General features: G+C 45.5%; 4 protein-coding genes across 4 annotated transcripts; 3 read left to right on the forward strand and 1 right to left on the reverse strand.

Moving 5' to 3' along the window:
• Positions 1 to 14,796: 14,796 nt before the first annotated feature.
• On the forward strand, positions 14,797 to 16,253 carry LOC125532005 (uncharacterized). The gene has a single exon (XM_048696187.2). It carries the CDS (start codon positions 14,920 to 14,922, stop codon positions 15,814 to 15,816), a length of 897 nt encoding a protein of 298 aa, XP_048552144.2. The 5' UTR covers positions 14,797 to 14,919; the 3' UTR covers positions 15,817 to 16,253.
• Positions 16,254 to 28,119: 11,866 nt separating this feature from the next.
• Positions 28,120 to 31,423, forward strand: LOC125529366 (uncharacterized). The gene is made up of 8 exons (XM_048693779.2): positions 28,120 to 28,374; positions 28,641 to 29,286; positions 29,369 to 29,596; positions 29,684 to 29,749; positions 29,929 to 29,997; positions 30,090 to 30,161; positions 30,244 to 30,426; positions 30,743 to 31,423. The coding sequence occupies exons 2-8, from the start codon at positions 28,672 to 28,674 to the stop codon at positions 30,830 to 30,832; spliced, it is 1,323 nt and encodes a 440-aa protein (XP_048549736.1). The 5' UTR covers positions 28,120 to 28,374; positions 28,641 to 28,671; the 3' UTR covers positions 30,833 to 31,423.
• A 241-nt stretch (positions 31,424 to 31,664) lies between these two features.
• On the reverse strand, positions 31,665 to 36,799 carry LOC125529365 (putative U-box domain-containing protein 42). The gene is made up of 4 exons (XM_048693778.2): positions 36,407 to 36,799; positions 34,571 to 35,671; positions 34,079 to 34,388; positions 31,665 to 33,640 (listed from the first exon to the last, which is right to left on the reverse strand). Exons 1-4 carry the CDS (start codon positions 36,410 to 36,412, stop codon positions 32,013 to 32,015), a joined length of 3,045 nt encoding a protein of 1,014 aa, XP_048549735.2. The 5' UTR covers positions 36,413 to 36,799; the 3' UTR covers positions 31,665 to 32,012.
• A 4,592-nt stretch (positions 36,800 to 41,391) lies between these two features.
• On the forward strand, positions 41,392 to 41,973 carry LOC147958957 (uncharacterized). The gene has a single exon (XM_087532383.1). It carries the CDS (start codon positions 41,392 to 41,394, stop codon positions 41,971 to 41,973), a length of 582 nt encoding a protein of 193 aa, XP_087388509.1.
• Positions 41,974 to 60,948: the final 18,975 nt, after the last annotated feature.

Raw genomic sequence — 60,948 nt, forward strand, 5'->3', positions numbered from 1 at the left:
GTTGATAGGAGATTGCAGAGTGAAGTTTGATCAGCCTCATAACCCAAGGAGCATAGAACTTCAATCCAAACAATTCTGAGGCAGACGCTGCAAGTTGACGGATGAAGAGATCCTGTGCGTTGAAGCATTTGCCATGAAGAATGTAGAATATGAGAGTCTTTATTGCACCATCAATCGTTGCATATCGAGAGTGTCCCTTAACGGGCCAGAGAGTCCGCCTTATGATGTGATATATTGTTCTGGGCAGGTACTCTAAGTCTTCAACGAAGAACCTAGTTGGATAGGGTGCATTTGGAGGCAATGGCTTCATCATTGAGAGCATCTGACTCATATCTGGCTCAGGACGCTGAAATATGCTCTCAATTGCTTCAGCATGGAGTTGGCAGCCTTCTTCAAAGAGTTCGCCAGGAGTGGGAAGGCCGGTAAGCTCAATGATGTCGAAAGCATTGGCTTCATGATGGACATTGCCGGTCATCCACTCCAGGACCCATGTCTTCGGATCTCTGTTATAGCCTTTGATATGCAGGGTGGCATAGAACTGGAGCAGAAGCTCTTCGTTCCAGTGCTCTTCATCGGTGATAAACGGCAGCAGACCCACTTGCTTGAAGCAATCCAGTGCTTCTTCCAGACCAGGCAGACCAGCAACAGCTTCAACCTCAAGGCGCTTGTGAGGAAAGATGCGGCCTTGGTTGTATAGGATGCATGAATAATAGCTGCGCTGTTGATAGCTCCAGAACCTATCTGATACAATCCGTTCCCTTGAATAGGGGTTCTTGGAGCTGTCGAAAAATGTGTTGTCTGCCCTGAAGATGTTGATGTTGAAGGAGCCAGGAGCTGATGCAGGACCTGGGAACCTTGGCAGTCGTGGGATCGGCTTCTGGACCTGGGGCCTGTGCGCAACATGATAGTTGAATTGGGGACCCGCAGCAGACTCAGGCACAGAAGGTTCAGGAGCAGTAGCTTCATTGTCTTCTGAAGCTGTTGTTGGGGAGGGCTCCACATTTGCTTCGGCGTTGTTTGTGGCAGCCTCAACATTTGCAGCCTCCACACGTGTAGTGGGAGGGACGAACTCAGGCACGTTCTCCTGGAGAACTGCTTCTTGTTGGTGCGGGGAAGTTGGAGCTTGTGGTATTTCTGCATGCTCTTCGGCTGATGCAGCCGGAATGTCGTCAGCAGCCTGAGCCCTTGGCCCTTTGCGAAGCCTACGGAATATAGGCGACGCCGGTGGAGTTGCAGTGGGCTGGGACTCATTATCTTCCTCCTGTGGGCGATCTGCCCACGATGCATCTTGTGTGATTGGCATCAATGGACGACCAATGCTAATCAGTTCGCTTGACTCAAGCTGAGGAAGGGCTGCATCACCTTGTACATTGTCTTGGAGACCAATGTCTTCGGCAGCGTTGTGGTTGACTGCTGGAATGTCTTCAGCGTGCGGAGCCTCTGTGAAGGCAGGCTCATGCACAGTCAACTGACGATCTGCGTCAGGATAGCGGACGGAGAGGGGTTCAACTATCAAGGGCTCTGTGGGAGCAGCCCGAGATTTCTTGGTCTTGCGCTTCTTGATGGTGGGGTCAGAAGGAGAGGCTTCAGAGTGTTTCCTCTTCCTAGCTTCAGCCTCTGCAGTCCGTGTCTTCTTGAGCTCTGAGGCGGTTGATCGACTCTTTGGCTTCGAGCCAGTCTTTGCAGTGGGAAAGACAATCGGAGCAGTTTCTGACCTTGGCGCTTCTGGTTCAGGCACAGCAGGCTTCTTTTTCTTCTTCGCGGCCATCCTGGGGTCAATGCCCGGACGCCCTAGTGCCTTGCGCTTCTCGGCCTCATTGTAGGCCTGCACGCAGCGATCAGCCAGAGTCTTCATGCGCTCTCGCGAGCCTTGAGCTTCGGCACGCGTCTTCAGAAAGTTCTCTTTCAGATCGTGCAACATGATCTTGAAGTTTTTCACTTCTTGCACGCTGAGCTTGGCCACGTGCTTCTTGAACTGAGCCTTTTCATAGTCAATTTTCTGCTTCAGTTCAATAATGCGCTGGGCTATTGCAAGTTCTGAAGCAATAGCGCCTTGAAAGGCAACGCTGAGGCCTATGGGCAGCTGCAGATCATCGAAGCTTATATCTGGTGTGTCAAACCATTCATCAATGAAGCTGTGGATGACTGCGACATCAAACAGAGCCAGATTGTTGAAGATTTCAGCCTCCTCCTTGCTCTTGATGAGCTGCTCAAGAGCGTCATCTCCAAGATCTTCATCGCTTGATAGATCAATGGTTTCGCAGCGCAGAATGGCAGCAGATGTGAGCTCTTTGCCTGTGTGTGGCTGAGGCTTCTTGGCTTCTTGGGGCTTGGAGACTCGTGATAAATCTTCAGACTGCACACTGGTTCCAGGAGGTGCAGTTGCCAATGGCTTCGCTCTTGAGATTTTGGGAGAAGTGGCTGGCTTTGAAGCTTTTGTCTTCTTCTGCTTTGGCTTCGGCGCAGCAGGGGCATCATCAGACTCAGTATCTGCTGGAGGGTCATTCACAGCAGTCCCTTGGACTAGGATGCGGGTGATGAGGCCTGCAAGATTGGCATACGGACCGATGATATTGGGTTCCGCGTCGCGTGTGCCATCTGCCCTTGGTTTAGAGGGACCAGGGTTGAAGTCTAACCCCAGCTTCTTCTTGTTTTGCTTCGCAGACTGTTGAGCAAACTGAAAGTTGCGTTTGAAGAGATTGTCATCGCGACACCAGAGAAGTGATGACGGATGTGCTTCAGCTGGCTGTGGTCCTCTGACCATGCATGGATAGAAGCCTTGAGCAATGGCTTCGTCTCTGGACCTGGGTACGAGATTTTTGTATAATACGTCTCCCCACGGTCTCCTGATGGCGCACTTCTCCGCATATTCTTCAGTGACGAAGCGGTAGTGGAACCATTGCTCTGCCCAATATCTTCGAATCCATTGGATTCATGTCTTGCGCTGACCATAGCTTTCTTCAGGATCAGTTTTGTACATTTCTGCCAATTCATCAGGCAAATCTTTGGACGTTCCACCACGTCGCTGTCTGCCTCCCTTTCTTGCTGCTGTTTCTGAAGCCATGAATCTTAACTTGGAAGGCTTCAAGATGTTCAAAGTCTTCAAAGGCTTCCTTTTGCTTGACCAACAAGAACTGGCTTCAGGAGAGTTGATGTGATGCTGCAAGTACTCTGCAAATGAATGCAGACTATGAGAACCGAAGGATTCTCCCACGGACATGTACCTATGACAGCATTAAGGTGCGAGGGAAGGGGAAGAGGTCATATGCATTCTCAGAAGATTTTGAAGATAAATCGGTTTAGAAGACATTGACCTCATCGTGCGAAGACATTCACTCATAGATAAGAAGTTGGTTCCAGATTTGTACGAACCCACAGATCAGTACAAGTGAGGAATCTAACTACTACGTAATGCACAAGTGAATATTCTAGGCAGGTTATGAGATGCTGACTGAGAGAGATGTAACTTGTGAGAGCAGAAACTTCTTATGGAAGAAAGTGACTGAACTATAGGATCAAGAGAGGCTGTAAAAAGAGGTTTTATTTACCACACTTGGAACTGCTAGACGAAGTAGGAGTTGAGGCCGAGCAGTTCGATCCTCCGTGCCCTAACTTAGCGACGGAAGACACCTACGGCGACGGCGGAGAGAGCGATGTCCGCTGTCGGCGTGAAAACGGCGTCGGAGAGGTTGCGGCAGTGAAGCGCTTCGTCGCCGGCGTCGTCTAGAGCTAGCGGTGGCGCTAGGGTTCGTGCGAGGGTGGAAGAAGAGATAATGACCGCAGTGAATCGTGTATTTATAGGGATAGAGGCGGCACTGCGCTATTACGCAGGTGCCCCTGGCGGTTCGCATTTAAGGCACACGCGGCCAGTTAGAGGAAGATTGGGATTTGTTCCACGTCCCACGCACGCCTAAATTGTCGGGCGGTCGTTCCTGCTTCTCCGGATCTTATGTGAAGAAAGAGCATTAAAAGCGGACTTTTGTGTTTGTCTCTATGTCTTCAGCTGACAAGGACACAGTGAAGACATTTGACAGTTTCAACAGAATGCATATGACTTGGAGAGATGGAGTTTGAGATAGAAAGCATAGAGAGGTTAGGGTCCGATCACATTCACTTAGTTCAAAAGATTCAACCAAGAAGACATAGCTATAAGTGAATGCTGTAGAGGACAGAACATCAGTACATATATATATATACAATCAACGCAGTGAAGATAATCATGAAGACATATTGAGATTGAAGCCAAACCAAATGTGAAGACATTGCGAGGTAACGCCATGAGTGAAACACTTCAAAATGGAACGTTTGGTGGTGGCGTTACCCACCGTATAGGAAGTATTAGACCCAGACACGGCGCACAATTATCATGGCGCTCCGAAGTCAAATTCCACTTTAATGTATTCACACTTAGAATGTATGTCTTCATTGATTGAAGATATACGTTACTTCGTGTGTTGCACATCTAAGTCATCAATATGCATAAGTGTTAGGATGTGTGCCTGATCACAGGATATTTGAGGATTCCAAGATATTTAGCTCACACCGTAACTTGCAAAACCTCTTCTCATCCAAGGGCTTGGTGAAGATATCTGCCAATTGCTCCTCAGTGTTGACGTGTATGATATCAATGTCTTCCTTCACAACATGATCTCTGAGAAAGTGATGGCGAATTTCGATGTGCTTTGTCTTCGAGTGCTGAACTGGGTTGTTGGCAATCTTGATGGCGCTTTCGTTGTCGCAGTAAAGTGGCACTTGCTTCAGATGAATGCCATAATCCTTGAGTGTTTGCTTCATCCACAGAAGCTGAGCGCAGCAAGATCCAGCAGCAATGTATTCAGATTCAGCAGTGGAGAGAGATACACAGTTCTGCTTCTTTGAAGACCAACATACAAGTGATCGTCCCAGAAAGTGACATGTGCCTGATGTAGACTTGCGATCAACTTTGTCACCAGCATAATCAGCATCCGAAAATCCAACCAAATCAAACTCTGAGCCCTTTGGATACCATAATCCTAGAGTTGGGGTGTGAGCCAGATATCGAAGAATACGCTTCACAGCTAAGTGATGCGACTCCTTTGGTGCTGCTTGAAATCGAGCACACATGCAAACACTAAGCATGATATCTGTCCTAGATGCACATAAATAAAGCAAAGACCCAATCATGGAGCGGTATACCTTTTGATCGAACTCTTTACCATTGTCGTCAGGACCTAGATGATGTTTGGCTGGCATTGGTGTTGTGAAGCCTTTGCAGTCTTGCATACCAAACTTCTTCAGGCACTCTTTCAGATATTTCTCTTGAGATATGAAGATGCCGTTGCGTTGTTGCCGTATTTGAAGACCGAGGAAGAACTTCAGCTCCCCCATCATGGACATCTGATATTGCTCTTGCATCATATATCCAAACTCTTCACTGTACTTCTGATTGGTGCAGCCGAAGATAATGTCATCCACATATATTGGGCACACAAACAGTTCACCATCGTATGTCTTCGTGAAAAGAGTGGGATCCAGGGAACCACGTATGAAGCCTTTGCTCTTCAGAAAGTACTTGAGTGTATCATACCAGGCCCTAGGGGCTTGTTTGAGGCCATACAGTGCCTTGTTAAGTTCGAAGCCAAACCAATGTGAAGATATTGCAAGGTAACGCCATGAGTTAAACACTTCAAAATGGAACGTTTGGTGGTGGCGTTACCCACCGTATAGGAAGTATTAGACCCAGACACGGCGCACAATTGTTGTGGCGCTCCGAAGTCAAATTCCACATTAATGTATTCACACTTAGAATGTATGTCTTCATTGATTGAAGATATACTTTACTTTGTGCGCTGCACATCTAAGTCATCAATATGCATAAGTGTTAGGATGTGTGCCTGATCACAGGACATTTGAGGATTCCAAGATATTTAGCTCACACCGTAACTTGCAAAACCTCTTCTCATCCAAGGGCTTGGTGAAGATATCTGCCAATTGCTCCTCAGTGTTGACGTGTATGATATCAATGTCTTCCTTCACAACATGATCTCTGAGAAAGTGATGGCGAATTTCAATGTGCTTTGTCTTCGAGTGCTGAACTGGGTTGTTGGCAATCTTGATGGCGCTTTCGTTGTCGCAGTAAAGTGGCACTTGCTTCAGATGAATGCCATAATCCTTGAGTGTTTGCTTCATCCACAGAAGCTGAGCGCAGCAAGATCCAGCAGCAATGTATTCAGATTCAGCAGTGGAGAGAGATACACAGTTCTGCTTCTTTGAAGACCAACATACAAGTGATCGTCCCAGAAAGTGACATGTGCCTGATGTAGACTTGCGATCAACTTTGTCACCAGCATAATCAGCATCCGAAAATCCAACCAAATCAAACTCTGAGCCCTTTGGATACCATAATCCTAGAGTTGGGGTGTGAGCCAAATATCGAAGAATTCGCTTCACAGCTAAGTGATGCGACTCCTTTGGTGCCGCTTGAAATCGAGCACACATGCAAACACTAAGCATGATATCTGGCGTAGATGCACATAAATAAAGCAAAGACCCAATCATGGAGCGGTATACCTTTTGATCGAACTCTTTACCATTGTCGTCAGGACCTAGATGATGTTCGGCTGGCATTGGTGTTGTGAAGCCTTTGCAGTCTTGCATACCGAACTTCTTCAGGCAATCTTTGAGATACTTCTCTTGAGATATGAAGATGCCATTGCGCTGTTGTCGGATTTGAAGACCAAGAAAGAACTTCAGCTCCCCCATCATGGACATATGATATTGCTCTTGCATCATATATCCAAACTCTTCACTGTACTTCCGATTGGTGCAGCCGAAGATAATGTCATCCACATATATTTGGCACACAAACAGTTCACCATCGTATGTCTTCATGAAAAGAGTGGGATCCAGGGAACCAGGTATGAAGCCTTTGCTCTTCAAAAAGTACTTGAGTGTATCATACCAGGCCCTAGGGGCTTGTTTGAGGCCATACAGTGCCTTGTTGAGCTTGTATACCATATCAGGATGTTTTGGATTTTCAAAACTAGGTGGTTGTGCAACATACACTTCTTCTTCAATCTTGCCATTGAGAAAGGCACTTTTCACATCCATTTGATATAGAAGTATGTTATGATGATTTGCATAGGCCAGCAGTATGCGTATGGCTTCAAGCCTAGCCACAGGAGCAAAAGTTTCATCGAAGTCAATGCCCTCTACTTGAGTATATCCTTGAGCAACGAGACGAGCTTTGTTTCTGACAACTTGACCATGCTCATCTTGCTTGTTGCGGTATATCCATTTGGTGCCTATTATCTTGTGCTTCCGTGGATCGGGACGCTTAACCAGTTCCCATACATTATTCAGCTCAAACTGTTGAAGCTCTTCTTGCATAGCTTGAATCCATTCAGGTTCCATGAAGGCTTCTTCAACTTTCTTGGGTTCTGATATTGAGACGAATGCGAAATGCCCACAGAAGTTTGCTAGCTGAGTTGCCCTTGAACGAGTGAGTGGACCAGGTGCATTGATGCTGTCAAGTATTCTGTCAATCTGCACTTCATTTGCAACACGAGGATGTATAGGGCGAAGACTTTGCTCTTGCTGATCTATATTGTTGTTTGGAGGAATGTCTTCATGCTGAGCATTGTCTTCATGTTGATCAGGTGCTGAGATGATGAGTTCTTCTTCAGGATGAGCTTCAGAAGGCATAATCTCTCCAGTTCCCATAAGCTTGATTGATTCACTAGCTGGGACTTCATCTAGCACATTTGGCAATTGCTCTCTTTGTGATCCATTGGTTTCATCGAACCGCACATCCACTGTTTCGACCACTTTGTAGTGGAAGAGATTGAAGACTCTGTAGGAGTGCGAATCCTTTCCATATCCAAGCATGAAACCCTCATGCGCTTTTGGTGCAAACTTTGAGGTGTGGTGTGGGTCCTTGATCCAGCATTTTGCGCCAAACGCTCTGAAGTAACTGACATTTGGCTTCTTGCCAGTTAGGAGTTCATAAGATGTCTTGTTCAGAAGCTTGTGAAGATAAACACGATTGATTGTATGGCATGCAGTATCAATGGCTTCAGTCCAGAATTTTCTTGGAGTCTTGTATTCATCTAGCATTGTTCTGGCCATCTCAATGAGTGTTCTGTTCTTGCGTTCGACGACGCCATTCTGCTGTGGCGTGTATGGAGCTGAGAATTCATGTGTGATGCCCAAAGTATCCAGATATGTATCAAGTCCAGTGTTCTTGAATTCAGTGCCATTGTCACTTCTGATGTGCTTTATCTTGGCGCCAAAATTGTTCATAACTTGATTTGCGAAGCGTCTGAAGACATCCTGCACTTCAGTCTTGTAAAGGATTATGTGTACCCAAGTATATCTAGAGTAATCATCAACAATGACGAAGCCATAGAGGCAAGCAGAAGTAGTGAAAGTTGAGTAGTGAGTAGGACCGAAAAGATCCATGTGGAGCAGTTCGAGGGGTTGTGTAGTAGTCATGATTGTCTTCGAAGGATGTTTTGCCCTTGTCATCTTTCCTGCTTCACAGGCACCGCATAAGTGATCTTTCTTGAACTTGACGCCTTCGATGCCTATGACATGCTTCTTCTTCGCAAGGGTGTGGAGGTTCCTCATGCCAGCATGCCCAAGCCTCCGATGCCAAAGCCAGCATTCTGAATCTTTTGCAAGAAGACACACTGCAAGTTGTGGTCCTGCTGAGAAATCTACCACGTACAAATCACCTTTCCGATACCCTTCAAACACTAGAGATTTGTCAGATTCCATCAGCACCAGGCAGCGATATTTTCCAAACATTACAATCATATTCAGATCGCAAAGCATTGAGACAGACATTAAGTTGAAGCCAAGGGATTCAACAAGCATGACTTTATCCATGTGTTGATCCCTTGAGATTGCAACTCTACCTAGACCCAATACCTTACTTTTACCAGTGTCAGCAAATGTGATGTGGCTCTTGTCGGATGGACGTAATGTTGAGTCCATAAGAAGGCTTCTTTTGCCAGTCATGTGATTTGTACACCCACTGTCAATAATCCATTCTGAAGACTTTGAAGTCACTGGTGTCGTACCCTACAGTGCAGTTAGGGGGATAGGCTTCACGAAGGGTATTGTGAAGCATAAACATTTGACGAACCAGTGGGTTATGAAAACTTAGATCCAGATTAGGACTAATAGGGAGACTAGCATGCGATTCAGGAACGAAGTACATAATGATGCCATTTGGGCATTTTATCTTGCGCCCTACAAGATTTTTAAGGTCCCCAGCAATAGCATCAGAAGATTTTGTTTTTCTGCTGGAGACCTTTCCCTGCAAAAGAGAGTTAAGCTTTCTTAACCACCCACATCTTCAAGGGTGGCTTAGAAGCAATAAGTCTAAGTGCAGCATCTGAGAATTTTGGCTTTGAAGCCTTAGCAAACAGTCTAGCAGGTGGACAATAATACTTATAGGAATAAGCAGAATAATTTTTGGTCATGTGAACATGACGGTTTGATGAACCGCTCTCATATTCATATGCCTGAGTATGGTTTCCCTGCAACACATTTACGTTAGTGTGACTCAGGTGAGTCCTCTGTTTGTATGAAGCCTTTGGACCATATGAAGCCTTTGGTCTGAGGTTTGTCTTCTTCAAGTGAGGTGTCATGAAGACATTCACAGGAAGATTTTCCAGACACCTTTTCGGAACCCAGATCTTCTTCATAGGCGGTCCATTCCTGCAGTTAGTACCAATGTACCTGGCAAACACTTCACCATTCTGATTCTTAAACAGTTTATAGTTTGCATCAAAGGATTCATCAATGATAATGGGGTTAGCACAAGTGAAGCTAGATAGATTGGATGGATCTGCTGAGGATTCCTTTGCAGCAACCCATGTGGTTTTGGGGTACTGCTCAGGTTTCCAGTAAGAGCCATCTGCATTAATTTTCCTCGCGAACCCAACACCCTCTTTCCTAGGGTTTCGGTTCAGAATCTGCTTCTTAAGGACATCACATAGTGTCTGATGCCCTTTCAGACTTTTGTACATCCCTGTTTCAAGCAATGTCTTCAACCTAGCATTCTCATCAGCAATAGCAGTGGTATCCTCAGCAGAGGGGTTAGTTACCATTTCAACAGTTGAAGATATTGCACCAGCAGTAGCAGTGGAACATTCAGCAACAGAAGTAGCATTATCACGCTCAATGCATTTAAGGCATGGTGGTTCAAATCCTTCCTGAGCGGAACTGATCTGTTCGGCTCGAAGTGACTCATTTTCCTTTTGAAGATCTTCATGATCCACTCTCAACTTCTCAAGATCTTGCTTCTTTTGAAGATAATCATAGGAAAGTTTTTCATGAGTAGTTGAGAGAGTCTCAAGACGATCTTCAAGTTCCTGATACTTAACGTGAAGATTTTTTATGTCTTAAATTAAGGATTCAGAACGAGTCATTTCAGCACCCAACAGATCATCGCTTCTGTCTAACAGTTTTTGAATATGTTCCATAGCTTTCTGTTGTTCAGTTGCAATTTTAGCAAGTGTTTTGTAGCTAGGTTTTGAATCACATTCAGAGTCATCGTCACTAGATGTTTCATAGCGAGTAGTGCGTGTGTTTACCTTGGCACCGCGTGCCATGAAGCAGTAGGTAGGAGTGGAGTCGTTCTTGTCATTTGCGTCGGTGTCAGTGATGCAGTCATTGTCTTCAGTGTTGAAGATGGACTTGGCGACGTATGCTGTAGCCAGACTCGCAATGCCAGAATCAGACTCCTCCTCAGACTCCACCTCTGCCTCCTCAGATGCGGACTCCTCCTCTGAATCCATCTCTTTTCCAACAAAAGCACGTGCCTTACCAGATGAGCTCTTCTTGTGTGATGAAGACTTTGATGAAGACTTGGAAGAAGACTTTGAGTATTTCTTCTTCTTCTTGTCGTCAGAATCATATTTCTTGCTCTTTTTCTTCCTTCTGTTCTCATTGTCCCACTGAGGACATTCAGAGATGAAGTGTCCAGTTTTCTTGCACTTGTGACATGTTTTCTTCTTGTAGTCATGAGCAGAAGCTTCATCATTCCTTGAGCTTGATCGTGAAGATTTTCTGAAGCCTTTCTTCTTGGTGAATTTTTGGAACTTCTTCACTAGCATTGCAAGTTCTCTTCCAATGTCTTCAGGATCATCAGAACTGCTGTCAGATTCTTCTTCAGATGAGGAAACAACTTTTGCCTTCAAGGTACGAGTTCGCCCATAGTTTCGACCGTAGATATCTCTTTTCTCAGAAAGCTGAAACTCATGTGTGTTGAGCCTCTCAAGTATGTCAGATGGATCGAGTGTCTTGCAATCAGGACGTTCTTGAATCATCAGGGCCAGGATGTCAAATGAACTATCAAGTGATCTCAGCAGCGTCTTGACGATTTCATGTTTGGTGATCTCAGTGGCGCCGAGGGCTTGAAGCTCATTTGTGATGTCAGTGAGCCGGTCAAATGTGTGCTGGACATTCTCATTGTCATTTCACTTGAAGCGGTTGAAGAGATTGCGAAGGACACTGATTCTTTGATCTCTCTGGGTTGAGATGCCTTCATTGACCTTGAAGAGCCAGTCCCAAACCAGCTTGGATGTCTTCAAAGCACTCACACGGCCATACTGTCCTTTGGTCAGATGACCACAGATGATGTTCTTGGCAGTAGAGTCCAGTTGAACGAATTTCTTGACATCAGCAGCAGTGACACCTTCTCCAGCCTTGGGAACACCGTTCTCGACGACATACCATAGGTCGACGTCAATGGCTTCAAGATGCATGCGCATCTTATTCTTCCAGTAGGGATATTCAGTTCCATCGAAGACAGGGCACGCAGCGGAGACTTTGATTATCCCTGCAGTCGACATAGCTAAAACTCCAGGTGGTTAAACCGAATCACACAGAACAAGGGAGCACCTCGCTCTGATACCAATTGAAAGTGCGTTATATCGACTAGAGGGGGGGTGAATAGGCGATTTTTATGAAAGTCTTCAAAACTTGGGAGTTATGAAGACAAACAGTGAAGATTATGCCTATTACTATGCATCGGAAGTTAGATTACACTAGGCCAGCCATGGTCATGTATTCAATAGAGTGAAAGCACAGTGACAAACAGCTTCAGTGTAATAAGGATCAAGTAGGAAGAAGTTATGAAGCCAGACAGATCATGCATTCACGTTGTGAAGACAAATGATAAAGCAAGCACGCAATGACTTCACAATGAGTAACAGCAAGAGAAGGAAGTGAAGATGAAACCAGTGACTCGTTGAAGACAATGATATGTTGGACCAGTTCCAGTTGCTGTGACAACTGTACGTCTGGTTGGAGCGGCTAGGTATTTAAACCTTAGGACACACAGTCCCGGACACCCAGTCCTGAACACACAGTTCAGGACACCAAGTCCTCACCGTAATCTCCTTGAGCTAAGGTCACTTAGTCCTCGCCCAATCACTCTGGTAAGTCTTCAAGGTAGACTCCCAAACCTTCACAGACTTCGTTCACTGGCAATCCACAATGTCTCTTGGATGCTCTGAACGCGACGCCTAACCGTCTGGAGGATTCACAGTCCTCAAGTGTAATAAGTCTTCAGATCACACAGACAAGAAGACTTAAGTGATGCCCAATTTACTCTGGCTCTGGGTGGTTAGGGCTTTTCTCCTCACTAGGAATTTTCTCTCAAAGGCTTCGAGGTGGGTTGCTCTCAAACGACAAAAGCCGTGCACTGAAATCTGAGCAGCCAACCGTTTATGGTTGTGGGGGTGGGCTATTTATAGCCACTTGGCAACCCGACCTGATTTGTCCGAAATGAACCTGGGTCACTAAGGAACTGACACGTGTCTCAACGGTCAGATTTCGAACTCTCATGGCAACTTTACTTGGGCTACAAGCAAAGCTGACTTGTCCGGCTCTGGACAAGATTTGCTCTCATTGTCTTCACTCGAAGACATAGGTTTTTGATTTAGGCATCACTTAAGTCATTCTGACTTGTTCTCCTGGACCCCACTTAACAGTACGGTGGTTCCTATGACTCAACAAAAATAAAAAGAACTACGAAAGATCTAAGTCTTCGAGTTCCATAGGCTTCATAGGGAGTCTTCTCATGTCATTGTCTTCAATATGAATATCTTCATAAACCACCATTGTCTTCAATGTCTTCGTACATTTTTAGGGGTCATCTCTGGTAGTGAAACCGAATCATTGAGGGACTTCTACCTGTGTTATCCTGCAATTCTCACAAACACATTAGTCCCTCAACTAGGTTTGTCGTCAATACTCCAAAACCAACTAGGGGTGGCACTAGATGCACTTACAAATACAATGTCTAAAAAAGGGCCCGGGCTTCCGTGTGGGGTAGTTATAAAGAAGAAAGGGCTTGTGCATGGACTAACTTGTTAGCCTAACGTCGTATGACCCTCGCGGTCCTACGTAGCCGCCTAGTTAAGCACTCCCAAAATAACTGAGATGGTGGCACAACACCAATCCACCACCCACAACACATACAAGAAGAGGAGAAACAAGAAAAAGGAAAACCCAAAGCATTAGTCGAGGTGTTGCGGTTGACATGAGCCGAAGCTGTGGTGGGGTGGCGCGAATGTTGAAACCTGGCATCAGCAACGCTAGAACTAGCAGCATGTCGAGTTGCGATCGAAGATTGGTTGTGCGACGAACGTCGGTGATGCTGATAGTGTTGTTACATTGCTGTGACGGGGACCATGGCAATTGTAGCTCACGACAGAGCCGGGAATTGCCAGCGGCGTGACCTCGACTTCATGGGAAGAGCAACAACGACGATTTCATGACAAGGAGCAATGGCAACCACACGCGAAGGGAGTGAGAGAAGTGGAGGTGACTTTTTTTGTTTGTTTCCATCTACTTGCATGGTAGATGGTGACGAAGCAATCAATCCAATTAGACGGCTATGCGTGCTAGATCCTATCACTAGCGAGGTGACCGATCCATGCATGAGATCGGTCGACCGACGTAGATTATTGGCTTTTTTAGGGTTTCTTCTTCTTCTTCTTTTTTTGAAACTCATCACCCCTTTTTATTAGCTAGTAATTAAAACATTGTCTTTTACAAGCAAGGGCATGATGGCATCCGGTGCCTCATCAAACCAGGAACTAGGGGAAGAAAATTTACATATTCTAGCTAGCTCATGAGCCACAGCATTAGCTTCCCTATGGCAATGCTCATAACGCACGCATGTGAAATCCTTTGCCATGTGGAAACAATCATCCAAAATTACAGCAGAGGAGCCTGATGTATTTCCCCCATCCTGCATAGCCAAAATTACGTCTGAACTGTCGGAGTTAACAATCACCTTTGAACAGCCAACCGATGTTGCCAGATTTAAACCAAACCGGAGTGCTAGAGCTTCTGCCATGAACACATCTGTACACGCCCCAGCTACATTGTTACTTGCTGCCAAGAACAGCCCCTTACAATCACGCAAAACAGCACCCACAGTTCCTTGAAATGAATCAGCATCAAACGAGGCATCGGCGTTTAGTTTGACATATCCTGTTGGCGGTCTCTGTCATGGGTTTCTCTTTTCTTTTGCAGAACTAGTAGCAGCCGCCGAGAAGTTCTCAGCAAGGGCACGGATAGATAGAACAATTTGGTTTGGTTGTTGAGTGTGTTTCCCATGACATGGTGTCTTTTTTTTTGAGAATTAAATAACACGGTGTCTAAAAAGGGGCTTTTCGGGTGGGGTAGTTATCAAAGACGAAAGGGCTTGCGCGTGGGCCGCGAGAGCTCGCCAGCCTAATCTCGTGTGACCCTCACGGGCCCAGCGCGGCCGCCGATAGTTAAGCACTCCCAAAACAACCGAGCCGATGGCACGGCACCCACCCAATCACCGCCCCCACCACAACACAACAGGGAGAGGAGAAACGAGACGACCGGCGGGCCGGAGGCGGAGCCCTCAACCGGCCCGAGAGAGCCATGTCGGCGGCGTCCTCCCCTCCTCCGGCCGACGCGGCGGCCGCGGGGGCGGAGACGGAGGCCGCGCCCGTCGTCTTCTACTGCTACGAGTGCCAGGCCACCGTCTCCCTCCCTGCGCCGGCCGCCACGCCCTCGCGGCTACTGCTCTGCCCCCGTTGCCGCAGCGACTTCCTCGAGGAGAACCCTAATCCGTCGACCTCGTCCCCTCCACCGCCGCCGCCCCCGCCGCCGGGATTCCTCTCCGACTCCTCGGAGGAGCCCGACGACATCGACCTCGGGATCGATCACACCGCTGCCCAGGCCTACCTCACCCGCCTCGTTCGCCGCCTCTACGACGATCCCACCTCCGTGGCCACCGCCGCGGCCGCGGCGGTGTCCGTGCTGCAGCAGCAGGGGCACATCGGTGGGCAGGGCCAGCCCCCGGCGCCCGCGGCGTCCATCGCCGCCGTGCCGACGGTGGAGGTGTCCGAGCCCGCCTCGGTCTGCGCCATCTGCAAGGACGACCTCCCTCTCGCCGTCGCCGCGCGGAGGCTCCCCTGCGGTCACCTCTATCACTCCGTTTGCATCGTGCAGTGGCTGGAGATGCACAATTCCTGCCCTGTCTGCCGCTCTTGCCTCCCGCCCACCATCCTCGAGGAGGTGGAGCCCCAGGAACTGGATCGGCCACCAACACAGATCACTATCAGGTTTACCACCAACCGCCGCCGCATCCGCACAAACAGTGATGCAGTGGCTCCGGTGGCGACATCGCCTACTCAGCTCGCAGAGGCGATGACAGGGGAAGGAGGTGCTGGACCTGCGAATAGCGCAGAAACTGTATCGTCTGAATGGCCACCGCCCCCAGAATCTGATGCCGTCGTGTCAGAGACCCGTGAGATTGAGGGCTTCTTTGATTGAGCCAGAAGATAGAGTTTGCAGGTATGAACATCTTATGACTAGTGTCCATGGAGCATGAATTGAACTTCTGCTTAGTGGACTAATCAGTTGCAGTGAAGCCAGTACTTTGGTTCGGTGATATGGACTAGTTGAGTTACATTTGCTTGTGTGTTCTATCTTCTATGCTAGTTGATCGATGGTAAGCTGGAATAGCTTATAATCATATGAACATTCATATGTAGCTGAACTTGGAGTTATTATACTTACTTTGGACCGCATGTTAGCTGATATGTTTGGTGATATATGTGTTTTCTGTTGTTAATTTTGTAAGTCTTGTACCTTGTACACTCTTTTTTGGTACAACTGTAATTATTTGTCGAGAGTTGTTATTTTTAAAAGATGTTCTATATATCCAAACGTGATGAACAGGTTATTTGCTCGTAGTTTATTTGTTACCACCGTGTCTTATTGTCATATGGGCTAGAGTTTGTATCCATGCTCTAGCATTGCAAGAAAAAATCTACAGGATTTATATTTCTTTGCATGAAGTTCGGTTCAAGTAAAGTGAACTTACTGGGAAAAGTATTTGCCATTTTTCGATTAATTTCCTATACGAATTGACTTTGTGTAGGCAAATATACTCTGTAGGGATATATTGGTATTGGTTATACTGCAAAATTTTGAACACCATGAAATTGGTAGGTTTGAAATAAAATGCGATGCATGTTAACTAGCAGCTGGCCTTTTATGAATTGCTTGCAGCAATTATCACTTAGATTATTAAGGTCTTTTGTCAAGCGAGTTCGAATTATATTTACCAGGACTCCCTTTGTCAATCATCTTTAAAAATATAGGAGCTAATTTGCTATTTTAGCTGAAATTGGTATTGGCTATACTGCAAAATTGGTATTGGTTGTACTGCAAGCAATATATTGTGCAGTGGTCTATTGGTATTGGTTATACTGCAAAATTTCAAATACCGTGAAATTAGTAGGTTGGAAATAAAATGTGATGCATGTTAACAGCTGCTGGCCTTTTATGAATTGCTTGCAGCAATTATCACTTAGATTATTAAGGTCCTTGTCAGCGAATTTGAAGTATATTTACCAGGACTCCCTTTGTCAATCATCTTTAAAAATATAGGCGTTAGTTTGCTATTTTAGCTGATTCATATAACCTGAATCATCTGATTCCTATTTGTTGTGGGATTCCTATTTGTTGTGTTAATCTTAAGTGAACTTCTATTTGTGATACTGCTGTTTTTTAGTTAGCTGATTCACATGTCCATCCTTTTTTGAGCTTTGGTCACCTGGAGAGCAAAATTGGAGCATTAAGCAATCAGATAGATCACAACAAAGATTAAACTGATAGGATATGACAAGTTGAATCAGTAACATGCATGCTATTTTATAAGAGGGGTTCAAAACTAACACGGTGGCTAGAAATATTATGCTGCCTTATTATCTATGGAGTATTTGTGATCTCTTATTTACTCACCATTTGATGTTAACACAATAAGGTGCTCGCACAATGATATCATTACAGTTCGGTAATTTAATCCAGCCTTTGACCTTGAACACTCAAGAACTCAGTGATATCCTGAATTCTTTAAAACAAAGTTGAGGTTGGTATTAGTACTCAATTACAGTTCGGTAATTCAATCCAGCCCTTAACCTTGAAAACTCAAGAACTTCAGTGCTATCTTGATTCTTAAACAAAGTTGAGCTTGGTATTAGTACTGCCCAAGACATTGCACTGGTTCGCTTCCATTTACCCCGAGTGGAACTAGGCTATTTTTATTACTCCGGAGGAGTATGTGGCACCATGATCAGCACTAAATGATGTTCAAAGGGGTTTGTATAGAATTTGACAAAACAGTACTCCCTCTGTATCAAAATGTAAGACATTTTTTGACATTGTCATAGTGTCGAAAAAAGGTCTTATATTTTGATAGGGAGGGAGTGGGTATTAGCAACTAGTGCAGCAGAAAGGTTTTTAGAACCAATACCTAATCTCAAAAGAAAATGAAATGATTCATGCAAATACATTAGAAGTGGCATCAGAAAAAATAAAAGGTGAACTGTTCAGTTCTTGGTTCCGGTCCTAATTTGAAAGCAAGAATCATATACCAAAGATGTAGTTTAACAGAGTTAAACAAATGAATAAAGCAAGGGCTCATTCTCTGGATATAAATTCCCTATCACCAACAATATTGCAATTGCCAACGAACTTTAGAACTGAAAGAGAAGGGATGCCTAATCAAAAGCTGGAGATTAATCATCATGATAATCCAGTCAAGATGACACGCATGTCTCGTAGTCTTGTGGCACGTTTGGTTATCTGCATCATTTTTGGCCTTGCATATGTAGCACGGTTTAGTTTGGCTGAGCTAAAGTAAGCTTAAAACCATGTTATGCAACTAGTTTGGTTGCCCACAAAACCACAGCTTGCATTAGTGGCGAACCACTAGCAGGCCGTTTGGTTGCAAGCATGTGGTACCTGGTTACATTCAAGACATGCAGTGCAGTAATCTTTTGTTCGAGTGGTAAGATTACCACCGCACACACACACATACACACTGATAGGCAAGCATTTACATTACATTATAGGCACTACATTAACAAGCATAGCCAGAATAACGACGACGGAGTCAAAACAGATAGTGATGATAATAACAACACAGATCGACTGACTAACGAAAACACATTAAACTTCTTGGATCAAGATAAGTGCTTTGTTGTGCTCTGGCACTTGGCCACCACCTCTGTGATGGAAAGGTCGATGACAATGATCCTGAAGGTGTCCTCGATCAACACCTTGAAGATGATGAGGTAGCTTGTGAGCAATGGCGAAGTGGGCCCACCCCTCATCCATGGCTAGCTTCCCATTGATCTCCCAAAGTTTGACCTTCCTGATGCAACTAGTGTTCTTCTTGAGTTTAGTTTCCCGTGGATTGTGCCCATGTGTTTATTGAAGTTGTCGGGGATCGGTAATGGCTCCAACCCAGGTGCTAAAATCACCTTGTAGAAGTGGGTTGGACATATCGATTTATGGAAATGACTGATATTCGTCAGCCTTCCCCGATGCCTCTGCGAGGTGCTACCCCGAGCAACCTCCTTGCCCTTGGAGCTCTTGTCGTGCTAATCAAATTGAACAAGATCAATGGATGTATCAAACTACCATGGACTAATCATGAAGATCAACACACAAGCACATGTAACAAATTAGCATGGACTGATCATGAAGCTGAACATTTAAATCTACTTGGAAACATCTGCATCTACCATAACAATAAGAACATCATCACTGCCGACAGGCTCCTACAGCAAGATCAAGAGGTTTCATGCTGACAAGACCAATTCGAGCCATATCAAACCCTTAATCGAGACATATATGACAGCCAAATATAACCCCATATCCACACCCTAATCTAACCCCATATATACACTCAAATCTAACAAGACTTGGACACCCAAATAAAACCCCATATCCACACCCTAATTGAGTCGTATGAAACCTTAAATATGATCCTAAACCCAAATTAACACTCAAATTGAAGCTTCCAAGTCTAAATCGGTGGCTAAATCAATGCCTACATGGATCTCAATCGGGCTTGTCGATGTCCTCCGGGAGTCAACAGTGAGATAGGGGTGAGGGGATTCATGGCACGACTCCGGGAAACAATGTAGCGTCTCCAACTCATCCCCATGTTGTAGTGCTTGTGCTCGATTGGGCATGGCTGGCTGGAAACACTCAATTCGATAGTTCCTCCATACCCAGGCTCTAGGGCTTTTCAGTAATGTGCTATGCAGGGCCAGTCGCACGTGTAGGTAACCAAATGGCCCAAATTTTCATCCTTAGGGCCTGGATGGTTGTTATGCAGACAACCAAACACTCCCTTAATATTTTCTCGTGTAGCTCCAAGGATGCATCCCCCTCCTCAAACCTCTAGATGTTGTCTCCCTTTCGTCATCTCTAAGAGCAACACACCTAGTCAAAATGGAGAGCAATTACTGCTTCTATCCTTTTTACCCATTTGTGAAGAGCAACCACCTTCCCCCATAGGAAACAAGAATGGAAGATTCTTAACTATGGGCACAAGCATAATCAAATTTCCATAAATTCCTCAATTAGCTCGACTACCAGGCAGCCAAAAAAAACAAAGAATACATTGCCCCATTTGTGATGTTCATGGGAAATAAGACGAATCAAATCAATCGCATATGTGGGGCTTGTAAACTCAAGATCAAGAAGCATATGCCGGGCTCGCTCATGAAGCAGTTCGTCTAGGCGAAGGCATGGCCCCCGGAGAGATAGAAGAGAGGATCGTCTTGTGCGACTCGTTGTCGCACGAGACGAGGAGATATACATGGTGGTGAGCTAGGAATCAAATATCAAGGGTGGGGCGGCAAATATGACTCAAACTTGTGATAACAATGGGCCAAATTACACTAATTCATGTATTTTTCCTAAAATCCGAGAGGTGAAAAGCACAAGATAAGTATATGTATGAACAAGTTTGGGATCATGAGGGGAGCCCTGACTCCAGCGAGTCCCCATGTCTCTGTGACTGGATAAACGGAGAGAGCCACAGTCGTTGAAGCTCGAGTGATAGAGCAGTCGAGGGGGTGAGGAATGGGGAGGAGAGGTTTAGGGTGATATCGTTGTTGTTAGATAGTCAAGACTGTCGGCAACACACCACGCCTTGGTTGTCATGATGTAGGCTTTTTTCACCACCACATCCTCGCCTCCCATGGATCTATTTTCACACCTTCGAGAAGATATTTTTCTCTTCGTGGATCATCGTAGTTCGACCCAGGTTTTTCCCGGCCGCAGCCTAAACCAAACGCGCAATTGTGCCAGTTCGGGGACTCAATCCGATCGGGCCAAACCATGCGGATTGAACCCCGATCCTTGCCAATACTAGTCTAACCAAACAAGGCCTTAAGCTTAGTTTGTTTAATCCCCCCTCTAAGGGGATTGGAGAGGATTGAAGTTTTATTTACTTGCAAGGAATTTAATTCCCCTCAAACCCTTTTAATCCTCCGTAAACCGAACATGCCCTTAGGGGATATACACAACTAATATAGTGCAACCAAATCCCTCCCCCCCCTTCCTCAAACTCTTGGTGGTCTGAGGTAGACCATCTCGCATGATCCAAACTCCATGGGAACAAATTCTGCTACACACGGTAAATGAGCTAATAGGCCTGGTTACAGGGAAATTGGTTGAGGTGCTTATTAGAGATATTTTCTATCTAACTGATGCAAATAGAGTTCTCCGAACACCCTAAGTAAAAAATCTCAATGAAGACTTTGTGGCCCGGCACAACACTAGATTGTATGTCTTCTCTGTCAGATCGGCATATTATATTGAATGGGATCACACATAGACACAGACTGAGGCGAGTTGATAATCAAAGGCCATCTTGGGGTAACCTTGTTTGGGAGATTCTATGGAAACTTCAGGTGCCAAGTAAAGTAAAAAATGCATGGAATTATTCTTGGGTTGGCAATCCTAGCAAACAAACGCATACCAACTACTCCCTCTATCACGAATTACTTGTCTTAGAATTTTTTAGATACAAATGTATCTAGACATGTTTTAGTGTTAGATACATTCGTATCTAGACAAACCTAAGACAAGTAATTCGGGACAAAGGTAATACTACCAAATGTTCTATTTGCTCAGCAGGGTCGGAAGATGTAAAAGGTTTGATGCTCACTTGCGCACGAGCAAAGAATGTTTGGAGATCGATGGGTCTCATTGATATCATCAACGAAGCCACATGTGCATATAGGTCAGGTTCCTCTATTCTATAAGAGCTCTTGCGCCGACAAAATAATGAGTCATCGGGTCTAGGACATGTTAGCCTAAAGGAATTCATTATTGAGACTATCAAGAGGACTACATGTGAGCACAGGAGATCTTGTGGATATGCTCCTTACATCTAGCTGCTTATCAATTCCAAAGTTGGTGAAGATGTGTTCTTGCTAGATTGTGTGCATGATCCTTCCAGAGTTGAACTAGAGGATAACATAATCATTTTGGATCCCAACAACACCCCAGTAGATGTTCAAGCTAGAGAAGTTGCTAGACTACAAACATGTCGACCACCCCTAAAGCTTCTATTCAACCTCCAGTTGTAGTCCCCAAGACACGGTGATCAGATTTCAAACTTGTGCCAAAGTGAAAGAACATGCGGTGCCCCCATGTTTGGTTTTGGTAATTGATGACAATCTCTATGGACTAATGGTTGCCTTGAGTTATATTTGAAGGTTTTGTCCATAGGCTTTTCTTGGAGTACATGTGTTGGTTTCAAGGAGAGTTTGTGTCGACCAAGGTGTTATTCAAGGAATTATCCAAAGATTGGTCATGTGAGAGTTGAGCTTATTGCAAGCATGTCTTGAAGAAGAAGATTGTGTGATCATTCATGTCTACCTTCAAGACATCATGCAAATGAAGAGAATTGGAAAGGTTCAAGGATGATCAAGACTAAGTCAAGAGTGAATCAAGTTGATCAACTCACAAAGCGCAGAAGATGTACCGAGAGGGATCAAGTGATCCCATGGTATGGTAAGAATTGTCAATTACGCTTTGTGTACTAACCCATGGTCTTCGTGAGAGTTCTTTGTGGGGTTAGGTTGCGGTGTGCAAGTTCAAGTGGAGCATCACGAAGAGATCAAATGCTTGAAGCTTGCCGTCCTTTGTGATGATAATGGACTTGTGAAGATGTGCGGAAGAGTGGCTCACCCATAGTGGAGTATGGGGGAGCAATCAACTAGTCTTCATCGAGTCAACACAATCAAGAAAGGTGGTCCAACTTGAGGGAGTCAAGATTGTCATCATCTAGCTCAAGTGGACCATGTGCAAGGCAAAGGTTTGCCCTTGATAGGTTTTCTATTTTACCGGTCTCATGATGGTAGTTGGGAGACCGGGTTATAGGATCGATTGCCGTACTATCAAGGGGGGCTCTCGATGAGTAGCTTGATCGTATCGTTCGTAGAGAGCTCAAACCATTGCATCCTTGCATCATCTTTCTTGGTTCTTGTTTGGTTCTCTTTGTGAGTCTTAGAGCTTATGGTCATCTTGATGACAAGCTCGAGTTCATCGAAAACGGAGTTCACATGCATCTTCTATGATGTTTTCGATGTTGGAGTTTTTGCCGGTTTGTCGCTGTTTTGATGCTACTCGTCGTCTTGTTTCCAACAAGCTTGCATTTGCTCAATTCGGAGCTCATATGCAGAAGTTATGGCAGTTCTGGTTTTCTTGAGAGTGGTTTTTTGTCTGGTTCCAGCGGTAGTACCGCGTGCCCCAGCGGTAGTACCGCTTGGAGCTCTCAGCCGTTGTACCGCTGCTTCCGGGCGGTGGTACCGCCAACTTGCTCAGCAAAGACTTGGGCGGTTGTTTCGGCCAGGCACCGCCCAAGTACCGGTCAAGCCTCTGTTTTGATGCGGTACTCGGGCGGTGGTGGCCCGGTTGGTCCGGCCATACCGGTACCACCGGTGGCCGGAGCGGTTCTACCGCTCAGGACTTAGCCGCCCGAGCGCTCAAGGCCATGCGGTTGCACCGGCCCGGTACCGCTCGACTACCGCACTCAGGGGTGACTCCCTTCTGTTCCTATGCGGTGGTTGAGCGGTGGCTGGGCGGTTGGTCCGGTTGTTCTTCTCAACCGGTGCTACCGCCTGGTCGCCCGGTTGTACCGCCTGGTAAGGTTCTGCACGTATACTGTGAGTCCCGGTTGTACCGGGACCAGGAGCGGTAGTACCGCTCGTGTGCGGGCTGAGCACATAACAGTTGAATTTTCCCCCTCCTATAAAAGGGGGTCTTCTTCCCCATTGAACCTAACCTTTTTGAGCTCGTGTTCTTCCACCATTGTTGACCTTCTTCGAGCTTGCTAACTCTCAATCCCTCCATGGATTGTTGCTAGTTTTTGAGGGAAAAGAGAGAGGAGATCTAGATCCATATTTCCACCAATCACTTTCTCCTCTATGTGAGGGGAACTCCTTGGATCTAGATCTTGGAGTTCTTGGTGTTCTCCTTCTTGTTCTTCCTCTCATTTTCCTCCCTAGCATTAGTTGCTCCGGTGGGATTTAAGAGAGAAGGACTTGGGCACTCCGTGTGCCCTTGCCATTGCATTTGGTGCATCGGTTTGAGTTCTCCACGGTGATACGTGGAAGTGAAGTTTGAGAAGCTTATTACTCTTGGGTGTTTGGGCACCCTAGAGCTTGTTCCTCTTGGGTGCCTTGGCGCCCTAGACGGTTGGTGTTGTTCGGAGCTCAATCATTATGGTGTAAAGCTCCGGGCAAGCGTCGGGGTCTCCAATTAGGTTGTGGAGATCGCCCCGAGCAATTTGACGGGTACCGGTGACCGCCCCCAAGGGTTGCCAAAGTGTACGGGTTCGGTGACCGCCCCCAAGGGTTGCCATTTGTACGGGTTCGGTGACCGCCCTCAAGGGTCCCTTAATGGAATCACGGCATCTTGCATTGTGCGAGGGCGTGAGGAGATTACGGTGGCCCTAGTGGCTTCTTGGGGTGCATTGTGCCTCCACACCGCTCCAAACGGAGATTAGCATCCGCAAGGGTGTGAACTTCGGGATACATCATCGTCTCCGCGTGCCTCGGTTATCTCTTACCCGAGCTCTTTACTTATGCACTTTTACTTTGTGATAGCCATATTGTTTCTTGTCATATATCTTGCTATCACATAGTTGCTTATCTTGCTTAGCATAAGTTGTTGGTGCACATAGGTGAGCCTAGTTGTTTTAGATTTTGTGCTTGATAAATTAACCGCTAGGTTTATTCCGCATTTGTTCAGGCCTAAATCGTAATTATTTTAAAACGCCTATTCACCCCCCCTCTAGGCGACATCCACGATCTTTCACAAAGCTCCTCAAAGGATTGAGGGCATGCCTAGCTAACCTCGCCAAGAACCAAGAGAGCTTACATGATGTGGTAGAGACACAAGTTCACATCATAAACAACAAGATTGATGAATTGGTTGTTGAGGTCAAAGAGCTGAGAGCGATGTTTGTGTCAGGGGAGAATGAGCATGACAATGATAAATCTACAGATGGGCGTGAGATGACAAATAAATTTGTGGTTCAAGTTAGGACCACTACTCCAGTTGCTTCTGCACCTCCTGATTCACCATCTACCTCCTCAGTCGCCGCCAGAGACGTTGCAGATAGATTCCTTCAACTCCCTCAGGTGCTTACGCCAAGCCTTCATCATCGTCGTCCATTGATCCAACTTAGTCTTGAGTGCCGACAAGACTCTCATTTCTCATTTTGGTATCACGACGCCAAAGGGGGAGAGAAGTCATAGATCTTAGACTAGCTTCGAGTGAGAGATTGAGAGTGTTTGAGTCATTTTGCGGAGTTACATCGCTTGCTACTTCATTTGATTCTTATGTGATGTAAACTCTTACTCTTATGTGGTGACCTATACTCGTATGCTATTGCACATGCTACCCGTTCATGCTTTAGTGCATCTTTGAGGCCATTGACATGTTCTTTTTGGTGTATGCGCTTTATATTTCATTTATAACTCGTTGATGCGCTCCACACCTAAACCAAGTTCCATGTGTTATATAAGAGTTTCTCATGTACCTAATCCATTCCGCATTTGCATTCAAACACAAAATTTAAATAATGCACAAATTAGGGGAACTCTTGTATACCACATGCTTCTAAAGGCATCTCGTGATTATGTCCATTGTTGAATCTTTGACCTATGTTGTTACCATGGGGTGAAAGTGCAAAAGTGCATCTAAGTCCTTAGGCGGATTTTGGTAATTCATGCCAACATATTTCAATGAACTAATGCCTACTTCAAGTTCATTTCAGAAAATGTTTCTTTTAGGTACAACAAAGGAATGGAAGGTGACCCCTAAAAATGCTCAAGGCAAGTGTCGGACAAGTTAAATGCTTCTACATTTTCATTATAGTGATCTAGGATCACATTGAGTCCATATGCATGCTGATATTATTAGAAGGGGATGAAGATGTGATAATGAGCCTCTATCTCCATGTGCTTAAAGACCTAGCTCCAAAACTCCTCAAAATCATTCAAATATTCAACTATGACTACCATTTAACTTGGAGTTGTGGGAACTCTTTTGGTCTGAACCACCGAGTCATCGCATATATAGCTGTTGTACAAACCCCAGTTGAATCAGAGACTCCACCTATTCCATTCGGAACCACCGAAGCACTCGGTAAACCTTCTATAACTACGTTGGAACTTTCGAGCAAAACCACAGAACTTCCGAAGTGATAACAGAGAGTGTGCCACTGTCAAAGTGTTCAGCTCAGAGCCACCAATCGATTTTAGTCGGACTAACTGATGCTTCTGAAATTTGTTGGCTTTGTTCACATCGGAGCCATCGTTCCACTGGAGTCTCCAAGATATACAATAAAGTTTGTAAAAGTCAAATTTTTGGTCTAGCATATATATACCTTCCAGCTATCCCACATATGTCTCTCGAATCAAACTCCACTCCCATCATATTTTCTGACAGAACTCATCCTCCTCATGCTAGTTTCAAAGGGTGAAACCAACCATCCAACCAAACCATTTGTGATCTAATCCCCTCTTGCTTTCCACCCCTACTTATCCAAATCCACAAACAAATCTTGAGAGAGTTTGAGTGTTGAGGAGATTATGTTTTGAAGCACAAGAGTAAGGAGTTCATCATCAAGCAACCTCCATCTTTTTTACCTTTGGAGGGTGTGCCCCTTCTATATTGGCTAGGTGTTGCTTGGAAGTCTTCAAAGTTTGTGAAGAACCCAATAAGTTTGTAAGGGCTCCGACGTCGCCATCTCCCTCAAACACATTAGCATGTGCATATTTGTCTCATCTCGTTCACGCTCTCGCCTCACATGACTCCGGCGTCGCCATATCCCTCAAACACATTAGCATGCACGTGTTTCCACCACCTCACCTCGTTCCCTACCTCCTCCTCGCGCCCAAACCACCACCCGAATCGCCAACCACCATTGCATGCTTCAAGGGTGTCTCGCCGCTAAAAAGCAATTTGCACAGGTGCCGCCACGACCCCCCTTGGTACAACTGCACCACCCTCACCCCGCGTCGTCGCCCCGGAAAATGCCCCAAGCTCAAACCCATGGAGATGGTGTGAGGAAAAATGGGAGGAAGAGAAAGTAGAAGGGATGGGATGACTGCGGCGTACTTGCGGTGGCGAGGAGCAGAAGATCCGGCGGGACTGTTGCCTCCGCCTCCTTCGCCCCTTCAGTTTCACGAGAGGAAATGAGGGAGGGAGTAACGCGGATTTCGAAACTGAACACCCATCCACCACCCCATCATGATTTGCTACAGAACCACCTCTCGCACGTTGCTAGAGACTGATCCGTGGGTTCATCCACCTTGGATTGAGACGATCGCTCTCGAGACTGTTCGCCTTGGAGTCACAACACACTCGATTAGGTGGCACATGGCGTTTGAGGAGGGATCGGGATGAGATCATGCGGACAGGAGGAGCTGTGGTCGAGAACTCAAGACGGCAAAAAAGTGGAGCTGCATGTTTCCAGCATTTTTTTTGAACATCAGTACAAACACAAACGCTTATATCCACGCGCATACACTCACCCCTATGAGCATCTCTGAAAGACTGAGCCGGCATATCATCTTGAAATAAATCCAGAAATAAATGCAAGTATCAGGATTTGAACTCTGCTGGGTTGAGGATACCACAGTTCATCTAACCATCCAACCACAGGTTGGTTCGCTGTTTCCAGCATTTGAGTACTTATTATTTTGCAAAATAAACATCGCAAACATGCAGTACCTCCGTCTCAAAAAATATACTCCCTCCATTCTAAAATATAGTGCGTCCACGCTTCTCGAGGTCCAACTTTAACCATAAATTTAACCAACGAGATCAACTGCGGCGGGAGAAAAAATTATATAATTGAAAACTTCTTTCGAATACGAATTCACTGATATAATTTTTGCTCCCGCCGCAATCAGTCTTGGTAGTTAAATTTACGGTCAAAGTTGGAACATGTGGATAGAGAAAGCACTACATTGTGGAATGGAGGGAGTAAGATGTTTCTGTAGGCTAGTTTAAAAAATTGTATTTTTTTATGATAACCTTTTTATCACGGGAGCAACACTGTTGTGGCCTTCTGGGGCCGAGAGCGTGAGATCTCTGCACTCTCCCTGCTTTCTACTCGTATTTATTTACATGCAAAAAGATCATGATTTCTTAGTTTAATCACATAAATTATAGTATACGTGTTCTCCATCCATGGTCAAGATCCACCTCCTCTCTCTCCAAACGTCCCGTCCCGTACGTTCCTTTCCTCTTCGTCTCCCGAGCACCTACCCCAACCCCGACCCCAATCCCATCCCCATCCCACCCGATGCGCCTCTGAACTAGTACCACTCCAGTCAAGTGCCCCCGTGGAGCCTCCGTCTCCGTGCCCCACAGCCGCCGCCGTGCCGTCGCTCGACGCCGACGCCTCACGCCCCGCCCCCAACCCCTCCCCGCGGTCCGCCGCCGCCGCCGTCCCTGCCGCCTCCACCCCGTCCGCCGCTTCGGCCATTGGCCTCTGAGGTATGCGCATTTTGCCGTCCAGCGATTGGCTAGACCCCATTGACCTCTGGAAATTTTCGGCGCACCATCTAGATCCAGACCTTGCACTCTCGTTGCTTTCACTGTACTGCATTTGTTTATTTATTAGTATCCGAGATTGGATTTACTCGGCTCACCGGATTCCCTTTTAAGCGGCGCATCCCTGTGCGGCTGCTGGATTTGTGGCGTCGAGGTTTGAGGTCTGAAGCAGCGCCGAATCTCAAACTTACCTTTTGTTGGCATCGCAGATTTCGGTCTTCCAGGAGTGACAGAAGCGAAATGGAGACGAATGAGAAGAACGCCGCTGATTTGGAGGACAAGAACCAGCCCAGCGGGCACGGCCAGCAGCCGAGCTTCCACGGGCCCGGGTTCTCGCTCTCGCCGGAAGCTCAGATGGATTCTTCCAGCAGTGCGCTGGCCGCCATGGGGAACCCGTTCCCTCCTGGCTTGTGGAACCCACCTGGCCAGAACTTCGGGCTGGGGGAGACCAACACTAACGCTATGCTTAATGGGCACCAGTTCTCCTCGTTCTTGGGGATGCTGTCAGCAGCGACGCCCGCATATCCCGGCGCCCAGTCGGGGTTCATGGATTGTGGGGCAGGGTTTCCTGGCTTAAGTGCAAACAGTCTTGGAGCCATGATGGATCACCCTTTTTCTAGGAACCCTGCTATGGGTAGTTTCCAAAACGATATTGAGACGTCTAGGGAGATGAATGTGGACGAAGGTTGCAAGGATGCATTATTGACCGGTGATAGGCAGCAAGGAGACACCGAGAGTTCACATGGTGTTGATGCCTCTAGCAAGGAGTTAAGCAAGCCGGAGTGCAGTGGTGGCGCTGGTCAGGATGAAGGGCCTAGTGTCTCTTGTCCCAAGAAGAGGAAAAGACCAAGCCAGGTACTTGTTTAATCCTCCCTGTTATATAGCTGAATTTGTGTCGTGATTTCGATGGAACTTAGAATTCGATTTTCTCATGAAGGATCGTGGGGTGAAGCATGTACAAGAAGGGAGCCAGCAATTGGCAACTCTGGCTGCAAAGCAGGAGAAAGATGACGACGACAAAGATGAACCAAAGAGGCCTATTGGGACATCCAGAAAGTCCAACGGGAAGCAAACTGAGGATAAATCTGATGCGCCAAAGGAAGATTACATTCATATAAGAGCTCGAAGTGGCCAGGCTACAAACAGCCATAGTCTTGCAGAAAGGGTAAGTCCCGAGTTATCTTCCCTGAACTACCTTTATCGAATGGTATTTCTAGCTACTTAGCTTCAGTGTTATTTGTTTGCAATACAGGTTCGGAGGGAAAAGATTAGTGAAAGGATGAAATTTCTTCAGGACCTTGTTCCTGGTTGTAGTAAAGTAAGCACTTCTAAATGAGGAAGTCAGCACTTTTTAGCTGTATATTATCTCCACAATTATTGCCATAGAAAAACTTATTTGCATGCTAAATGAGGAAGTCAGCACTTTTTAGCTGTATATTATCTCCACAATTCAAATTATTGCCATTCGCTATTTTCACAAGCAAGATTGTATACCAGGTCATTGGTAAGGCCGTTATGCTGGATGAGATAATCAATTATGTTCAATCATTACAGCGGCAAGTTGAGGTATGATGTCCGCTAAACTTGTAACATTGTTTGCAGCTTTTGCTCTTTGCTGTAATGTGAACTTGTTGACCCTGTATGTGCATATTGGGCAGTTTTTGTCGATGAAACTTTCAGCTGTCAATCCAGCACTAGACTTCAACATAGAGCGCATTCTATCTAAGGATGTATGTAACCCCCTGCCAGATATTTATTGTTAATTAAATTTCATTTGTTTTCCTTGTGCTGATATATGTTCCATACATACAGTTATTTCAGTCTCAAGGAACTGCATCGTCTACCTTTGGCTTCTTACCAGACATTGGCCATCAATTTTTGCATCCACCAAAACATTCTCAAGCTGCGTTGCACAGCATTGTAAATCCCGCCGATGCATTTGGAAGGGTAACAAATGCTCCGGTAGGATGTACATTCAAAGAGGCCACACATCAGGTTTGTCCCATCACTTATTGTGCCTATGTTTCTCATTTTAAGCCCTTTAAAACAAATGCTAGATTGATGGACATCAATAGGAAAGGGCAGTACCTGGTAGATTTTGCAATAGACCTACCACAGTGCTGTATTGTGTGGTAGTACATGCATTACTAGTTCATTACAACTTCTATTGAAAAGAGAGTACCTTCTAGATTTCCTTTAAGCCTGGTGCAGTTCTGTGTTATGTGGTAGCTCCAGAATTACTAGTTCATTACTAGTCCTTTTGTTCATTTCGATCAGATTTATCCTCTTATGACTTGAGCATATTGCACAGGTGCCCAATAATTTTGATGGAGAGTTCCACAACGTGATTGGGATGCCTTTTACCCTGTTTAATGACCACGAATCAAATGATAAACCTTGAGCAATAGATTCCGCAACCGAAGCAAGAAATCATAACGGGCCAAGAGATTTCAACAGAACAACATGTGAGCTTGTTGACACTGTTCCACTAGCTCGCATTTGAGCACTGAAGTATATCCATCCAAATTGCTTAATTGTTGATTTCCCAATATTGGAATCAGCACCTGAGATATCCTATAGAGGCCCTTTCCTCAGATGTACCATTTGCTATTGGAGGAAGCTGGAGATCCGACTCTCGGGACGTCCACATGGAGATTTCAAGCTTTACATTCTCCTCTGAAAATTTACGTGTATAACTATTGGTGATTCAACAATCTTTGCATCATGATGGTGAGTTCCATTTTGCCAGAAGGTGGCTGTATCTGGGTACCATCTAGTTCAGACCCAGTAATATTGTAAAATGCTCTCTTTCTGCAAGATTCACACTCCGCGGTATAATATAACAGCCTTTGGTTTGTTAGTTGCTAGTATCGTGAGAGTGAAAGAAGAATCTTTGTTGTACTTCTATGGCTGCGCACGCAACCATATAGAACTGTGTACTGGTTTTCGATTTCTTGAGAATAAACGAGGCCTGAGAATGGGCCTATTTTCAGCGCGTGATTATGTGTGGAAGAAACAGTGAAGGCATCTTCTCTTCCAGAATTCCAAAAAAACTGGAGGCATCTGTGCTATTTTCATCGTGATCGCCTCATCTGAACTTGGATAGTTGACAAAAGCATCAAAGAAACTGCAAATCTTGTTTCGACGAATTTGCTCAAGGGAAGATCATGAGCGTAGTGAGTCGAGTAGAACTACAGAATTTAGCATGTTGAACTACGTAGTTCTGAAGCCAGTTTAAGTGAGCACAATATCTTAAAACTGAATCTCAAATGAGTTCTGCAACCACATACAATTTTGCTCTGGATACATACAATTTTGCAGTACATCTTTTCTGAGAAAAAACCCAAACCAACCAAGACAATCTTATGTTAACGAATATCATCAAAGCCTAGCCTTAATTACAACCTAAGAAGACAAACAAGAACGAAACTATACAATATCATACTCACTATGACACTTTAGTTACATTGCATCTGCAGAAATTCCTTTTTACCTCGTTTTCTCTTTGTAATCTAGTTACACCAAACAATGCACCAGCTGATGGATGGTATGAAGCCAAGAAGACGGCAAAGGGATGTTCGCTACAGCTCGACGGACATGTAGGTGGCCGAGTAGTCCGGCATCCGGTGCAGGCTCCGGAGCACGCTCTCGGCGACCTGCTTGGTGGCGGTGTCGCCCTTGTGGAAGGCGCCCACCAGCGCGCTGGGCAGGGCACGGTCAGAGGTGACCTCCCTGACGCACCGGTCACCGCCGTTCTCGAGGAAGCTCTCCAGGGCCCAGAAGCACCGCCGCAGCACCGCGCCGCTGCCCTGCTCGTCGTTGCGGTGCTGCCGCACCAGCCGCAGAATGTGCCGCGGAGCGTCGTGCTCGGTGAGCACGGCCACGCCGCCCACCACGTCCACGCCTTCGTCCATGAGCGTGCAGAGCGCGCCCAGTGCGGCCTCGACCACGTGACTGTTCTCGTTGCTCTCTAGGACGCCGAGGAGGCACTCGACCGTGCCGCCCTCCACCAGGCAGAACGTGGCGGCGGGAGAGCACACGCCTCGGTGCACGGGGCAGAGGCGGCTGTGCGCAGGCGGTTTCCGGTTGTCGTGCACCCGGCCGGTTCGCAGGCGCCGGAGAATGTTCTTCTTGGGCTGCTGTTCCTCGGACGGCGGCTTCGACCGGTTCCCCGACTGCTGGCTGAGGTTCTCGAGGCCGACCGCCGCGAGCCGCTGCACCTCGTCACTGCCTGACGACCGGACGAGCAGATCGGTCAGCACCGAGGTGAAGTTATGGTCCATGGCTGCCTGGAGCACATCCTGGTCGTGCAGCGTCGTCGTCAGCCGGACGAGCGAGCCCACGAGGCCCTCCAAGTATGGCTTCGCATGGCGGCTCGCCCGCATCCCGCCATGCTGCATCTCCTCTATCTTGGCCAGCATGGTCGGCACTGCGTTCTGGTGCAGCAGCGCGAGGTTGAGTGTCAGATGCTGATAGGGCAGCTTTGACAGGAGCGTCGCAGACACAGCGTGCCGCTCCGTGATCCGCCCCAACTGGCTGATGCTCCTGATCAGCCTGCCCAGCTGCCCAGGCACCTTGCAGAGCTTCTCGGCAATGGTGTGCCCCATCTGTGGGGACAATGCAGTGAGCAGCTTCGTCGCAGCAATGCCAAGTGCCTCGCTAGGTGAACCCATGAACTCGATCACGGTCTGGCTGCTGTCTTGCTCCTTCATGACTGAGACCACCGTGGCAAGCGGTTTGGGGAGCGCGGTGAGCGCGAGCAGCACACGCAAAATGTTGAGGTTGAGATCGTCGGGCATGGAGCATCTGAGCATGTGTGCAAAGTTGTACACCGAGTACTTGGACGTGATAACATGACCTTCCTTGTTGACAACGATGGCCTCCGGGTTCATGCCAGATTTGACAATGTTGGCAAGTACTGCTGCAGCCTCGGTCTTGGATCCCATGGGCTCATCATCGATCTTTCGGATGAAGAGCGCCTCAACCATGACTGGAACAGCGCCTGCGTCCACAAGTGTCTTGCCATTGGGCTGGTGAGAAGAGATTTGGACCAGGACATCAAGCGCCGCCTTGCAGATACTAGCATTGCCGCTGTGCACCATCTTGACAAGTATCTCCGATGCGCTCCCGGCAATGTTGATGGTCATCTCCTGCTTCTGGACTAGTTCGCCGAGATAACCCACCATCTCCATCTGCACATCTTCCGACCCTGTTTCATGCACATATTCATGTTAGCTAATGATGTTTGGCACGAGCGGTTGCGAACTTGCATGTACAATGAATAGTATCGAGTTTTTTTAGGAAACCCCTCAAATCAGTCACCAGTGCACGACTTCTACTTTGAGCTCGAGATTTAGTTCACTTGTTGCAAAACAAATTTGTACTGACATACTGTTTAGAAACATAGGCAGTAACTCCCACTATAGTGATTCTAGTTTAGAAACTGTTTGGACAAAATGCTAGTTTAGAAAGTGTTTGGACAAAATGGCAACTATTCTTATCAGTGCAAGGGAAATGTTCTCAGATACTTCAAAATATTAAATTTGGATTTTGACAAGACAAAATTGCTCTTTTCAATGTTTTATGTGGAAGAGTTAAAAAAAATGTAGGAGGTCAGGTATGTTTCTGCACAGGTAAAATATATTACCTTCAACGAGATGCCTTTGGAGAGGGTCCAAGTAGCCGCTTTCAGCCATGTACTTGATATTCTTTGGGCATTTCTCCAGGTTCTGGAGGACCTCTCCGGCCTTCTCTGAAGTAATTGGATCATCTGAGTTGTTGAATTTCATCGTGATCAGAATTAATATGCTTCCAGCAGTTGCCCCGATGTTTTCTAATAGTAACTCTGATTTTGAAAGCTCTAGCAAGAAACAGATAGCTGCATGTCTTTCATCCGAACTACTACTAGAAAGCAGCTTTATTGTCCTTGAGACAGCTCTGGTTTTTGCTATGATTTCCTGCATGTCACGAGGCAACATTTGAGTTGTTAATCTAAGATGCAGGACCAATACAAATTGAAACTGGACTCTACCAATAATTTCAGCATTTCATTAAGTTTCACATGGTGATTTCGAAAAATAATTTTGACATGGCCAAGCTGGGATTTCACGAAAGCTGAACACATTTCAGACTTCCTTACCTTTCCTGGCTCATCTTCGACCAGCAGGCAGAGGAGCTCCAGTGAGTCACAGCGTATCAGTGCATCCTTGTGTTCTAACAGACGTGCAAGGAACTTGGTTATGCCAATCTTGTGCATCTGCTCCCTGTTCTTCCTCCTCGTCCTGGCAAGCAGCTTCAGCTCATGTATGGCTTCAAGTATCATAGCCTCCGTCCTTGCCAGTGAGAGAGCAGTACGCGCGATTCTGATCCGTGTTGCTTCATTCCTCATAATCCATTCCGCGATTGTGCTCTTGAGTGGAACATTAGTCCTCAGAGTCTTGCTCTGCATTGCTATTTTCGTAACCGGGCAGATCACAGGTTCAGAATCATCCGTTAAACTGTCAAAGTACTCCTCAATGGTTCTCCTGTCATATGTTATCCCGCTTTCAGTAGTCACTGGATCAACCATGACCTTATTTGTCAGTGGGCAGAAGAAAGAATCATACAACGGCTCAACGTACTCTGCGACTTCAGGGAGTGAACTGAATGACTGCCCACCGAATTCATGAGACTCATGGTACATTCCCTGCAGGAAGTCCACCAACCTTGGCATGTCGCCGTCGTGCAGTGCTCTTCTCTTGGGTCTATCATTTGCCACAACTATCGTCATGTCGCCCTCAGAATAGCCATCACAGGAACGCTGATCATTAGGATGCTGCCCGTTTGCAGTGACCTGAAGGTGCGTACCGACTGCTGCATCCGCACACCTCTTGCTACCAAATGCTGAAGCAGGTATCCTGCTGAGCTCATGACCGATGTTCTTTATCACATTATCAAGGTCCTCGGTTATGCTCTGGAGGTCTTCGTCCATGAGCTGCTGCGCGACGGCGCTGCACCGAGCGACGAGGTCCTTGGCGAGGTCGACATTGGCAGCCAAATATTCGGCTATGTGCATCACGTTGGCCGGAGAATTCTGAACCCTCTGCACCTCCAATGTCGCCGGGGGCACGCGCTGAAGACGGCTGCCTGCGTCCAAGAACTTCTCTTGGCCGACGTCAGCGGAGGCCATTGTCGACATGACCTCAGAGATTGCCGCTATGGACTCGGCGAGTGCCGCCTTCCGGGCTTGCCCCCCACTTCTCTGAAAAATAAGTACACGTCAGGCGCCCAAGCAAATGCATCCAACTACAAATAAAGACGGGTTGTTCTCATGGAAAATGATGGTTGAGAGTTCACACCAGGTCACCAGCAAACTATAAAGAATGAACCGACAGACTTTATTAGATGAAAACAATCTGAAGTCGACGGGGGAATTGATTCTACAACAGTCGGAGGATACGATACGGGGCTGCCACTTTCCCCCAATCCCGGGTTGTTGACAAAATGGTTTCAAGAAAGTGGCATCTCTCCCGTAAGTATGAACGAATAAGAACTGGAATTTACTTTGCTGAAAATGAAAACAATAAACAGCCCAAATCAAAGACTTGTACTACGAAGCGGCTGAAAATGGGGAACGCGCTGGTTTTTCGCCTACTCCCTGTAATGAAAGAACACGAAAAATGCCCCAAAGGGGAGGAAGAAGAAGTGAATGGCAGTTGAATTGCCCGTTTGAGCACCAGGCACGGCCTCGGCTCCGTTTCCCCATTCTCCGTCATGCCAAATCCACACAAAACCGCCCAAGTGTAGTCCATAGAGCTAAAACCCTATGATTATCTTCCCTCACACAAGGCCTAGCATCCCAACGCAACATGGGCATAACCAAGAACAACACATGAACCGTAATTTATTTCCTGACACCACCCTGAACTGAATCGAACGAAACAACCAAATAGCTCGTCACCGGGAGGAGAGGAGAAGGCGACTCAGCGGCACATACCTGCATCCAATCCAAGCCCCCCGAGAACGAGCCCGGGCTCTCCGCTTCCTCCTGCCCGCCCCCCGCCGCGCTGACCCCTGGAGAAGGTGGCTACCGGCGCCGCGGGAGCATTCTATCTCTCTCCTCCACCTCCGCTTCCTGCTCACCGCCACCGCCCCCGCGCCGTCCAGGCCTCGAAGGAACGAACGAACAGCGCCGCACCGCCCGGCTGAGCGCGGCAGAAGAATCGAGAGGAATGAAATGATGGGAGATGGCGCCGCACGGGGACCCAGTCAAGTGAGGTCTAAAGCAACCTCCTCCCTGGCCTGGCCGGTTGGCTTGGCTCCCTGGATTGGAGATCGGTAAAGCGGCCCGATTTTCTAACGGACTTCCCGGTAGTGCCCCTGCCCCCGCCGCGCTTGTTTTATAATTTTGTGTGGGGAGTGCGCCGTGGGAAGCGTACAAAGGCGTTTGACTTTGCTGGCGGTGGGGGTGCTGCCCGGCGACCGCATGCTTGGCTTGCAACGGACACCGCCACAATATGCCACCTTCATTGTTTTTGTCCGCGGAGGCCTGGCGTGTCGACTGCACTGCGCTCGTTCTTTGTCCACGACGACTTGGCAACGTTAGTTGCACTGAAGTTTCGGTCAAGTAAGATGACCTGCAAATGTCACTCGCAAAAAAAAAAAGATGCCCTGCAAATGTGTATTCGCCAGGGTCATTTTTGAATTGTTGATGATCAAAGACAACTTCTTGGAAACTTTGCATGTTTTCTTTTCTACGTACGTTCGCAGAATTACCCTATTTCAGACGGTGGTGGTGAAGCCGTGAAGGAAAGTGCAGGCGAGAGACAGCATTATGGCGGCGTTTTTTGAGCTGTCGACCGCCCTGATTCATGAGTTCTTGGATCATACGCTTCCTTCTTTCTGCTCTTTGCTCCATTTGCCTCATCATGAAGGCATGGATAGCATGGCAGCGGGCATTGATGATCCCCAAATCGGTTGAACGGTGGTGGCGAAGCTCATTAAGTAAGAACCATCATCTGTGAGAGGAGAAAAGCATTTGATTTAGTTTTCCGGTCGATCTAGATATGGTTATGGTTAGGCGTTCAGCGAGGGCGCTAGCAAGTGCTACAGTAGTACTCCTGCATTCCCCCGCAAAAAAAAAGGCACAGTAGTACATTGTGTTGCGAGTGGAAGAAGTAAGTTATTATAGCATCTACAGTGTGATGGGCAAATCCGGCCCTCTCAATGTCCGCAGACACGCCCGGGTGCATCCGTAGGCATTGATTGGACACTTCTCAAATAATGTAATTCATATTCGGACACCTCAATTATCACATCTCAAATTTACGCAAACTCATGCAACTACGTTGATGCACACACATTGTCCGGCTACTCCATCACTACTAACTAAATATGCCATCGGACTATCAAAATTTGACATTTTTGGATATGGTGAAGATCTTGCATGGCTACATTGAGGCCTCTTTGAAGCGTCCGTCTGAATAAAAAAATCGTGACCGGTCAGTGTCCGAGCGGGCCGCCCGGACGTTTGAGGAGAATTTAGAGCCCCCGACTGTAGATGCTCTTAGGGTTAAGAAGTTGCTGAGATTTATTTAGTCGCTACTACATCGTGCTGGAATCATGTACATTGATTCACTACTAATCTAATCTAATCTAATCTAATCTAATCATGCATGGTTATGCCCCGCAGCAAAATACTCATGGCTATCAGAGTAGTACCAACAGTGCTGCTCAGGGGTGGAGGTGCGTACGATCGAGTGGTACAGTCAGTAACTTTCAGAAAAAACACAGTTACTGGTACTAAGAACTAACCAGCCAGTACATTGCGTACAGATAAGGACCGACGGAACTGAACTAAATTGAATAATGTTCGTTGAGCTCTTCAACCTATGAACCTAGCTCTTGAAATGTTCAATTTCATCGCAGAATTCCCTGACTAAATTAACTACCGCCGTTATCGACTAATTCTACATCATCGAGATGCGCCTATCCTAGACACGAGAGCATGAATAAAATAGCAGCATGACGGCTGGTGCACGACAAGAGCCCAGAATTTGCCCGGCAAGAATGGATTAGCAAGCTACTGCTAGCAAACCCTTGATTTGATTGGTCAGGTTACAAGCGCGTGGAACCATTCTAAATGGAGCCGCGGCGTGATGGCTACTAGTGTGCTACTCTATGAATGATGATGATCCGGTCGACGGCGATCGCTGGCTACGGACGAAAGGGACACTTGCAGTCCGATCGGGCAGGGGCAAACTCGTCCGTCCGGTCGCGTGGGGTCGCTCGCGTCGACATGGGCGCCACCCCGGGCGGGCCGATCGCAATCCGCTTGCGTGCGTAGATATCGTCCACCTGTCCTGTCCAGTACAGTAGCATTTTCTTAATTTCATGTCCGACGCGTATGAAGGAGAAGGAGACGGAGACGGACACTGTGCTGCAGGTGTGGAGTGGACGCACGAAATCGCGGCAGGGACGGCGTTCGCATGCCGGGCGAGGACCGAGGACCGAGGAATGTCGATCTTGACCCGTTTCAAATGATCACAGGTACTCCTGCCCTGCTCTGCTAGTACTGCTAGTATTTCAGCTGGACGAAATGGAGGCGATGCATTTAGTGCAGGCAGCGACAGCGGGAGGAAGAGCGGCAGCGGCGTACGGGACAAGAAGCTTTCCGTGTCGTGGCAGCTTGTTAGGTGCGTGCCCTTTGGGCGCGGGCAACCTGTTCGATCGCCAACCACTACACGCGCGAGGGCGTGGGCCCTTTTCCCGGGCTCGGCCATGGCACCGGACGTCGGTGGACGGTGGTGACATGATCGTGTGTCGTGGCCTCCACACCAAATTTTTGCGCCCCGTCACGCTACATTACTCCAAGGTTGAGTCTGATCTGGATTCCGGGATATACTGCGGGTCTGCTGACATATATCCCAGGCTACAGGGGAAGGGAAGGGAAGGGGGGCGCGTGAGGACGTACGGTAGGGCTGGGCGGCACGTGATCCACTGTACAATACAGCTGTGCTCTAGCACAGCGAGCCAGGGCGCACGCGGCGAAAGAGAGTTGTTTTTCTTGTCTTCGGCCGCAGCGCCCATGACAACACGTACCGTGAAACTATTCACCTGACAACACGGGTTTGGATCTCTGGGGTAAAGCGAGCCTGCCAACACCAAATAGAGCTGGGCAGCTGGCTGCCATTTGGATATAATCTTTCGTCTCGCTTTATAGATACAACGATAACTCATCCGTGCCATTAGAGCAACTCCAACGGACCGAGCCAAACGAACGGCGTTTTTGCCCGCTTTTTATTCGTTTGGGTCGGCCGGCCGCCCATCCGCCGTTCGTCTTTTTTTTAAAGAAAAGGAGGATGACCTCCGGCCATCTGGGCGATGCATACGATCACTTTATTAATTATTCTCACAAGACTTTACAAAGTAATACAATAGTAAGACTAAATCCGCCATCTAAGCAACAAACTATCGCTACACCTATCCAGTTGATGAAGGGGCGCAGATAGTCTGTGTCTAATACCAAACAAACATCACAGCCAAATCTAACATCTAAGACCTGAGGTCCCATCTAGGACGCCTGCCGGGCATGGGTCTCTTCGGTCCGCCGTGCTCTCATAGGCCGCCGCCGCCAACTGTCACCGCTCCATCTTCAGAATTGTACTGATGCATCAACCTTGGTCGGTCCAGCTATCGTCGACACCACCATGGCGCCCAACGACACCTCCTCCCTGCGCGCAAACAGTTGAGCATGTCGCGGTCGCCACTGATACACCTCAGCACCATGCTGCCAAGTACCACCAGCCGACACAGCTTGAAGTCTTTGGAAGATCTGTCGTGCGTAGCACCTGCCGACCAAGCATGACAAAGCGTAGCACCTGTCGGTCAGGCATGACTTGACATCTCCACCGAAGCCGCTCCACCTCCTGCCTTTGACTTCCAGCTCTGCTCCACAAACGATGCTCCCAAGAGAGAAACGACACCGCAGTGCCGCCATCGTCCGATCTGGAACACCAGGTCCTAGGGTTTTCCCCGGAGCAGCACGAGTGGGTCGACAATAGTTACACGACGATGCCTTCATCAAGGTAACGGCGTAGAACGCCGCCATCGCCTGTCGTCGGCTCGGTTTTCACCGGCAACCATGTCTCCCCAACTCGCAGCCGGGACTAGATGATGGATCTCGAGATCGAATCACCAAGCCTCTGACCGGCCACCTCCGACGAAGAAGATGACCACCACCACTAGCTACACTGGCCAAAACAGATCTGCCATGTGCCGCCAAGCAGTCCACCAGGCCCTCGACGCCGTCGCCGATCTAAAGCCAGATGACATTGCCGCCGAAGACCGCATCGCTCCGCCGCCCGATCCAGGTCAGCCGCCGCAGCAACCACCCGTGGCCCGAGGCAGGGCCGACCGCCGCCGCCGTCGAAGCCATCGCCGCCGCTTCTAGATCGGCCGCACCTCCACACATGTTGGGGCCCCGCCACCCCTGAGACGCGGGAGGGAGGAAGAGCCCCCGCCACCACCGTCGGCCTCCGGGCGCAAGCCGGCGGCGTCCTCCGGCGGCGGCGGGAGGAAGGGAGGAGGATCGGGTGGCCTCTCGAGTGGCGGCTGGGAAGGCCTCCGGAGTCGCCTGGAGGAGCGACCCGGGAGGCAGATGCGTTTCCCTGGTCCGTCCGCCCTCTTTTAGTTTTGGGTTGACAGTGCGCCCAATGGGCCGACCTATTTCATGACTGCGCGCATTTTAGATCATGCCGTCGCCCTGATTTTGGCGCACCAGCGCGCGGGAAAGGTTAGCGCGCGGGGGGGGGGGGGGAGCGGCCTAGCGCGCGCTGGTTTTGGCGCTCCGGCGCGCGGGAAAGGTTCGCACGCGCGCCGCAGCAGGCGCTCGTTATAAAGAAGGCGCTCCCTCCACACTCTGTCCGCCGCCCACTCTCGCCGCCTCTACTCGCCGCCCACTCTCGCCGCCTCTGCGCCACCATGTCGATCCGCCGCCTGGGCCCTTCGGATTTTCGCGGAGTCCGCGAGCGCCACTCCGGCTCCTTCTCCTCCGAGATCTGGTTTCGCGAGAAACGTCTCATCGTCGGCACCTTCGACACCGCAGAGGAGGCGGCCCGCGCGCACGACGCGGCGGCGTGGTGCCTCCTGAGGCCTCGTCGGGATATGAATGTTCCCAACATGTCGAGCCAGCGGACGCAGGATCTGGCGCCTCTCCCGCGGATTTTCACCGACGAGGATCGTCGTGTCCACCGAAGGTGGCAGCGTCGCCTCGCCATCACGGAGAAGGACATGGAAGCCTTGGTGGTGTGGCGCGGAGGCTTCCCGCAGGACATCGTCGACGAGCGCCAGTTCTACAAGCAAAGGAGGTTGGAGAGGGACGCGAGGAGGAGGGAGCGAGCCGCCTATCGGGAGGACAAGCGTTCGCGGAAGCAGGCAGCTCAATTGAAACTGAAGCTACGAGAAACAGTGGGTTGGGACTTTGAAGACGAGGCGTATGCTGACGCCTACATTCAGACGTCGGAGGAGGACATTACCGAGTCGGAGTCAGAAATCGACGAGTAGTGGTCTTTTCTTTTTATCTGTGTACGCTAGAATTATCTATGTATCCATTTTTATCTGAAAAAATGGCCGGCGGCGTCGGCGACGTAGCAGGCAGGCGAGGGTGTGAATCCAATGTGCCACCGACCAACGGGCCCGGTGAGGAAAGAGGGCAAGCGCGCGCGCGTCCGTCTTGTGTCCGCGCCGACGCAAATCAGACTCAAAAATGGGTCGGGAATGGGTCGACAGGTGGACGCAAGCGGACGCGCGTCCGTTTGGGTCGGCGCGTTGGGCCGACTTTTTTGTCCGCGCCGACCCAAACGGACGGCCACGGATGAAATGGGTCGCCCCATTGGAGTTGCTCTTACGAGGCCGCCAGAACGAGCGCGACGATGTCAGAACCCCAAATCCAAATCAAGGCGCCGCCCCTCAAAGGGTGGGGGCACGTTCGAGCTACCCGTCGCAACACCCCCGTTGTTCATGTGTTTCACAATGTTTTTCAAAATGCTATTCGATCTTCCAAAGATCCTCAGCAGCCTATTGCTCTTGAAATTTTTGCCTCCTTGCATTATAGTTAATTCCATATGTCTACTAGTTTTTGTTCACATCGCTTGTCATTGCCATTTTGAGCCTAATGGTTCAATATATCTATGAATACTCACAATCATCAAACGAAACTAGAATTCATCCTTCCGGCTCAGATGTCATTCCAGACATAAGCTGGTTTCCAGCCAACCAAACCTTGAACAATTATGCAACTAACTCTATCTCATCTTTTGATCAGAGCGTCTGTTTCTGATCCCCCGATTTAGAAATCGTATTTCCTTTGTATTTTATACTTCGAATTATTCAGATGTTTCTACTATCTGATGCCCTTGTATTCTTTCTTCTCTTGGTTGAGTAGCAATACTCACACCAGATTCTCTGTAGATGTTGGTGCAATATCTGCCTACCTTTGTTTTGGAGATTGTTGACAGAAACAGGTATGGACTGATTTGTTTGCTATTGCATATAGAGAGAAATAGTCCATACATAACCGAAGTGAATGTTGTCTCCGGTGCTAGGTTCAAGTAACTTCACCAAAGAATATCTGCTTGCAGAGGTGAACGAGCTACATCTGTTGAAGATATGTAGATGAGATGATTGATGTGAAGGAATTAACCCCTCGAAAGTTTACTGCTGAAGCGAAGCATATGATTCGGTACTGTCGTCCGAAGAAATTGACTGCAGCGAATGGAAGTCAAAGACAAAGTGAAGACGTAGTATTCATTTCGTTGTTCTTCCTTCGTTCATTTGAGTCATAAGACCTCCGTACTATTAAGAGGGGTATATGTTCTTGAAGCTTAGATTCGTTGTGATGCTTAGCCCAAAACCTATGAAAGATGCGAGAGAAATCTCTTTATGCTCTGAATGATTACCTGGCAGTAGTAGATGTTGTTCTTCGTGCTGCAGGATATATCTTCCGGACTGATGAGTTAGCATTACTTGCCCTGCAAGAAATTTTACCGCTGTGCTCAAATTTCCGCCCGTTGGACTCATGTTGTTTAGTCATTGGCTGCTTCTCGTGTCCAATTTGGTCTTTTCCCATCAGGGAAGGCTGCGGTTATAAATAGCCACCCCGCTCGAACATTGTCTGTTGGTTGCTCCACTTAAGATTTCTAAGAAGATTGATTTGAGCAACCCCTCTCCGAGTGATTTGAGTTTAATCCACCGAGAGAAAAATCAAGAGCCCAAACTTAGACAGTGGTTTAGCATCACAATAATTCTGAGTTAGAGTTCTTGTACCTATTACTCTTGAGAGTTGCGCACTCTCTAGACGGATAGGTTTCGGCTCGAGTGTTGAAGAGTTGTTGTCTTCACCGAGCTAGATCTTCAGCAACCAAGAGTGATTGTGGTTCACGAAGGTTGACCGAAGGTTTGGAGATCGCCGACAAGGATCTACCATGACTGAAATCAACTGGAGTCTGATTAGCTTCGAGTTGAAGGAGAATAGGGTGAAGAGAGTTTATCTTCAGTGTTAAGTCACAACCCCTCCAACCAGACATAGCCCTTTGGTAGAAGGGTGAACTGGTCTACCAAACCTCCCTGTCGCCATCAAGCACCACTGGTTCAGTCTAATTTACTGCAATTTCTTCAGCAGTTTACATTCTTGCTCTATATCGATAGTTTATCTGATCATTTTCATTTATTGAAGTTTACTTTCTCATCTGCCTTTGCTGTCATTCACTTGAGTTAATCTTCGTATCTCATCCTGTTGAATTTTCATCATTCTGTTTAGCCATCCACGTTTCACCTCGGTTAACCATCTTGCATATCTCTCACCACCTGCATCATGTTTTGTTTCGTTCTACTGCATCCATTTGCATGTTGCATTACTCTCATCGTAGTTAAACCTCTGATTTCCCAAGCTCGTACTGGTATCACCTCTTTCATCGAGAAATATTCTTGTGAAGACGAAGATTGATTCAGTTCATTTCCCCTTTCCTTTATTCCACTGCTGTGATTGGGATCGGTTTCAAAACATTCGAAAGAATTTTTAAATCTCCCATTCACCCCCTCTGGTCGATATACTCTCGGTCCTAACAATTGGTATCATAGCAGGTTCTCCCTATCTCTGTTTATTAAAGGTCTAATGTCCTTGGAGTTTTGAGTATGTCGTATGCAGGTAGATCCTCGCACTCTGAAAGGTTTCCTATCTTCGATGGAAATGACTATCTCTACTGGAAGGAAAGAACGAGAATTAGAATTCAAGCTATCAATTTTGATCAGTGGCAGATTGTGGAAAATGGATACACCATTCAGCAACCAGATGATCCAAATTCCGATGACAAAGCAAATCTATAGTTGGATGCTCAAGCAAAAGATATCATCTGTTGCAGTCTGTCCAAAGACATTTTCCTTCGATTCCAAAAGCTCGACACTGCAAAGCAACTCTGGGATGCCATAAAAATTGCTCATGAAGAATTCATCGCCAAGAATGGATCCCCACACTCAAATGCTTCGTGCCATGTTTGCCGAGTTCAGAAGTCTGCATAAGGAAAGTGCTATGGAACTCACTGACCGATTGATAAACATTGTTGAAAGACTTCATCAGCGAGGAGTAACTGATATCACCAATAGAGATCTGGTCAACAAGCTTCTGAGTGCTCTTGACGCAACCTTTGATCCCATCATAGCTGAAATCAAGCAAACACCAGACTACGAAGAACTTCACTATGTTGAGATCATGACGTTGTTGTCCCTTCACAAAGAAAAGATGGAGCTTGAAAGTGCAGATCAAGAATCTTCTTCAGAAGGTGAAGGAGAAATCCTTTCTCACTATGGTAGCTCACAAGAAGAAGAAGATGTCAAAAATCAACATACCATCACGAGAGAACTTGAAATGCTCACAGAAAGGCTAAGTGATCTCAAAAGACAAAATATATGCCTCACAAATGATGAAGAATTCGATCTGCATGGATCTTCAAGAAGGTTACCTCCGAAGTAAATGAAGTGCTTCAAGTGCAAACTATTCGGTCACCTCATAGCCGGTTGCCCCTGCTTGGAAAAGCCAAGCAATCGATGGAAATATCTTCACTGCAACGGATTCACTCGAATGGATCGTCATACTAAGCCCCCGAAGAAGAATGAATCTCCATCATCCTCTTCTACGAGACCAGTCACTGACGCCTAAGCCAAAGCTACTATCAAATCCAACATGAAGAAAATCTCTCAGTTGAACAGAGCCTATACTGAAATGAGAGTGGATTCCGAAGATGAGACATCTGACTCATATGATGAAGAGATTCAAAGAAGGATTGGAAGGAGCAATGCTTTCATTGCCTATGAATCATCAGAAAATTCACTCAAACCAGACATTGATGATGATGCTTCAAGTGATGATGAACCAATTGCATTTTGTCTCATGGCAAAAACATCTAAGGATTAGGTATTAGCCAAACACCAAAAACCCATGAATGGATATTCTCCTAAATACATTGCCTATGCTAAACTTGTTAAGATTGCTAAATCTCAACAAGATGGACTTGAAATGCTTGATAGAAATCTTAGGAAAACCGAAGGATTACTGGTCGAAGAGATGGAGAAGAATCAAAAGTTGATCGAAGAGCAAGATGCTTTTTCTTAAACTATTGATGATCTTACCAATCGATATGATTCCCTTATAGTTGACTACGAGAGTTTATTAGACGAACTCCTTAACATGAATCAAGAACTCGAGTCACTGAAAGAGTATCATGACGAGTTGGTAAAAGAAAAAGCCTCTCTCTTCACCGAGCAATTTGCTCGACTTCCTGATGATTTTGATCCTCCTTGCTTAAAGTGCCTAGAGCGCAGTAATGCTGATTCATATGCTGAAACTTCTAATGCTATCATCGAGAATATTGCAACAATTATGCATGATAAACCTAATGACCCACAAGTATATGGGGTCAATTGTAGTCTTTTCAATAAGATTGTCGAACCCAGCGAGGAGCAGAAGGAAATGACAAGTGGTTTTCAGAAAGGTAATGTCTGCAAGCAAAATTGTAAGTAACAGAGTAGTTTGATAGCAAGATAAATTGTAACGAGCAAGTAACGATAATAGTAACAAAAGTGCAACAAGGTAGCCCAATCCTTTTGAGGCAAAGGACAGGAAAAACGGTCTCTTATAATAAGCAAAGCGTTCTTGAGGGTACATGGGAATTTCATCTAGTCACTTTCATCATGTTAGTTTGATTTGCGTTCGCTAATTTGATAATTTGATATGTGGGTGGACCGGTGCTTAGGTGTTGTTCTTACTTGAACAAACCTCGTACTTATTATTAACCCCCTCGCAAGCATCTGCAACTACGAGAAAAGTATTAAGAATAAATTCTAACCATAGCATTAAACTTTTGGATCCAATCGATCCCTTACGGAATAGCGCATAAACTAGGGTTTAAGCTTCTGTCACTCTCGCAACCCATCATCTAATAACTACTCCACAATGCATTCCCTTAGGCCCAAATATGGTGAAGTGTCATGTAGTCGATGTTCACATGACACCACTAAGGGAGTCACAACATACATACTATCAAAATATCGAACACGTATCAAGTTCACATGATCACTTGCAACATGATTTCTCCCGTGACCTCAAGAACAAAAGTAACTACTCACAAGTGATAAACATGCTCAAGATCAGAGGGGTATTAAATAGCATAATGGATCTGAACATATAATCTTCCACCAAATAAACCATATAATAATCAACTACAAGATGTAATCAACACTACTAGTCACCCACAGGCACCAATCTATATTTCCGGTACAAAGATTGAACACAAGAGATGAACTAGGGTTTGAGAGGAGATGGTGCTGTTGAAGATGTTGATGGAGATTGCCCTCCCCAAGATGGGAGAGTTTTTGGTGATGATGATGACGATGATTTCCCCCTCCAGGAGGGAAGTCCTCCCGGCGGAATTGCTCCACTGAAGGGCAAAAGTTCTCATGCCCAAGTTCCGCCTCGAGACGGCGATGCTCCGTCCCGAAAGTCCTCTCCTATTTTTTCTAGGTTAAAATGACTTATATACCAAAAGATGGGCACCGGAGGTGGGCCGAGGAGGGCACAACCCACCAGGGCGCACCTAGGCTCCCTGGCGCGCCTAGGTGGGTTGTGCCCACCTAGTGGGCCCCCTCTGGTACTTATTGGCTCCAGCAATTCTCATTTAGTCCATAAAAATTCCCCATGAAGTTTCAGCTCATTTGGAGTTGTGCAGAATACGTAGCCTGACGTAGCTTTTTCAGGTCCAGATTTCCAGCTGCCGCAATTCTCCCTCTTTGTGTGAACCTTGCATATTATGAGAGAAAAGGCATTAGAATTACTCCAAAAAACATTATTATGCATAAAAACATCATAAATAACAGTGGGAAAACATGATGCAAAATGGACGTATCAAGTCCCCCAAGCTTAGACCTCGCTTGTCCTCAAGCGAAAGCCGAAATCGAAAAACATGTCCACATGCTTAGAGAGAGAGGTGTCAATAAAAAAAATACGAACATAGGAGCATCATGTATATAATTATAACATCAACAAACTTAAACATAAAACTTTTTTATAGAACTTTTATCATAGACTTCTCATGAATGAGTAACAATTCATCACAACATCGAAGTATAAAGCATAAACTCTATTGGAAACCAACAAACCATGTTCTCAGTCAACTTTGCAACTACAATTCATCATCTTTTCAGGAAGGTTCACGTATCGGAGCCTTTAGTCAAATCCACATACTCAACCATCATATAGTCTTCTATGATTGCTAACACTCACCGCATACACATGAGCAAAACGTTTCAACCAGACATATAGAAAGATAAGGGCTTATAATTTCGTCTCCAAACGTATTCACCTCAAGGGTGATGTCAACAATAATAACTCATGCTATCCATATCCAACTGGAAACATGTGTCTAGATCTTTCCTCACTACATGATGCTTGTCAAAACAGAAAAAATAAAAGGAATAAAGAGAAATTTTTTGACTCTTGCATGAAAGTAATACATAAAAGTAAAAGATAGGCCCTTCGTAGAGGGAAGCAGAGGATGCCATGCGCTTTTTTTTTGTATGCTCAATCCCTTAGTGCAAAAGAACGTCACGTTATATTGCCCCTTGTGATAGCAACCTTTATTATGCAGTCTGTCGCTTTTATTCTTTGCCATCACAAGTTCATACAATGCTCAATTTTCTCTTACACTAAATGATCTAACACTTTTAGAAGTAATTTTATTGCCTTATTGCACCGATGGCAACTTACTTGAAGGATCTTACTCAATCCTTAGGTAGGTATAGTGGACTCTTGAAAATAAGATTTGGGTTTAAGGGTTTTTGGATGCACAAGTAGTATCTCTACTTGGTGCATAATTTTTGGCTAGCAAAGATGGGGGGGGGCAAGCACCACATGTTGAAGGATCTATGACAATATAACTTCTATGTGAATATGAGCAAACATATATCATTACGTTGTCTTCCTTGTCCAACGTCAACAATTTTGGCATATATTATTTTGATGGGGGCTCACAATCAAAAAAGATTTCCAAGATAGTGTATTTGCATGTGAATGTTCTCTTCCCTTATTAATTCTTTCATAAATTGCATCATTGATCAATGCTATGTTTGTCAATCTACAATAAAATTTTCTACTTATACTTTTCCTTATGTGATGTCATTACTTACCATAAGATTAGCATATGATCTTTTTCATTTATTTCCTTTATTTTTATTGAAACATGAAAGTAAGGAAAGAAAAACTCAAACTAAACTTTATTATATATCTGGCACATGATTACAAGGATAGATCACTAAGCAAACTCTCAAAAAGAAAGGACCGGACTAAACTTTTCTAAAGCAAAAGATGATTATGGATCGAACTAAGATAAATAAAGGCAAAGGATAGTGGAGGTGATACGATACCGGGGCACCTCCCCCAAGCTTGGCTCAAGCCAAGGGGAGTGCCCATACCCGATACTCAATTTTCTTTTGGTGATGAAGAAGGAGGTGGTGGTGATGAAGTGGTGGCAATCTTGTCCTTCTTCCTTAGCTTACGCTTAAGGATAGAATTTTCCTCCTTCGATTCACTGATCTCCTGCTGAAGCTCCAATACCTTTTTGCATAAATCTTGCTTGTTTTCCTGCCAGGGGTCTTGTGCCCACCAGGGGTGCCTTCCTGGTTGTTTCTTATTTTCCTAATTTTTGTTATATTCCAAAACAGACAGAAAACATTTTTGCAAATTTTTCGGAGTCCGTTTACTTACCGTATCACGTACCTCCTCTTTTTCACGATTCTGGAGTGTCCCGGAAGGTTTCCTTTTTGTGTTCTTCTGGTGTCATAGTTTGGATAATATTGCTTTCAACATTAATGGGCATGCCTGAGATATAATGTTTTATTCGTTGCCCATTAACAACCTTCGGGTTAGTACCTTCGACATTATTTATTTTGATAGCTCCAGATCGATAAACCTCCTCGATAACATAGGGTCCTTCCCATTTGGAGAGGAGTTTTCCTGCAAAGAATCTGAAATGAGAGTTGTACAAAAGAACATATTCTCTGACTTTGAACTCACGCTTTTGGATTCTTTTATCATGCCATCTTTTAACTTTTTCTTTAAATAACTTGGCATTTTCATAAGCTTGGGGTTCTCCATTCATCTAATGAGGTAATATCAAACAACCTCTTTTCACCAGCAAGTTTGAAATCATAGTTGAGTTCTTTAATTTCCCAATAAGCTTTATGTTCTAGTTTAAGAGGCAAATGACAAGGTTTTCCATAAACCATTTTATAAGGAGACATACCCATAGGATTTTTATATGCCGTTCTATAAGCCCAAAGTGCATCATCTAATTTCTTAGACCAATTGTTCCGGGACCTATTGACAGTATTTTGTAAAATTATTTTTATTTCTCTATTGCTAAGTTCAACTTGACCACTAGAACGAGGATGATAGGGTGATGCAATTCTATGGTTAATATCATACTTGGCAAGCATTTTACGAAAAGCACCATGAATAAAGTGCGAACCATGGTCAGTCATTAAATATCTAGGGACTCCAAACCTTGGGAAAATAACTTCCTTAAGCATTTTAATAGAGGTGTTGTGATCAGCACTACCAGTTGGAATAGGCTCTACCCACTTAGTAACATAATCAACAACAACCAAAATATGAGTATACCCATTAGAGGAAGGAAAATGTCCCATGTAATCAAATCCCCAAACATCAAATGGTTCAATAGCAAGTGAATAATTCATAGACATTTCTTGACACTTACTGATATTACCTATTCTTTGACATTCATCAAAAGATAAGACGAACTTACGAGCATCCTTGAAGAGAGTAGGCCAATAAAACCCAGATTGCAATACCTTGTGAGCAGTTCTGTCTCCCGCATGATGTCCTCCATATGCTTCGGAGTGACATTTCCGAAGGATTTGTCCCTGTTCATGCTCAGGTACACAATGTCTAATAATACCATCTACTCCTTTGTCACAACCCTATAATTTGATTGCAAATAGTTGCACAAGCATCCATGCATCATGTCTAAATTTATTTGAAATTTGAATTGGGGACTGATAAACCCTAGCACCAAATGAAATTCAAATAGGTTCAAATAAAATAATTTTCAATGAACCCAAATGCCCTTCAGAAAAGTTCATCATTTTTGAAATGGGTGAAAACCTCTGCCAAAAATGGTCCACATATTCTAGGTCATTCTTGGATTTTTTGAATTAAATCATATGTATTTGAATTGGGGCATTTAAATGGTATAAATAATTTTAAATGCTCCAACAATTCTAAAAATAGATAAGGGCCTCTGAGATAGTTCAGTTATTGCCCATAATTAATTTCATGATTTATAGAAGTGATTTGGTGTTTTACTAAATCAAAAACAAATTTGCAAATTAGAAAACAGAACAAAAGGTAGAAATAAAGAGAGAGAGAAACTTACCTGGACCTACCTGTCTGTGCAGCCCACCCGGCAGCCCAGCTCGCTGGCCTAGCCCACCTCCTCCTCCTCCTCGTCGTCTACCTCTGCCTACTAGCAGAGGCGTGTGGCCCGCGCGCGCAACGGACACCACCTCCTGCTTCCTCCCCCGTCCTCGACCGACCGTTTGGAGATGCCCCTGGTCTTTCCCCCTCACTCGTAGCCTCTCTCCCCTCTGCTCTCTCTCTCCGGGGCAGCCCGAGCACTGCCGGAGTGCGCCACTGCAAAACACCATGCCCACCGCCGTTCCCTTGCCCCGTGGCCATGACCCTGAGCTCCAACCAGGCCCTAAGAACCTCTACGCCGGCCCACTCAAGCCCGGACGAGCCCAAGACGATGCCACGACCTTTCTTCCCTGTCCACGGCCACCGGATACCGTCGCCCGATTCGCCGTCTTCAACGCGTCCCCGTGCCCGCTTCGACGCCCCTTGCAACCTCCGTGAAGCACTACGCCTCTCCCCTCTCCCCTCATGTTCGATTGCCCTCTCTAGACGTCGCTTCTGTCGAAGCCGAGACCTCAACGCCGCCGACCATGGTGCCACTGCGGTTGTTGACGCCATAGCTCTCGTTCGGGCATGCCATTGAACTCCTAAAGTTCCCAGGAGCCCGTAGAGCACTTCAGCTAGCCCCTCCATGCACCATAGCGCCACTCATGTCAAGCCGTGGCTCCGGCCGCCGCCCAGGTGCTCGCCGACGTTGTTACCGGACACCCCGCGACCAATGGCCTGCACGGTTGGTTGCGACGCACCTTCAGCTACCCCTAGACGCAAACCACGCGCAAAATCGAGCCCCGTAGCGGTTTTCCGGCGAACTTCCGCCGCCGATTTGGTTGTCACTGGCCTAAGTCCAGTGATGATGACGTGGCTTCGTCATATGGCCTAATCACGTTTAGTTTAATCACCTTAGCCGCTGACAGCGGGTCCCGCAGCGGGTCAAAACGCAGTCAACGCGGGATTAACTTTCTGTGAACTGTGAGCCTATGACACATGGGTCCCAGCCATGAGGTTTGACCTGGGCTGGCGCCTTTGACCTGCTCACGTAATGCTTACACAATGCTGACGCAGTTAACAATTTATGGATTAAAAATAATCTAGGAAATTCCAGAAAATATCCAAAACTTCAAAAATTCTTAAAAAATAAACTATAGCTCAGAATGGAATAAATTATATATGAAAAATTATCAGAAAAATCCAAAGAATCTGTTTATGGCATTTTAATGCATGTTAGAACAACTTTTGTTCACTATTTAGGACAAATCATATAAGTGGCATTTGAATTCTCACATATGGAGTTTGAATTTGAACCTTGGGTTCAAACTAACTTCATTTAAATCGTTGCTAGTTGCATTAGCTCAATCAACAACATATTGCCATGTCACATTCATGCATCATATTGTTGCATTGCATTGATTGTGTTCCTTCTCTGTTTGCCGGTGTTGTTCCCCCTCAGTAGACGTTGTCCCAACGATGTGATCGATGACACTGATGAAGAGCTATACTATCTTTAGAAGTGCCAGGCAAGCAAAACCCCCTTGTTCATTCTGATACAATCCCACTCTCGCTTCTGCTCTCTTTTACTACATTAGGAAAACAACGCTTCAACTGTTACATGCTGCGGTAGTTGAACCCCTTTCCTCTACATGGCCTGTCATTGCCACAGTAAATAGATGAAACCCACTAGCATGAGTAGGAGTTGTTTGAGCATGCTTGTTGTCATGCCTGCTACTGCTTAGAGTTGAGTCAGGTCTGATTCATCGAGGATGAATTGGAATGTGGTGAACATGTCCTACTGTCGAGAGCTGAGTGTCTGAACGCAATTTGGTAAAGGTAGTGGTTTGAGGCCATGTAGGAGTACATGGTGGGTTATCTCATTGAAACCGTCCTCAGGAACTGAGTTCTGTGTTTGTGATCCATGAACAACTACTACCACGCATTGGAATGCTTAAGTGCCCCTCTCGACTTATTAATCGCCTTGATCTCTGTCCAGGAGTTCCAACTAGTTTATGGTGTTTGTAGGATATATGTTGGGGGCCGTGCGTAGCGCTGACCCTAGGGGTGGGCTATGATGCGGTAGAGACACGAGGCACGGTGTATTGGGACGCCCATTTGGTGCCTCGGGAACCCTGCTCTCATCATTTGGGACCGTGAGTGAAACCCTAGCCGGATCTTGATGACCCACAAGTATAGGGGATCTATCGTAGTCCTTTCGATAAGTAAGAGTGTCGAACCCAACGAGGAGCAGAAGGAAATGATAAGCGGTTTTAGCAAGGTATTCTCTGCAAGTACTGAAATAAGTGGTAACAGATAGTTTTGTGATAAGATAATTTGTAACGAGCAACAAGTAACAAAAGTAAATAAAGTGCAGCAACTTGGCCCAATCCTTTTTGTAGCAAAGTACAAGCCTGGACAAACTCTTATATAAGGAAAAGCGCTCCCGAGGACACATGGGAATATCGTCAAACTAGTTTTCATCACGTTCATATGATTCACGTTCGGTACTTTGATAATTTGATATGTGGGTGGACCGGTGCTTGGGTGCTGTTCTTACTTGAACAAACATCCCACTTATGATTAACCTCTATTGCAAGCATCCGGAACTACAACAAAAGTATTAAGGTAAACCTAACCATAGCATGAAACATACGGATCCAAATCAGCCCCTTACGAAGCAACGCATAAACTAGGGTTTAAGCTTCTGTCACTCTAGCAACCAATCATCTATTTATTACTTCCCAATGCCTTCCTCTAGGCCCAAATAATGGTGAAGTGTTATGTAGTCGACATTCACATAACACCACTAGAGGAGAGACAACATACATCTCATCAAAATATCGAACGAATACCAAATTCACATGACTACTAATAGCAAGACTTCTCCCTTGTCCTCAGGAACAAACGTAACTACTCACAAAGCATAAACATGTTCATAATTAGAGGGGTATTAATATGCATATAGGATCTGAACATATGATCTTCCACCAAATAAACCAACTAGCATCAACTACAAGGAGTAATCAACACTACTAGCAACCTACTAGCACCAATCCCGGACTTGGAGACAAGAATTGGATACAAGAGATGAACTAGGGTTTGGAGATGAGATGGTGCTGGTGCTGGTGAAGATGTTGATGGAGATTGCCCTCTCCCGATGAGAGGAGCGTTGGTGATGACGATGGCGACGATTTCCCCCTCCGGGAGGGAAATTTCCCTGGCAGAACAGCTCTGCCGAAGCTCTAGATTGGATCCGCCAAGGTTCCGCCTCGTGGCGGCGGAGTTTCGTCCCGAAAGGTTCCTTCTTATTTTTTTCTCGACGAAAGACTTCATATAGGAGAAGATGGTCATCGGAGAGCCACCAGGGGGCCCATGAGGTAGGGGGCGCGCCCTAGGGGGGGGGCGCCCCCACCCTCGTGAGCAGGGTGTGGGCCCCCTGGTCTTCATCTTTGGCGAGGATTTTTTATTATTTATTATAAGGTGTTCCGTGGAGTTTCAGGACTTTTGGAGTTGTGCAGAATAGGTCTCTAATATTTGCTCCTTTTCCAGCCCAGAATTCCAGCTGTCGACATTCTCCCTCCTTATGTAAACCTTGTAAAATAAGAGAGAATAGCCATAAGTATTGTGACATAATGTGAAATAACAGCCCATAATGCAATAAATATCGATATAAAAGCATGATGCAAAATGGACGTATCAACTCCCCCAAGCTTAGACCTCGCTTGTCCTCAAGCGAAAGCCGATAACAATAAATATGTCCCCATGTTTAGAGGTAGAGGCGTCGATAAAAATAAAATACGGACATGAAGGCATCATGATTATTCTCATAACAGCAACACATATAGATATTGTCATATGATTACTTATGTTCAAGTGATGATCTATTCACAATGCAAAAGTATGAATCGGAAACCTTATTGAGAACCAACAAACTATAACCTCAGTCATTGAAACAATTGCAATTTATCATAACATCAGAAAGAGTCTATGTCAGAGCTAAAAAGCAAGTCCACATACTCAACTATCATCTAGTCCTTCATAATTGCTAACACTCACGCAATACTTGTGGTTACAGGGTTTTAATCGGACACAGAGAAAGATAGGGGCTTATAGTTTCGCCCCACAACCTTTTACCTTGAGGGTAATGTCAACAATAATAACTCATGCCCCCTACATCCAATTAGATATATCTATCAGGATCTTTCCAACACACTGTGCTTGCCAAAGGATAAAATGAAAAAAAAGGAAAGGTGAAGATCACCATGACTCTTGCATAAGGTAGAAGATAATAATAAAAGATAGGCCCTTCGCAGAGGGAAGCAGAGGTTGCCATGCGCTTTTATGGTTGGATGTACAAAATCTTAATGCGAAAGAACGTCACTTTATATTGCCCCTTGTGATATGAACCTTTATTATGCAGTCCATCGCTTTTATTACTTCCACATCACAAGATCGTATAAAGCTTATTTCTCCCATACTAGTCATACATATTTAGAGCAATTTTTATTGCTTTGCACCGATGACAACTTACTTGAGGGATCTTACTCAATCCATAGGTAGATATGGTGGACTCTCATGGCAAAACTGGTTTAAGGGTATTTGGAAGCACAACTAGTATCTCTACTTGGTGCTGAAAATTTGGCTAGCAAGAGGGGGAAAGGCAAGCTCAACATGTTGGATGATCCATGACAACATACTTTATCCCAGATATAAGAAAACATAACCTATTATGTTGTCTTCCTTGTCCAACATCAACTCTTTAGCATGTCATATTTTGATGAGTGTTCCCAATTATAAAAGATGTCAATAATAGTATATTTATATGTGAAACCTCTCTTTCCTTATTACTTCCTATTAATTGCAACGATGACCAAAGCTATGTCTGCCAACTCCCAACAACTTTTAATCATCACACTCTTTCTATGTGAAGTCATTACTATCAATAAGATCAATATGAACTTTTGTTTCTTTTTATTCTTTTTCTCTTCTCTTTTATTCATCCAAGATCATAGCAAGAAAATGAAGCCCTTGACTCAACACTAATCTTTATTATATAGCTCATGGACTCGATTACATAGAGAGATCATAAAGCAAAACTTAAAACTAGATCATGCCATAAACTTTTATTCTACTAGATCAAAATACTACTAATAGGATCGAACTAAGGAAAACGGTAAAGATAGGAGTTGTGATTGTGATACGATACCGGGGCACCTCCCCCAAGCTTGGCAGTTGCCAAGGGGAGTGCCCATACCCATGTGATTATATTTCCTTCTTTGTTGTTGGCGTAATATTCTTGGCGATGATTCCTCTCAGGATACGATTTTCCTCCTCGAGCTTGTTGACTTGCTGCTTGAGGTCCATTGTTTCCTTACGAAGCTTTCCTGTAACGGCTAAGGCTCCTTGCACCCAAGGGTGTTTCATAGCCGCGGGAGAACAAGTGCCACTCCTCTTCATATTTTCATAAGAAAGAAATCTAACATTGGAAGGGATAACCGAGTTCGGAATAGTTGAGCTCTGTAGTTCCCCCATCGTGAACCCAGCTCGGAAGCGAGAGGTGACTTCTTGATCCTCCATGGCATCTACCCTCATTAAGTCAGCCTCCATCTCTTCCTCCGTTGCTGGCCCAAAGTGGTCAGGGTTGCTGTTTGCCCTTGGTTCCGGTGCCGGATTAGATACCCGGCTCTCCCCAACTGACTCTTGAGAAGACATCTTGCTCTAATCTGCAGCAGCAACAGCTCAAAACAAAAACATATGACGTTTGCGTGATACTGGAGTCAAAACCTTCGGGAGAATATATAGTGAATTTTTACCCACCAAAATACGTATCATGCAAGAAAACGGAGTCCGGAAGGCACACGAGGTGCTCACGAGGTAGGGGGGCGCGCCCTCCACCCTCGTGAGGCCCTCGTGTCCTTCCCGGACTGCTACTTAATTTTCTATTTTTCTAAATATTCCAAAACGGAGAAATATTGCCTTAAAAATTGTTTTGGAGTCGGTTTACTTACCGTACCACATACCTATTCCTTTTCAGAGTCTGAAACGTTCTGGAAACTGTCCCTTATGTATTCCTCCGGGGTTATGGTTTCAATAATATTGGTTTCAACATTTATGGGATTACCTGAGATATAATGTTTAATTCTTTGACCGTTTACCACCTTCGGATTTGTGCCTTCAAAGTTGTTGATTTTTATGGCACCGGAACGATAGACCTCCTCGATAACATAGGGCCCTTCCCATTTAGAGAGAAGTTTCCCTGCAAAAAATCTTAAACGAGAGTTGTATAGCAATACATAATCACCTACATTAAACTCACGCTTTTGTATCCTTTTGTCATGCCATCTTTTAACCTTTTCTTTAAACAACTTGGCATTTTCATAAGCTTGGGTTCTCCATTCATCAAGTGAGCTAATATCAAATAACCTCTTTTCACCGGCAAGTTTGAAATCATAGTTGAGCTCTTTAATAGCCCAATATACCTTATGTTCTAGTTCTAGAGGTAAGTGACATGCTTTTCCATATACCATTTTATACGGAGACATACCCATAGGATTTTTATATGCAGTTCTATAGGCCCATAATGCATCATCAAGTTTCTTGGACCAATTCTTTCTAGACCTATTGACAGTCTTTTGCAAATTTAATTTGATTTCTCTATTACTCAATTCTACCTGACCACTAGACTGTGGGTGGTACGGAGTTGCAATTCTATGATTCATGTCATATTTAGCAAGCATTTTACGGAAAGCACCATGAATAAAATGTGAACCATCATCAGTCATTAAATATCTAGGGACTCCAAACCTTGGAAAAATAACTTCTTTAAGCATTTTTAATAGAAGTGTTATGATCAACACTACTAGTTGGAATAGCTTTTACCCACTTAGTAACATAATCAACATCAACTAAAATATGTGTATATCCATTAGAGGAAGGAAAAGGTCCCATATAGTCAAAGCCCCAAACATCAAATGGTTCAATAACAAGTGAATAATTCATAGGCATTTCTTGACGTCTACTAATATTACCAATTCTTTGACATTCATCACAAGATAGGACAAACTTACGGGCATCCTTGAAGAGAGTAGGCCAATAAAAATCGGATTGCAATACCTTATGTGCAGTTCTATCTCCCGCGTGGTGTCCTCCATAAGTTTCGGAGTGGCACTTGCGTAGGATCTGTTCCTGTTCATGCTCAGGTACACAACGTCTAATAACACCATCTACTCCTTCTTTATAAAGATGCGGGTCATCCCAAAAGTAATGTCTCAAATCATAGAAGAACTTTTTCTTTTGTTGGTATGTGAAGCTAGGTGGTATGAATTTAGCAACAATGTAATTAGCATAATCAACATACCAAGGAGTACTACGAGAAGTACTTATGACATTTAATTTTTCATCAGGAAAGCTATCATCAATAGGTAGTGGGTCATCAAGAACATTCTCTAACCTAGATAAGTTGTCGGCAATGGGGTTCTCAGCTCCTTTTCTATCAACAATATGCAAATCAATTTCTTGTAGCAAGAGAACCCATCTAATAAGTCTAGGCTTAGCATCTTTCTTCTCCATAAGATATTTAATAGCAGCATGATCAGTGTGGATAGTTACTTTAGAATCAACAATATAAGATCTGAACTTATCACAAGCAAATACAACTGCTAAAAGTTCCTTTTCAGTAGTAGCATAATTTCTTTGAGCATTGTCTAGAGTCTTACTAGCATAATGGATAACATTTAATTTCTTATCAACTCTTTGCCCTAGAACAACACCTATAGCATAATCGCTAGCATCACACATAATTTCAAAGGGTAAATTCCAATCAGGTGGCTGAACAACAGGTGCAGAGACTAATGCTTTCTTAAGTATTTCAAATGCTTCTACACAATCATCATCAAAGACAAATGGTATATCTTTTTGTAATAAATTAGTCAGAGGCCGAGAAATTTTTGAGAAGTCCTTAATGAACCTCCTATAAAATCCGGTGTGACCAAGGAAACTTCTTATACCTTTGATGTCCTTGGGACATCGCATCTTTTCAATAGCATCAACCTTGGCTTTATCAACTTCAATACCTCTTTCAGAAATTTTATGCCCCAAGACAATACCTTCATTAACCATAAAGTGGCACTTTTCCCAATTCAAGACAAGATTAGTTTCTTCACATCTCTGCAAAACTTGATCAAGATTGCTCAAGCAATCATCAAAAGAAGATCCATAGACAGAAAAGTCGTCCATGAAAACCTCACAAATATTTTCATAAAAGTTAGAGAATATAGCCATCATGCATCTTTGAAAGGTAGCAGGTGCATTACGTAAACCAAAAGGCATACGTCTATAAGCAAAAGTACCAAAAGGGCATGTAAAAGTAGTCTTTGATTGATCTTTAGCCGACACAGGTATTTGAGAGAAACCAGAATAACCATCTAGAAAGCAGTAGTGTGTATGTTTGCATAATCTTTCTAGCATTTGATCGATAAAAGGTAAGGGGTAATGATATTTCTTAGTAGCCTTATTTAATTTACGGAAATCAATTACCATCCTATAACCTGTAATAATTCTTTGTGGAATCAATTCATCTTTATCATTAGGAACAACAGTAATACCTCCCTTCTTAGGGACACAATGAACAGGACTTACCCACTGGCTATCAGCAACGGGATAAATTATACCTGCCTCCAGAAGCTTTAGTATTTCTTTTCTTACCACTTCTTTCATTTTAGGATTCAGACGTAGTTGAGGATCACGAACTGGTTTGGCATCTGCTTCCAAATTTATTTTATGTTGACATAGAGTGGGACTAATGCCCTTAAGATCATCAAGAGTATATCCAATAGCAGCACGGTGCTTCTTCAGAGTTTTCAATAATCTTTCTTCTTCATGCTCTGAAAGGTTAGCACTAATAATAACATGATATATCTTCTTTTCATCAAGATAAGCATATTTAAGATTATCAGGCAATGGTTTAAGCTCAAACACGTGATCACCCTTAGGTGGAGGGGATCCCCTAGGATTCCAACAGGCAAATTGTGTTTCAGAATAGGTTCCTGTTTAAAGAATACTTCATCTATTTCCCTTCTTTCATTCATAAACATATCATTTTCATGGTCTAGCAAATATTGTTCTAAAGGATCACTAGGAGGTACGACAATAGAAGCAAGACCAATAATTTCATCCTTACTAGGCAATTCTTCTTCACGGTGTTGTTTACTAAATTTAGAGAAATTAAATTCATGAGTCATATCATCGAAGCCAACAGTAACAACATCCCTTGTGCAATCTATGGTAGCATTAACAATATTCAAGAAGGGTCTACCAAATATAATGGGACAAAAGCTATCTTGTGGGGAACCAAGAACAAGAAAATCAGCAGGATATTTAGTTTTCCCACACAAGACTTCAACATCTCTAACAATTCCCATTGGTGAAATAGTATCTCTATTAGCAAGTTTAATTGTGACATCAATATCTTCTAACTCAACAGGTGCAATGTCATGCATAATTTCTTTGTATAA

The sequence above is a fragment of the Triticum urartu genome, chromosome 7A (assembly GCF_056163025.1).
Source record: "Triticum urartu cultivar PI428250 chromosome 7A, HENAU_Tu73, whole genome shotgun sequence".
Classification (NCBI taxonomy): Eukaryota; Viridiplantae; Streptophyta; class Magnoliopsida; order Poales; family Poaceae; genus Triticum; species Triticum urartu.

Excerpts from the sequence above, each read along its gene's own strand:
- LOC125532005 (XM_048696187.2), top strand. The coding sequence starts at position 14,920 with ATGTCGGCGGCGTCCTCCCCTCCTCCGGCCGACGCGGCGGCCGCGGGG.
- LOC125529366 (XM_048693779.2), top strand. The coding sequence starts at position 28,672 with ATGGAGACGAATGAGAAGAACGCCGCTGATTTGGAGGACAAGAACCAG. Across the intron at positions 29,998-30,089 it reads CATTACAGCGGCAAGTTGAG|TTTTTGTCGATGAAACTTTC; the intron begins GTATGATGTCCG and ends CATATTGGGCAG. Across the intron at positions 30,427-30,742 it reads TCAAAGAGGCCACACATCAG|GTGCCCAATAATTTTGATGG; the intron begins GTTTGTCCCATC and ends CATATTGCACAG.
- LOC125529365 (XM_048693778.2), bottom strand. Across the intron at positions 34,389-34,570 it reads TCGAAGATGAGCCAGGAAAG|GAAATCATAGCAAAAACCAG; the intron begins GTAAGGAAGTCT and ends CGTGACATGCAG. Across the intron at positions 33,641-34,078 it reads CCAAAGGCATCTCGTTGAAG|GGTCGGAAGATGTGCAGATG; the intron begins GTAATATATTTT and ends TGCATGAAACAG.
- LOC147958957 (XM_087532383.1), top strand. The coding sequence starts at position 41,392 with ATGTCGATCCGCCGCCTGGGCCCTTCGGATTTTCGCGGAGTCCGCGAG.